This window comes from Fistularia commersonii, chromosome 11 (assembly GCF_037954325.1).
Source record: "Fistularia commersonii isolate RoL2024-O1a breed Wild chromosome 11, RoL_Fcom_v1.0, whole genome shotgun sequence".
NCBI lineage: Eukaryota > Metazoa > Chordata > Actinopteri > Syngnathiformes > Fistulariidae > Fistularia > Fistularia commersonii.
The window spans coordinates 20,235,644-20,307,732 of record NC_141294.1 but is presented as its reverse complement, the minus strand read 5'-3'; positions in this window follow the sequence as shown (position 1 = coordinate 20,307,732).

Sequence of the window (72,089 nt, the reverse complement as noted above, 5' to 3'; positions counted from 1 at the left end):
TTCTGCAACATGTTCGAAATATATAGCCATACGGTCAAAAGGTGCTTATCTCACTCAGTGAAGCGTTTTTGATTCAGAGTGAAAGCAACTTAAGATCCTTTACTAGCAGCTTGCTGGTGCGGGAATATGTTGTAAAGGACATGATTCTGCACCATATATGTCAATATCATTGTGATCCTGCAACATATTCAAAAGATATAGCCATACGGTCAAAAAGTGTTTATCACACTGAGTTGAAGCTTTTTTGAATTTGAGTGCAAATAACTAAAGATTCCTTTCTAGCAGCTTGCAGGTGCTGAAATATGTTGTAAAGGACATGATTCTGCACCATATATGTCAAAATCATTGAAATCCGGAAACTTATTGATTAGATATAGCCATATGGTCAAAAAAGTCTTATCTCAATGAGTTGAAGCGTTTTTGAATTAGAGTGCAAATAACTAGAGATTCCTTTCTAGCAGCTTGCTGGTGCTGAAATATGTTGTAAAGGACAAGATTCTGCACCATAAATGTCAAAATCATTGAAATCCGGAAACTTATTGATTAGATATAGTCATATGGTCAAAACAGTCTTATCTCACTGAGTTGAAGCGTTTTTGATTTAGAGTGAAAGTAACTTAAACTTCTTTACTAGCAGCTTGCTGGTGCTGAAATATGTTTCTAAAGGCCATGATTCTGCACCATATATGTCAATATCATTTTGATCCTGCAACATATTCAAAAGATATAGCCATACGATCAAAAAGTTTTTATCTCAATGAGTTGAAGCTTTTTTAAATTAGAGTGCAAATAACTAAAGATTCCTTTCTAGCAGCTTGCTGGTGCTGAAATATGTTGTAAAGGACATGATTCTGCACCATATATGTCAATATCATTTTGATCCTGCAACATATTCAAAAGATATAGCCATACGATCAAAAAGTTTTTATCTCAATGAGTTGAAGCTTTTTTAAATTAGAGTGCAAATAACTAAAGATTCCTTTCTAGCAGCTTGCTGGTGGTAAAATATGTTGTAAAGGACATGATTCTGCACCATATATGTCAATATCATTGTGATCCTGCAACATATTCAAAAGATAAAGCCATACGGTCAAAAAGTGTTTATCTCACTGAGTTGAAGCGTTTTTGATTTAGAGTGAAAGCAACTTAAGATTCTTTACTAGCAGCTTGCTGGTGCTGAAATATGTTGTAAAGGACATGATTCTGCACCATATAGGTCAATATCATTGTGATCCTGCAACATATTCAAAAGATAGAGCCATACGGTCAAAAAGTGTTTATCTCACTGAGTTGAAGCTTTTTTAAATTAGAGTGCAAATAACTAAAGATTCCTTTCTAGCAGCTTGCTGGTGCTGAAATATGTTGTAAAGGACATGATTCTGCACCATATATGTCAATATCATTGTGATCCTGCAACATATTCAAAAGATAAAGCCATATGGTCAAAAAGTGTTTATCTCACTGAGTTGAAGCGTATTTGATTTAGAGTGAAAGCAACTTAAGATTCTTTACTAGCAGGTTGCTGATGCTGAAATATGTTGTAAAGGACATGATTCTGCACCATATATGTCAATATCATTGTGATCCTGCAACATATTCAAAATATATAGCCATACGGTCAAAAAGTGCTTATCTCACTGAGTTGAAGCTTTTTTGAATTAGAGTGCAATTAACTAAAGATTCCTTTCTAGCAGCTTGCTGGTGCTGAAATATGTTGTCAAGGACATGATTCTGCACCATATATGTCAATATCATTGTAATCCGGCAACTTATTGATTACATATAGCCATATTGTCAAAACAGTCTTATCTCACTGAGTTGAAGCTTTTCTGATTTAGAGTGTAAGTTACTTAAGATTCCTTACTAGCAGCTTGCTGGTGCTGAAATATGTTGTAAGGGACATGATTCTGCACAATATATGTCAATATCATTGTGGTCCTGCAACATATTCAAAAGGTGTAGCCATACGGTCAAAAAGTGCTTATCTCACTGAGTGAAGCGTTTTTGATTTAGAGTGAAAAAACTTAAGATCCTTTACTAACAGCTTGCTGGTGCGGTATTATATTGTAAAGGACATGATTCTGCACCATATATGTCAATATCATTGTGATCCTGCAACATATTCAAAAGATATAGCCATACGGTCAAAAAGTGTTTATCTCACTGAGTTGAAGCTTTTTAGAATTAGACTGCAAATAACTAAAGATTCCTTTCTAGCAGCTTGCTGGTGCTGAAATATGTTGTAAAGGACATGATTCTGCACCATATATGGCAAAATCATTGAAATCCGGAAACTTATTTATTAGATATACCCATATGGTCAAAAAAGTCTTATCTTACTGAGTTGAAGCGTTTTTAAATTAGAGTGCAAATAACTAAAGATTCCTTTCTAGCAGCTTGCTGGTGCTGAAATATGTTGTAAAGGACATGATTCTGCACCATATATGTCAATATCATTGTGATCCTGCAACATATTCAAAAGATATAGTCATACGGTCAAAAAGTGTTTATCTCACTGAGTTGAAGCTTTTTTGAATTTGAGTGCAAATGACTAAAGATTCCTTTCTAGCAGCTTGCTGGTGGTGAAATATGTTGTAAAGGACATGATTCTGCACCATATATGTCAAAATCATTGTGATCCTGCAACATATTCAAAAGATATAGCCATACGGTCAAAAAGTGTTTATCTCAATGAGTTGAAGCTTTTTTGAATTTGAGTGCAAACAACTAAGTTTCCTTTCTAGCAGCTTTTGGTGGTGAAATATGTTGTAAAGGACATGATTCTGCACAATATATGTCAATATCATTGTGGTTTTGCAACATGTTCAAAAGATATAGCCATACGGTCAAAAGGTGCTTATCTCACTGAGTGAAAAGTTTTTGATTCAGAGTGAAAGCAACTTAAGATCCTTTACTAGCAGCTTGCTGGTGCGGAAATATATTGTAAAGGACATGATTCTGCACGATATATGTCAATATCATTGTGATCCTGTAACATATTCAAAAGATATAGCCATACGGTCAAAAAGTGTTTATCTCATTGAGTTGAAGCTTTTTTGAATTAGAGTGCATATAACTAAAGATTCCTTTCTAGCAGCTTGCTGGTGCTGAAATATGTTGTAAAGGACATGATTCTGCACCATATATGTCAAAATCATTGAAATCCGGAAACTTATTGATTAGATATAGCCATACGGTCAAAAAAGTCTTATCTCACTGAGTTGAAGCGTTTTTGAATTAGAGTGCAAATAACTACAGATTCCTTTCTAGCAGCTTGCTGGTGCTGAAATATGTTGTAAAGGACATGATTCTGCACCATATATGTCAATATCATTGTGATCCAGCAACATATTCAAAAGATATAGCCATACGGTCAAAAAGTGTTTATCTCACTGAATTGAAGCGTTTTTGATTTAGAGTGTAAATAACTTAAGATTCCTTTCTAGCAGCTTGCTGGTGCTGAAATATGTTGTAAAGGACATGATTCTGCACCATATATGTCAATATCTTTATGATCCTGCAACATATTCAAAAGATATAGCCATACGATCAAAAAGTGTTTCTCTCAATGAGTTGAAGCTTTTTTGAATTTGAGTGCAAACAACTAAAGATTCCTTTCTAGCAGCTTGCTGGTGCTGAAATATGTTGTAAAGGACATGATTCTGCACAATATATGTCAATATCATTGTGGTCCTGCAACATATTCAAAAGATATAGCCATACGGTCAAAAAGTGCTTATCTCACTGAGTGAAGCGTTTTTGATTTAGAGTGAAAGCAACTTAAGATCCTTTACTAGCAGCTTGCTGGTGCGGTAATATGTTGTAAAGGACATGATTCTGCACCATATATGTAAATATCATTGTGATCTTGCAACATATTCACAGGATATAGCCATACGGTCAAAAAGTGTTTATCTCACTGAGTTGAAGCTTTTTAGAATTAGAGTGCAAATAACTAAATATTCCTTTCTAGCAGCTTGCTGGTGCTGAAATATGTTGTAAAGGACATGATTCTGCACCATATATGTCAATATCATTGTGATCCTGCAACCTTTTCAAAAGATATAGCAATACAGTCAAAAAGTGTTTATCTCAATGAGTTGAAGCTTTTTTGAATTTGAGTGCAAACAACTAAAGATTCCTTTCTAGCAGCTTGCTGGTGGTATAATATGTTGTAAAGGACATGATTCTGCACAATATATGTCAATATCATTGTGGTTTTGCAACATGTTCAAAAGATATAGCCATACGGTCAAAAGGTGCTTATCTCACTGAGTGAAAAGTTTTTGATTCAGAGTGAAAGCAACTTAAGATCCTTTACTAGCAGCTTGCTGGTGCGGAAATATATTGTAAAGGACATGATTCTGCACCATATATGTCAATATCATTGTGATCCTGTAACATATTCAAAAGATTTAGCCATACGGTCAAAAAGTGTTTATCTCATTGAGTTGAAGCTTTTTTGAATTAGAGTGCATATAACTAAAGATTCCTTTCTAGCAGCTTGCTGGTGCTGAAATATGTTGTAAAGGACATGATTCTGCACCATATATGTCAAAATCATTGAAATCCGGAAACTTATTGATTAGATATAGCCATACGGTCAAAAAAGTCTCATCTCACTGAGTTGAAGCGTTTTTGAATTAGAGTGCAAATAACTACAGATTCCTTTCTAGCAGCTTGCTGGTGCTGAAATATGTTGTAAAGGACATGATTCTGCACCATATATGTCAATATCATTGTGATCCAGCAACATATTCAAAAGATATAGCCATACGGTCAAAAAGTGTTTATCTCACTGAGTTGAAGCGTTTTTGATTTAGAGTGTAAATAACTTAAGATTCCTTTCTAGCAGCTTGCTGGTGCTGAAATATGTTGTAAAGGACATGATTCTGCACCATATATGTCAATATCTTTATGATCCTGCAACATATTCAAAAGATATAGCCATACGATCAAAAAGTGTTTATCTCAATGAGTTGAAGCTTTTTTGAATTTGAGTGCAAACAACTAAAGATTCATTTCTAGCAGCTTGCTGGTGCTGAAATATGTTGTAAAGGACATCATTCTGCACAATATATGTCAATATCATTGTGGTCCTGCAACATATTCAAAAGATATAGCCATACGGTCAAAAAGTGCTTATCTCACTGAGTGAAGCGTTTTTGATTTAGAGTGAAAGCAACTTAAGATCCTTTACTAGCAGCTTGCTGGTGCGGTAATATGTTGTAAAGGACATGATTCTGCACCATATATGTAAATATCATTGTGATCTTGCAACATATTCACAGGATATAGCCATACGGTCAAAAAGTGTTTATCTCACTGAGTTGAAGCTTTTTAGAATTAGAGTGCAAATAACTAAAGATTCCTTTCTAGCAGCTTGCTGGTGCTGAAATATGTTGTAAAGGACATGATTCTGCACCATATATGTCAATATCATTGTGATCCTGCAACCTTTTCAAAAGATATAGCAATACAGTCAAAAAGTGTTTATCTCAATGAGTTGAAGCTTTTTTGAATTTGAGCGCAAACAACTAAAGATTCCTTTCTAGCAGCTTGCTGGTGGTAAAATATGTTGTAAAGGACATGATTCTGCACAATATATGTCAATATCATTGTGGTTCTGTAACATGTTCGAAATATATAGCCATACGGTCAAAAGGTGCTTATCTCACTTAGTGAAGCGTTTTTGATTCAGAGTGAAAGCAACTTAAGATCCTTTACTAGCAGCTTGCTGGTGCGGAAATATGTTGTAAAGGACATGATTCTGCACCATATATGTCAATATCATTGTGATCCTGCAACATATTCAAAAGATATAGCCATACGGTCAAAAAGTGTTTATCACACTGAGATGAAGCTTTTTTGAATTTGAGTGCAAATAACTAAAGATTCCTTTCTAGCAGCTTGCAGGTGCTGAAATATGTTGTAAAGGACATGATTCTGCACCATATATGTCAAAATCATTGAAATCCGGAAACTTATTGATTAGATATAGCCATATGGTCAAAAAAGTCTTATCTCAATGAGTTGAAGCGTTTTTGAATTAGAGTGCAAATAACTAAAGATTCCTTTCTAGCAGCTTGCTGGTGCTGAAATATGTTGAAAAGGACATGATTTTGCACCATATATGTCAATATCATTGTGATCCTGCAACATATTCAAAAGATATAGCCATACGGTCAAAAAGTGCTTATCTCACTGAGTTGAAGCGTTTTTGATTTAGAGTTAAAGTAACTAAAGATTCCTTTCTAGCAGCTAGCTGGTGCTCAAATATTTTGTAAAGGACATGATTCTGCACCATATATATCAAAATCATTGAAATCCGGAACCTTATTGATTAGATATAGCCAAATGGTCAAAAAAGTCTTATCTCACTGAGTTGAAGCGTTTTTGAATTAGAGTGCAAATAACTAAAGATTCCTTTCTAGCAGCTTGCTGGTGTTGAAATATGTTGAAAAGGACATGATTCTGCACCATATATGTCAATATCATTTTGATCCTGCAACATATTCAAAAGATATAGCCATACGATCAAAACGTTTTTATGTCAATGAGTTGAAGCTTTTTTGAATTTGAGTGCAAACAACTAAAGATTCCTTTCTAGCAGCTTGCTGGTGCTGAAATATGTTGTAAAGGACATGATTCTGCACAATATATGTCAATATCATTGTGGTCCTGCAACATATTCAAAAGACATAGCCATACGGTCAAAAAGTGTTTATCTCACTGAGTGAAGCGTTTTTGATTTAGAGTGAAAGCAACTTAAGATCCTTTACGAGCAGCTTGCTGGTGCGGTATTATGTTGTAAAGGACATGATTCTGCACCATATATGTCAATATCATTGTGATCCTGCAACATATTCAAAAGATATAGCCATACGGTCAAAAAGTGTTTATCTCACTGAGTTGAAGCTTTTTTGAATTAGAGTGCAAATAACTAAAGATTCCTTTCTAGCAGCTTGCTGGTGCTGAAATATGTTGTAAAGGACAAGATTCTGCACCATATATGTCAAAATCATTGAAATCCGGAAACTTATTGATTAGATATAGTCATATGGTCAAAACAGTCTTATCTCACTGAGTTGAAGCGTTTTTGATTTAGAGTGAAAGTAACTTAAACTTCTTTACTAGCAGCTTGCTGGTGCTGAAATATGTTTCTAAAGGCCATGATTCTGCACCATATATGTCAATATCATTGTGATCCTGCAACATATTCAAAAGATATAGCCATACGGTCAAAAAGTGTTTATCTCACTGAGTTGAAGCGTTTTTGAATTAGAGTGCAAATAACTAAAGATTCCTTTCTAGCAGCTTTCTGGTGCTGAAATATGTTGTAAAGGACATGATTCTGCACCATATATGTCAATATCATTTTGATCCTGCAACATATTCAAAAGATATAGCCATACGGTCAAAAAGTGCTTATCTCACTGAGTTGAAGCGTTTTTGATTTAGAGTTAAAGTAACAGAAGATTCCTTTCTAGCAGCTAGCTGGTGCTCAAATATGTTGTAAAGGACATGATTCTGCACCATATATGTCAATATCATTGTGATCCTGCAACATATTCAAAAGATAAAGCCATACGGTCAAAAAGTGTTTTTCTCACTGAGTTGAAGCGTTTTTGATTTAGAGTGAAAGCAACTTAAGATTCTTTACTAGCAGCTTGCTGGTGCTGAAATATGTTGTAAAGGACATGATTCTGCACCATATATGTCAATATCATTGTGATCCTGCAACATATTCAAAAGATAGAGCCATACGGTCAAAAAGTGTTTATCTCACTGAGTTGAAGCTTTTTTGAATTAGAGTGCAAATAACTAAAGATTCCTTTCTAGCAGCTTGCTGGTGCTGAAATATGTTGTAAAGGACATGATTCTGCATAATATATGTCAAAATCATTGTAATCCGGCAACTTATTGATTAGATATAGCCATATGGTCAAAACAGTCTTATCTCACTGAGTTGAAGATTTTTTGAATTAGAGTGCAAATAACTAAAGATTCCTTTATAGCAGCTTGCTGGTGCTGAAATATGTTGTAAAGGACATGATTCTGCACCATATATGTCAATATCATTGTGATCCTGCAACATATTCAAAAGATAGAGCCATACGGTCAAAAAGTGTTTATCTCACTGAGTTGAAGCTTTTTTGAATTAGAGTGCAAATAACTAAAGATTCCTTTCTAGCAGCTTGCTGGTGCTGAAATATGTTGTAAAGGACATGATTCTGCACCATATATGTCAAAATCATTGAAATCCGGAAACTTATTGATTAGATATAGCCATATGGTCAAAAACGTCTTATCTCACTGACTTGAAGCATTTTTGAATTAGAGTGCAAATAACTAAAGATTCCTTTCTAGCAGCTTGCTGGTGCTCAAATATGTTGTAAAGGACATGATTCTGCACCATATATGTCAATATCATTGTGATCCTGCAACATATTCAAAAGATATAGTCATACGGTCAAAAAGTGTTTATCTCACTGAGTTGAAGCTTTTTTGAATTTGAGTGCAAATGACTAAAGATTCCTTTCTAGCAGCTTGCTGGTGCTGAAATATGTTGTAAAGGACATGATTCTGCATAATATATGTCAAAATCATTGTAATCCGGCAACTTATTGATTAGATATAGCCATATGGTCAAAACAGTCTTATCTCACTGAGTTGAAGATTTTTTGAATTAGAGTGCAAATAACTAAAGATTCCTTTATAGCAGCTTGCTGGTGCTGAAATATGTTGTAAAGGACATGATTCTGCACCATATATGTCAATATCATTGTGATCCTGCAACATATTCAAAAGATAAAGCCATACGGTCAAAAAGTGTTTATCTCACTGAGTTGAAGCGTTTTTGATTTAGAGTGAAAGCAACTTAAGATTCTTTACTAGCAGCTTGCTGGTGCTGAAATATGTTGTAAAGGACATGATTCTGCACCATATATGTCAATATAATTGTGATCCTGCAACATATTCAAAAGATAGAGCCATACGGTCAAAAAGTGTTTATCTCACTGAGTTGAAGCTTTTTATAATTAGAGTGCAAATAACTAAAGATTCCTTTCTAGCGGCTTGCTGGTGCTGAAATATGTGGTAAAGGACATGATTCTGCACCATATATGTCAAAATCATTGAAATCCGGAAACTTATTGATTAGATATAGCCATATGGTCAAAAACGTCTTATCTCACTGACTTGAAGCATTTTTGAATTAGAGTGCAAATAACTAAAGATTCCTTTCTAGCAGCTTGCTGGTGCTCAAATATGTTGTAAAGGACATGATTCTGCACCATATATGTCAATATCATTGTGATCCTGCAACATATTCAAAAGATATAGTCATACGGTCAAAAAGTGTTTATCTCACTGAGTTGAAGCTTTTTTGAATTTGAGTGCAAATGACTAAAGATTCCTTTCTAGCAGCTTGCTGGTGCTGAAATATGTTGTAAAGGACATGATTCTGCACCATATATGTCAAAATCATTGTGATCCTGCAACATATTCAAAAGATATAGCCATACGGTCAAAAAGTGTTTATCTCAATGAGTTGAAGCTTATTTGAATTTGAGTGCAAACAACTAAAGATTCCTTTCTAGCAGCTTACTGGTGGTGAAATATGTTGTAAAGGACATGATTCTGCACAATATATGTCAATATCATTGTGGTTCTGCAACATGTTCAAAAGATATAGCCATACAGTCAAAAGGTGCTTATCTCACTGAGTGAAGCGTTTTTGATTCAGAGTGAAAGCAACTTAAGATCCTTTACTAGCAGCTTGCTGGTGCGGAAATATATTGTAAAGGACATGATTCTGCACCATATATGTCAATATCATTGTGATCCTGCAACATATTCAAAAGATATAGCCATACGGTCAAAAAGTGCTTTTCTCACTGAGTGAAGCGTTTTTGATTTAGAGTGAAAACAACTTAAGATCCTTTACTAGCAGCTTGCTGGTGCGGTAATATGTTATAAAGGACATGATTCTGCACCATATATGTAAATATCATTGTGATCTTGTGACATATTCACAAGATATAGCCATATGGTCAAAAAGTGTTTATCTCACTGAGTTGAAGCTTTTTAGAATTAGAGTGCAAATAACTAAAGATTCCTTTCTAGCAGCTTGCTGATGCTGAAATATGTTGTAAAGGACAGGATTCTGCACCATATATGTCAATATCATTGTGATCCTGCAACATATTCAAAAGATATAGCCATACGGTCAAAAAGTGTTTATCTCACTGAGTTGAAGCTTTTTTGAATTTGAGTGCAAACAACTAAAAATTCCTTTCTAGCAGCTTGCTTGTGGTAAAATATGTTGTAAAGGACATGATTCTGCACAATATATGTCAATATCATTGTGGTTCTGCAACATGTTCAAAAGATATAGCCATACGGTCAAAAAGTGCTTATCTCACTGAGTGAAGCGTTTTTGATTCAGAGTGAAAGCAACTTAAGATCCTTTACTAGCAGCTTGCTGGTGCGGAATTATGTTGTAAAGGACATGATTGTGCACCATATATGTCAATATCATTGTGATCCTGCAACATATTCAAAAGATATAGCCATACGGTCAAAAAGTGTTTATCTCACTGAGTTGAAGCTTTTTTGAATTAGAGTGCAAATATATAAACGTTCCTTTCTAGCAGCTTGCTGGTGCTGAAATATGTTGTAAAGGACATGATTCTGCACCATATATGTCAAAATCATTGAAATCCGGAAACTTATTGATTAGATATAGCCATATGGTCAAAAAAGTCTTATCTCACTGAGTTGAAGCGTTTTTGAATTAGAGTGCAAATAACTAAAGATTCCTTTCTAGCAGCTTGCTGGTGCTGAAATATGTTGTAAAGGACATGATTCTGCACCATATATGTCAATATCATTGTGATCCTGCAACATATTCAAAAGATATAGCCATACGGTCAAAAAGTGCTTATCTCACTGAGTTGAAGCGTTTTTGATTTAGAATTAAAGTAACTAAAGATTCCTTTCTAGCAGTTAGCTGATGCTGAAATATGTTGTAAAGGACATGATTCTGCACCATATATGTCAAAATCATTGAAATCCGGAACCTTATTGATTAGACATAGCCAAATGGTCAAAAAAAACTTATCTCACTGAGTTGAAGCTTTTTTGAATTTGAGTGCAAATAACTAAAGATTCCTTTCTAGCAGCTTGCTGGTGCTGAAATATGTTGTAAAGGACATGATTCTGCACCATATATGTCAATATCATTTTGATCCTGCAACATATTCAAAAGATATAGCCATACGATCATAAAGTTTTTATCTCAATGAGTTGAAGCTTTTTTGAATTTGAGTGAAACAACTAAAGATTCCTTTCTAGCAGCTTGCTGGTGCTGAGATATGTTGTAAAGGACATGATTCTGCACCATATATGTCAATATCATTGTGATCCTGCAACTTTTTCAAAAGATATAGCAATACAGTCAAAAAGTGTTTATCTCAATGAGTTGAAGCTTTTTTGAATTTGAGTGCAAACAACTAAAGATTCCTTTCTAGCAGCTTGCTGGTGGTAAAATATGTTGTAAAGGACATGATTCTGCACAATATATGTCAATATCATTGTGGTTCTGAAACATGTTCAAAAGATATAGCCTTACGGTCAAAAGGTGCTTATCTCACTGAGTGAAGCGTTTTTGATTCAGAGTGAAAGCAACTTAAGATCCTTTACTAGCAGCTTGCTGGTGCGGAAATATGTTGTAAAGTACATGATTCTGCACCATATATGTCAATATCATTGTGATCCTGCAACATACTCAAAAGATATAGCCATACGGTCAAAAAGTGTTTATCTCACTGAGTTGAAGCTTTTTTGAATTTGAGTGCAAATAACTAAAGATTCCTTTTTAGCAGCTTGCTGGTGCTGAAATATGTTGTAAAGGACATGATTCTGCACCATATATGTCAAAATCATTGAAATCCGGAAACTTATTGATTAGATATAGCCATATGGTCAAAAAAGTCTTATCTTACTGAGTTGAAGCATTTTTGAATTAGAGTGCAAATAACTAAAGATTCCTTTCTAGCAGCTTGCTGGTGCTGAAATATGTTGTAAAGGACATGATTTTGCACCATATATGTCAATATCATTGTGATCCTGCAACATATTCAAAAGATATAGCCATACGGTCAAAAAGTGCTTATCTCACTGAGTTGAAGCGTTTTTGATTTAGAGTTAAAGTAACAGAAGATTCCTTTCTAGCAGCTAGCTGGTGCTCAAATATGTTGTAAAGGACATGATTCTGCACCATATATGTCAAAATCATTGAAATCCGGAACCTTATTGATTACATATAGCCAAATGGTCGAAAAAGTCTTTTCTCACTGAGTTGAAGCTTTTTTGAATTTGAGTGCAAATAACTAAAGATTCCTTTCTAGCAGCTTGCTGGTGCTGAAATATGTTGTAAAGGACATGATTCTGCACCATATATGTCAATATCATTTTGATCCTGCAACATATTCAAAAGATATAGCCGTACGATCAAAAAGTTTTTATCTCAATGAGTTGAAGCTTTTTTAAATTAGAGTGCAAATAACTAAAGATTCCTTTCTAGCAGCTTGCTGGTGCTGACATATGTTGTAAAGGACATGATTCTGCACCATATATGTCAATATCATTGTGATCCTGCAACATATTCAAAAGATAAAGCCATACGGTCAAAAAGTGTTTATCTCACTGAGTTGAAGCGTTTTTGATTTAGAGTGAAAGCAACTTAAGATTCTTTACTAGCAGCTTGCTGGTGCTGAAATATGTTGTAAAGGACATGATTCTGCACCATATATGTCAATATCATTGTGATCCTGCAACATATTCAAAAGATAGAGCCATACGGTCAAAAAGTGTTTATCTCACTGAGTTGAAGCTTTTTTGAATTAGAGTGCAAATAACTAAAGATTCCTTTCTAGCAGCATCCTGGTGCTGAAATATGTTGTAAAGGACATGATTCTGCACCATATAGGTCAATATCATTTTGATCCTGCAACATATTCAAAACATATAGCCATACGGTCAAAAAGTGTTTATCTCACTGAGTTGAAGCTTTTTTAAATTAGAGTGCAAATAACTAAAGATTCCTTTCTAGTGGCTTGCTTGTGCTGAAATATGTTGTAAAGGACAAGATTCTGCACCATATATGTCAATATCATTGTGATCCTGCAACATATTCAAAAGATAAAGCCATATGGTCAAAAAGTGTTTATCTCACTGAGTTGAAGCGTTTTTGATTTAGAGTGAAAGCAACTTAAGATTCTTTACTAGCAGGTTGCTGATGCTGAAATATGTTGTAAAGGACATGATTCTGCACCATATATGTCAATATCATTGTGATCCTGCAACATATTCAAAATATATAGCCATACGGTCAAAAAGTGCTAATCTCACTGAATTGAAGCTTTTTTGAATTAGAGTGCAATTAACTAAAGATTCCTTTCTAGCAGCTTGCTGGTGCTGAAATATGTTGTAAAGGACATGGTTCTGCACCATATATGTCAATATCATTGTAATCCGGCAACTTATTGATTACATATAGCCATATTGTCAAAACAGTCTTATCTCACTGAGTTGAAGCTTTTCTGATTTAGAGTGTAAGTTACTTAAGATTCCTTACTAGCAGCTTGCTGTTGCTGAAATATGTTGTAAAGGACATGATTCTGCACCATATATGTCAATATCATTGTGATCCTGCAACATATTCATAAGATATAGCCATACAGTCAAAAAGTGCTTATCTCACTGAGTTGAAGCGTTTTTGATTTAGAGTTAAAGTAACTAAAGATAACTTTCTAGCAGCTTGCTGGTGCTGAAATATGTTGTAAAGGACATGATTCTGCACCATATATGTCAAAATCATTGAAATCCGGAACCTTATTGATTAGATATAGCCAAATGGTCAAAAAAGTCTTATCTCACTGAGTTGAAGATTTTTTGAATTAGAGTGCAAATAACTAAAGATTCCTTTCTAGCAGCTTGCTGGTGCTGAAATATGTTGTAAAGGACATGATTTTGCACCATATATGTCAATATCATTGTGATCCTGCAACATATTCAAAAGATATAGCCATACGGTCAAAAAGTGCTTATCTCACTGAGTTGAAGCGTTTTTGATTTAGAGTTAAAGTAACAGAATATTCCTTTGTAGCAGCTAGCTGGTGCTCAAATATGTTGTAAAGGACATGATTCTGCACCATATATGTCAAAATCATTGAAATCCGGAACCTTATTGATTACATATAGCCAAATGGTCAAAAAAGTCTTTTCTCACTGAGTTGAAGCTTTTTTGAATATGAGTGCAAATAACTAAAGATTCCTTTCTAGCAGCTTGCTGGTGCTGAAATATGTTGTAAAGGACATGATTCTGCACCATATATGTCAATATCATTTTGATCCTGCAACATATTCAAAAGATATAGCCATACGATCAAAAAGTTTTTATCTCAATGAGTTGAAGCTTTTTTAAATTAGAGTGCAAATAACTAAAGATTCCTTTCTAGCAGCTTGCTGGTGCTGACATATGTTGTAAAGGACATGATTCTGCACCATATATGTCAATATCATTGTGATCCTGCAACATATTCAAAAGATAAAGCCATATGGTCAAAAAGTGTTTATCTCACTGAGTTGAAGCGTTTTTGATTTAGAGTGAAAGCAACTTAAGATTCTTTACTAGCAGCTTGCTGGTGCTGAAATATGTTGTAAAGGACATGATTCTGCACCATATATGTCAATATCATTGTGATCCTGCAACCTTTTCAAAAGATATAGCAATACAGTCAAAAAGTGTTTATCTCAATGAGTTGAAGCTTTTTTGAATTTGAGTAAAAACAACTAAAGATTCCTTTCTAGCAGCTTGCTGGTGGTAAAATATGTTGTAAAGGACATGATTCTGCACAATATATGTCAATATCATTGTGGTTCTGAAACATGTTCAAAAGATATAGCCTTACGGTCAAAAGGTGCTTATCTCACTGAGTGAAGCGTTTTTGATTCAGAGTGAAAGCAACTTAAGATCCTTTACTAGCAGCTTGCTGGTGCGGAAATATGTTGTAAAGTACATGATTCTGCACCATATATGTCAATATCATTGTGATCCTGCAACATACTCAAAAGATATAGCCATACGGTCAAAAAGTGTTTATCTCACTGAGTTGAAGCTTTTTTGAATTTGAGTGCAAATAACTAAAGATTCCTTTTTAGCAGCTTGCTGGTGCTGAAATATGTTGTAAAGGACATGATTCTGCACCATATATGTCAAAATCATTGAAATCCGGAAACTTATTGATTAGATATAGCCATATGGTCAAAAAAGTCTTATCTTACTGAGTTGAAGCATTTTTGAATTAGAGTGCAAATAACTAAAGATTCCTTTCTAGCAGCTTGCTGGTGCTGAAATATGTTGTAAAGGACATGATTTTGCACCATATATGTCAATATCATTGTGATCCTGCAACATATTCAAAAGATATAGCCATACGGTCAAAAAGTGCTTATCTCACTGAGTTGAAGCGTTTTTGATTTAGAGTTAAAGTAACAGAAGATTCCTTTCTAGCAGCTAGCTGGTGCTCAAATATGTTGTAAAGGACATGATTCTGCACCATATATGTCAAAATCATTGAAATCCGGAACCTTATTGATTACATATAGCCAAATGGTCGAAAAAGTCTTTTCTCACTGAGTTGAAGCTTTTTTGAATTTGAGTGCAAATAACTAAAGATTCCTTTCTAGCAGCTTGCTGGTGCTGAAATATGTTGTAAAGGACATGATTCTGCACCATATATGTCAATATCATTTTGATCCTGCAACATATTCAAAAGATATAGCCATACGATCAAAAAGTTTTTATCTCAATGAGTTGAAGCTTTTTTAAATTAGAGTGCAAATAACTAAAGATTCCTTTCTAGCAGCTTGCTGGTGCTGACATATGTTGTAAAGGACATGATTCTGCACCATATATGTCAATATCATTGTGATCCTGCAACATATTCAAAAGATAAAGCCATACGGTCAAAAAGTGTTTATCTCACTGAGTTGAAGCGTTTTTGATTTAGAGTGAAAGCAACTTAAGATTCTTTACTAGCAGCTTGCTGGTGCTGAAATATGTTGTAAAGGACATGATTCTGCACCATATATGTCAATATCATTGTGATCCTGCAACATATTCAAAAGATAGAGCCATACGGTCAAAAAGTGTTTATCTCACTGAGTTGAAGCTTTTTTGAATTAGAGTGCAAATAACTAAAGATTCCTTTCTAGCAGCATCCTGGTGCTGAAATATGTTGTAAAGGACATGATTCTGCACCATATAGGTCAATATCATTTTGATCCTGCAACATATTCAAAACATATAGCCATACGGTCAAAAAGTGTTTATCTCACTGAGTTGAAGCTTTTTTGAATTAGAGTGCAAATAACTAAAGATTCCTTTCTAGCAGCTTGCTGGTGCTGAAATATGTTGTAAAGGACATGATTCTGCACCATATATGTCAATATCATTGTGATCCTGCAACATATTCAAAAGATAAAGCCATATGGTCAAAAAGTGTTTATCTCACTGAGTTGAAGCGTTTTTGATTTAGAGTGAAAGCAACTTAAGATTCTTTACTAGCAGGTTGCTGATGCTGAAATATGTTGTAAAGGACATGATTCTGCACCATATATTTCAATATCATTGTGATCCTGCAACATATTCAAAATATATAGCCATACGGTCAAAAAGTGCTAATCTCACTGAATTGAAGCTTTTTTGAATTAGAGTGCAATTAACTAAAGATTCCTTTCTAGCAGCTTGCTGGTGCTGAAATATGTTGTCAAGGACATGATTCTGCACCATATATGTCAATATCATTGTAATCCGGCAACTTATTGATTACATATAGCCATATTGTCAAAACAGTCTTATCTCACTGAGTTGAAGCTTTTCTGATTTAGAGTGTAAGTTACTTAAGATTCCTTACTAGCAGCTTGCTGGTGCTGAAATATGTTGTAAAGGACATGATTCTGCACCATATATGTCAATATCATTGTGATCCTGCAACATATTCATAAGATATAGCCATACGGTCAAAAAGTGCTTATCTCACTGAGTTGAAGCGTTTTTGATTTAGAGTTAAAGTAACTAAAGATAACTTTCTAGCAGCTTGCTGGTGCTGAAATATGTTTTAAAGGACATGATTCTGCACCATATATGTCAATATCATTGTGATCCTGCAACATACTCAAAAGATATAGCCATACGGTCAAAAAGTGTTTATCTCACTGAGTTGAAGCTTTTTTGAATTTGAGTGCAAATAACTAAAGATTCCTTTTTAGCAGCTTGCTGGTGCTGAAATATGTTGTAAAGGACATGATTCTGCACCATATATGTCAAAATCATTGAAATCCGGAAACTTATTGATTAGATATAGCCATATGGTCAAAAAAGTCTTATCTTACTGAGTTGAAGCATTTTTGAATTAGAGTGCAAATAACTAAAGATTCCTTTCTAGCAGCTTGCTGGTGCTGAAATATGTTGTAAAGGACATGATTTTGCACCATATATGTCAATATCATTGTGATCCTGCAACATATTCAAAAGATATAGCCATACGGTCAAAAAGTGCTTATCTCACTGAGTTGAAGCGTTTTTGATTTAGAGTTAAAGTAACAGAAGATTCCTTTCTAGCAGCTAGCTGGTGCTCAAATATGTTGTAAAGGACATGATTCTGCACCATATATGTCAAAATCATTGAAATCCGGAACCTTATTGATTACATATAGCCAAATGGTCGAAAAAGTCTTTTCTCACTGAGTTGAAGCTTTTTTGAATTTGAGTGCAAATAACTAAAGATTCCTTTCTAGCAGCTTGCTGGTGCTGAAATATGTTGTAAAGGACATGATTCTGCACCATATATGTCAATATCATTTTGATCCTGCAACATATTCAAAAGATATAGCCATACGATCAAAAAGTTTTTATCTCAATGAGTTGAAGCTTTTTTAAATTAGAGTGCAAATAACTAAAGATTCCTTTCTAGCAGCTTGCTGGTGCTGACATATGTTGTAAAGGACATGATTCTGCACCATATATGTCAATATCATTGTGATCCTGCAACATATTCAAAAGATAAAGCCATACGGTCAAAAAGTGTTTATCTCACTGAGTTGAAGCGTTTTTGATTTAGAGTGAAAGCAACTTAAGATTCTTTACTAGCAGCTTGCTGGTGCTGAAATATGTTGTAAAGGACATGATTCTGCACCATATATGTCAATATCATTGTGATCCTGCAACATATTCAAAAGATAGAGCCATACGGTCAAAAAGTGTTTATCTCACTGAGTTGAAGCTTTTTTGAATTAGAGTGCAAATAACTAAAGATTCCTTTCTAGCAGCATCCTGGTGCTGAAATATGTTGTAAAGGACATGATTCTGCACCATATAGGTCAATATCATTTTGATCCTGCAACATATTCAAAACATATAGCCATACGGTCAAAAAGTGTTTATCTCACTGAGTTGAAGCTTTTTTAAATTAGAGTGCAAATAACTAAAGATTCCTTTCTAGTGGCTTGCTTGTGCTGAAATATGTTGTAAAGGACATGATTCTGCACCATATATGTCAATATCATTGTGATCCTGCAACATATTCAAAAGATAAAGCCATATGGTCAAAAAGTGTTTATCTCACTGAGTTGAAGCGTTTTTGATTTAGAGTGAAAGCAACTTAAGATTCTTTACTAGCAGGTTGCTGATGCTGAAATATGTTGTAAAGGACATGATTCTGCACCATATATGTCAATATCATTGTGATCCTGCAACATATTCAAAATATATAGCCATACGGTCAAAAAGTGCTAATCTCACTGAATTGAAGCTTTTTTGAATTAGAGTGCAATTAACTAAAGATTCCTTTCTAGCAGCTTGCTGGTGCTGAAATATGTTGTCAAGGACATGATTCTGCACCATATATGTCAATATCATTGTAATCCGGCAACTTATTGATTACATATAGCCATATTGTCAAAACAGTCTTATCTCACTGAGTTGAAGCTTTTCTGATTTAGAGTGTAAGTTACTTAAGATTCCTTACTAGCAGCTTGCTGGTGCTGAAATATGTTGTAAAGGACATGATTCTGCACCATATATGTCAATATCATTGTGATCCTGCAACATATTCATAAGATATAGCCATACGGTCAAAAAGTGCTTATCTCACTGAGTTGAAGCGTTTTTGATTTAGAGTTAAAGTAACTAAAGATAACTTTCTAGCAGCTTGCTGGTGCTGAAATATGTTTTAAAGGACATGATTCTGCACCATATATGTCAAAATCATTGAAATCCGGAACCTTATTGATTAGATATAGCCAAATGGTCAAAAAAGTCTTATCTCACTGAGTTGAAGATTTTTTGAATTAGAGTGCAAATAACTAAAGATTCCTTTCTAGAAGCTTACTGGTGATCAAATATGTTGTAAAGGACATGATTCTGCACCATATATGTCAAAATCATTGAAATCCGGAACCTTATTGATTACATATAGCCAAATGGTCAAAAAAGTCTTTTCTCACTGAGTTGAAGCTTTTTTGAATTTGAGTGCAAATAACTAAAGATTCCTTTCTAGCAGCTTGCTGGTGCTGAAATATGTTGTAAAGGACATGATTCTGCACCATATATGTCAAAATCATTGAAATCCGGAACCTTATTGATTAGATATAGCCAAATGGTCAAAAAAGTCTTATCTCAATGATTTGAAGCATTTTTGAATTTGAGTGCAAATAACTAAAGATTCCTTTCTAGCAGCTTGCTGGTGCTGAAATATGTTGTAAAGGACATGATTCTGCACCATATATGTCAATATCATTATGATCCTGCAACATATTCAAAAGATATAGCCATACGGTCAAAAAGTGTTTATCTCAAGGATTTGAAGCTTTTTTGAATTTGAGTGCAAACTACTAAAGATTCCTTTCTAGCAGCTTGCTGGTGCTGAAATATGTTCTAAAGGACATGATTCTGCACCATATATGTCAATATCATATTGGTCCTGCAACATATTCAAAAGATATAGCCATTCGGTCAAAAAGTGCTTATCTCACTGAGTGAAGCGTTTTTGATTTAGAGTGAAAGCAACTTAAGATCCTTTACTAGCAGCTTGCTTGTGTGGAAATATGTTGTAAAGGACATGATTGTGCACCATATATGTCAATATCATTGTGATCCTGCAACATATTAAAAGATATAGCCATACGGTCAAAAAGTGTTTATCTCACTGAGTTGAAGCTTTTTTGAAATAGAGTGCAAATAACTAAAGATTCCTTTCTAGCAGCTTGCTGGTGCTGAAATATGTTGTAAAGGACATGATTCTGCACCATATATGTCAAAATCATTGAAATCCGGAAACTTATTGATTAGATATAGCCATATGGTCAAAAAAGTCTTATCTCACTGACTTGAAGCGTTTTTGAATTAGAGTGCAAATAACTAAAGATTCCTTTTTAGCAGCTTGCTGGTGCTGAAATATATTGTAAAGGACATGATTCTGCACCATATATGTCAATATCATTTTGATCCTGCAACATATTCAAAAGATATAGCCATAGGGTCAAAAAGTGTTTATCTCAATGAGTTGAAGCTTTTTTGAATTTGAGTGCAAACAACTAAAGATTCCTTTGTAGCAGCTTACTGGTGCTGAAATATGTTGTAAAGGACATGATTCTGCACAATATATGTCAATATCATTGTGGTCCTAAAACATATTCAAAGGATATAGCCATACGGTAAAAAAGTGCTTATCTCACCGAGTTGAAGCGTTTTTAATAAAGATTGTAAGTAACTTTAGATTCCTTTCTAGAGGCTTGCTGGTGCTGAACTATGTTGTAAAGGACATGATTCTGCACCATATATGTCAAAATCATTGTGTTCCTGCAACATATTCAAAAGATATAGCCATACCTTCAAATAGTGCTTATCTCACTGAGTTGAAGCGTTTTAGATTTAGAGTGTAAGTAACTTAAGATTCCTTACTAGAGGCTTGCTGGTGCTGAAATATGTTTTAAAGGACAGGACTCTGCACCATATATGTGAATGTCATTGTGATCCTGCAAGATATTCAAAAGATATAGCCATACGGTCAAATAGTGCTTATCTCACTGAGTTGAAGGTTTTTTGATTTAGAGTGTAAATAACTAAAGATTCCTTTCTAGCAGCTCGCTGCTACTGAAATATGTTGTAAAGGACATGATTCTGCACCATATAAGTCAATATCATTGTGATCCTGCAACATATTCAAAAGATATAGCCATACGGTCAACAAGTGCTTATCTCACTGAGTTGAAGGTTTTTTGATTTAGAGTGTAAATAACTAAAGATTCCTTTCTAGCAGCTCGCTGCTGCTGAAATATGTTGTAAAGGACATGATTCTGCACCATATAAGTCAATATCATTGTGATCCTGCAACATATTCAAAAGATATAGCCATACGGTCAAAAAGTGCTTATCTCACTGAGTTGAAGCGTTTTTGATTTAGAGTGTAAATAACTAAAGATTCCTTTTTAGCAGCTTGCTGTTGCTGAAATATGTTGAAAATGATATGATTCTGCATAATATATGTCTAAATCATTGTAATCAGGCAACTTATTGATTAGATATACCCATATGGTCTAAAAAGTCTTGTCTCACTGAGTTGAAGCTTTTTTGAAGTAGAGTGCAAATAACTTAAGATTCCTTTCTAGAGGCTTGCTGGTGCTGAACTATGTTGTAAAGGACATGATTCTGCACCATATATGTCAAAATCATTGTGTTCCTGCAACATATTCAAAAGATATAGCCATACGGTCAAATAGTGCTTATCTCACTAAGTTGAAGCGTTTTAGATTTAGAGTGTAAGTAACTTAAGATTCCTTACTAGAGGCTTGCTGGTGCTGAAATATGTTGTAAAGGACAGGACTCTGCACCATATATGTCAATATCATTGTGATCCTGCAACATATTCAAAAGATATAGCCATACGGTCAACAAGTGCTTATCTCACTGAGTTGAAGGTTTTTTGATTTAGAGTGTAAATAACTAAAGATTCCTTTCTAGCAGCTCGCTGCTGCTGAAATATGTTGTAAAGGACATGATTCTGCACCATATAAGTCAATATCATTGTGATCCTGCAACATATTCAAAAGATATAGCCATACGGTCAAAAAGTGGTTATCTCACTGAGTTGAAGCGTTTTTGATTTAGAGTGTAAATAACTAAAGATTCCTTTCTAGCAGCTTGCTGTTGCTGAAATATGTTGAAAAGGATATGATTCTGCATAATATATGTCTAAATCATTGTAATCAGGCAACTTATGGATTAGATATACCCATATGGTCTAAAAAGTCTTGTCTCACTGAGTTGAAGCTTTTTTGAAGTAGAGTGCAAATAACTTAAGATTCCTTACTAGCAGCTTGCTGGTGCTGAAATATGTTGTAAAGGACAGGATTCTGCACCATATAGGTCAATATCACTGTGATCTTGCAACATATTCAAAAGATATAGCCATACGGTCAAAAAGTGCTTATCTCACTGAGTTGAAGCGTTTTTGATTTAGAGTGTAAATAACTAAAGATTCCTTTCTAGCAGCTTGCTGTTGCTGAAATATGTTGAAAAGGATATGATTCTGCATAATATATGTCTAAATCATTGTAATCAGGCAACTTATGGATTAGATATACCCATATGGTCTAAAAAGTCTTGTCTCACTGAGTTGAAGCTTTTTTGAAGTAGAGTGCAAATAACTTCAGATTCCTTACTAGCAACTTGCTGGTGCTGAAATATGTTGTAAAGGACAGGATTCTGCACCATATAGGTCAATATCATTGTTATCTTGCAACATATTCAAAAGATATAGCCATACGGTCAAAAAGTGCTTATCTCACTGAGTTGAAGCGTTTTTGATTTAGAGTGTAAATAACTAAAGATTCCTTTCTAGCAGCTTGCTGTTGCTGATATATGTTGAAAAGGACATGACTCTGCATAATATATTTCAATATCATTGTAATCAGGCAACTTATTGATTAGATATAGCCATATGGTCAAAAAAGTCTTGTCTCACTGAGTTGAAGCTTTTTTGATTTAGAGTGTAAGTAACTTAAGATTTCTTACTAGAGACTTGCTGGTGCTGAAATATGTTGAAAAGGACATGACTCTGCATAATATATGTCAATATCATTGTAATCAGGCAACTTATTGATTTGATATAGCCATAAGGTTAAAAAAGTCTTGTCTCACTGACTTGAAGCTTTTTTGAATTAGAGTGCAAATAACTTAAGATTCCTTACTAGAAGCTTACTGGTGCTGAAATATGTTGAAAAGGACATGATTCTGCAGAATATATGTCAAAATCATTTCAATCCGGCAATTTATTGAAAAGATATAGCCATATTGTCAAAAAAGTCTTATCTCACTTAGTTGAAGCTTTTTTTATTTAGAGTGTACATAACTAAAGATTCCTTTCTAGCAGCTTGCTGGTGCTGAAATATGTTGAGGAGGACATAATTCTACACCATATATGTCAATATCATTGTGTTCCTGCAACATATTCAAAAGATATAGCCATACGGTCAAATAGTGCTTATCTCAGTGAGTTGAAGCGTTTTAGATTTAGAGTGTAAGTAACTTAAGATTCCTTACTAGAGGCTTGCTGGTGCTGAAATATGTTTTAAAGGACAGGACTCTGCACCATATATGTCAATATCATTGTGATCCTGCAACATATTCAAAAGATATAGCCATACGGTCAACAAGTGCTTATCTCACTGAGTTGAAGGTTTTTTGATTTAGAGTGTAAATAACTAAAGATTCCTTTCTAGCAGCTCGCTGCTGCTGAAATATGTTGTAAAGGACATGATTCTGCACCATATAAGTCAATATCATTGTGATCCTGCAACATATTCAAAAGATATAGCCATACGGTCAAAAAGTGCTTATCTCACTGAGTTGAAGTGTTTTTGATTTAGAGTGTAAATAACTAAAGATTCCTTTCTAGCAGCTTGCTGTTGCTGAAATATGTTGAAAATGATATGATTCTGCATAATATATGTCTAAATCATTGTAATCAGGCAACTTATTGATTAGATATACCCATATGGTCTAAAAAGTCTTGTCTCACTGAGTTGAAGCTTTTTTGAAGTAGAGTGCAAATAACTTAAGATTCCTTACTAGCAGCTTGCTGGTGCTGAAATATGTTGTAAAGGACAGGATTCTGCACCATATAGGTCAATATCATTGTGATCTTGCAACATATTCAAAAGATATAGCCATACGGTCAAAAAGTGCTTATCTCACTGAGTTGAAGCGTTTTTGATTTAGAGTGTAAATAACTAAAGATTCCTTTCTAGCAGCTTGCTGTTGCTGATATATGTTAAAAAGGACATGACTCTGCTTAATATATGTCAATATCATTGTAATCAGGCAACTTATTGATTAGATATAGCCATATGGTCAAAAAAGTCTTGTCTCACTGAGTTGAAGCTTTTTTGATTTAGAGTGTAAGTAACTTAAGATTTCTTACTAGAGGCTTGCTGGTGCTGAAATATGTTGAAAAGGACATGACTCTGCATAATATATGTCAATATCATTGTAATCAGGCAACTTATTGATTTGATATAGCCATAAGGTTAAAAAAGTCTTGTCTCACTGACTTGAAGCTTTTTTGAATTAGAGTGCAAATAACTTAAGATTCCTTACTAGAAGCTTACTGGTGCTGAAATATGTTGAAAAGGACTTGATTCTGCATAATATATGTCAAAATCATTTTAATCCGGCAATTTATTGAAAAGATATAGCCATATTGTCAAAAAAGTCCTATCTCACTTAGTTGAAGCTTTTTTTATTTAGAGTGTACATAACTAAAGATTCCTTTCTAGCAGCTTGCTGGTGCTGAAATATGTTGAGGAGGACATAATTCTACACCATATATGTCAATATCATTGTGATCCTGCAACATATTCAAAGGATATAGCCATACGGTAAGAAAGTGCTTATCTCAATGAGTTGAAGGTTTTTAATAAAGATTGTAAGTAACTTTAGATTCCTTTCTAGAGGCTTGCTGGTGCTGAACTATGTTGTAAAGGACATGATTCTGCACCATATAAGTCAATATCATTGTGATCCTGCAACATATTCAAAAGATATAGCCATACGGTCAAAAAGTGCTTATCTCACTGAGTTGAAGCGTTTTTGATTTAGAGTGTAAATAACTAAAGATTCCTTTCTAGCAGCTTGCTGTTGCTGAAATATGTTGAAAAGGATATGATTCTGCATAATATATGTCTAAATCATTGTAATCAGGCAACTTATGGATTAGATATACCCATATGGTCTAAAAAGTCTTGTCTCACTGAGTTGAAGCTTTTTTGAAGTAGAGTGCAAATAACTTAAGATTCCTTACTAGCAGCTTGCTGGTGCTGAAATATGTTGTAAAGGACAGGATTCTGCACCATATAGGTCAATATCATTGTGATCTTGCAACATATTCAAAAGATATAGCCATACGGTCAAAAAGTGCTTATCTCACTGAGTTGAAGCGTTTTTGATTTAGAGTGTAAATAACTAAAGATTCCTTTCTAGCAGCTTGCTGTTGCTGAAATATGTTGAAAAGGATATGATTCTGCATAATATATGTCTAAATCATTGTAATCAGGCAACTTATGGATTAGATATACCCATATGGTCTAAAAAGTCTTGTCTCACTGAGTTGAAGCTTTTTTGAAGTAGAGTGCAAATAACTTCAGATTCCTTACTAGCAACTTGCTGGTGCTGAAATATGTTGTAAAGGACAGGATTCTGCACCATATAGGTCAATATCATTGTGATCTTGCAACATATTCAAAAGATATAGCCATACGGTCAAAAAGTGCTTATCTCACTGAGTTGAAGCGTTTTTGATTTAGAGTGTAAATAACTAAAGATTCCTTTCTAGCAGCTTGCTGTTGCTGATATATGTTGAAAAGGACATGACTCTGCATAATATATTTCAATATCATTGTAATCAGGCAACTTATTGATTAGATATAGCCATATGGTCAAAAAAGTCTTGTCTCACTGAGTTGAAGCTTTTTTGATTTAGAGTGTAAGTAACTTAAGATTTCTTACTAGAGACTTGCTGGTGCTGAAATATGTTGAAAAGGACATGACTCTGCATAATATATGTCAATATCATTGTAATCAGGCAACTTATTGATTTGATATAGCCATAAGGTTAAAAAAGTCTTGTCTCACTGACTTGAAGCTTTTTTGAATTAGAGTGCAAATAACTTAAGATTCCTTACTAGAAGCTTACTGGTGCTGAAATATGTTGAAAAGGACATGATTCTGCAGAATATATGTCAAAATCATTTCAATCCGGCAATTTATTGAAAAGATATAGCCATATTGTCAAAAAAGTCTTATCTCACTTAGTTGAAGCTTTTTTTATTTAGAGTGTACATAACTAAAGATTCCTTTCTAGCAGCTTGCTGGTGCTGAAATATGTTGAGGAGGACATAATTCTACACCATATATGTCAATATCATTGTGTTCCTGCAACATATTCAAAAGATATAGCCATACGGTCAAATAGTGCTTATCTCAGTGAGTTGAAGCGTTTTAGATTTAGAGTGTAAGTAACTTAAGATTCCTTACTAGAGGCTTGCTGGTGCTGAAATATGTTTTAAAGGACAGGACTCTGCACCATATATGTCAATATCATTGTGATCCTGCAACATATTCAAAAGATATAGCCATACGGTCAACAAGTGCTTATCTCACTGAGTTGAAGGTTTTTTGATTTAGAGTGTAAATAACTAAAGATTCCTTTCTAGCAGCTCGCTGCTGCTGAAATATGTTGTAAAGGACATGATTCTGCACCATATAAGTCAATATCATTGTGATCCTGCAACATATTCAAAAGATATAGCCATACGGTCAAAAAGTGCTTATCTCACTGAGTTGAAGTGTTTTTGATTTAGAGTGTAAATAACTAAAGATTCCTTTCTAGCAGCTTGCTGTTGCTGAAATATGTTGAAAATGATATGATTCTGCATAATATATGTCTAAATCATTGTAATCAGGCAACTTATTGATTAGATATACCCATATGGTCTAAAAAGTCTTGTCTCACTGAGTTGAAGCTTTTTTGAAGTAGAGTGCAAATAACTTAAGATTCCTTACTAGCAGCTTGCTGGTGCTGAAATATGTTGTAAAGGACAGGATTCTGCACCATATAGGTCAATATCATTGTGATCTTGCAACATATTCAAAAGATATAGCCATACGGTCAAAAAGTGCTTATCTCACTGAGTTGAAGCGTTTTTGATTTAGAGTGTAAATAACTAAAGATTCCTTTCTAGCAGCTTGCTGTTGCTGATATATGTTAAAAAGGACATGACTCTGCTTAATATATGTCAATATCATTGTAATCAGGCAACTTATTGATTAGATATAGCCATATGGTCAAAAAAGTCTTGTCTCACTGAGTTGAAGCTTTTTTGATTTAGAGTGTAAGTAACTTAAGATTTCTTACTAGAGGCTTGCTGGTGCTGAAATATGTTGAAAAGGACATGACTCTGCATAATATATGTCAATATCATTGTAATCAGGCAACTTATTGATTTGATATAGCCATAAGGTTAAAAAAGTCTTGTCTCACTGACTTGAAGCTTTTTTGAATTAGAGTGCAAATAACTTAAGATTCCTTACTAGAAGCTTACTGGTGCTGAAATATGTTGAAAAGGACTTGATTCTGCATAATATATGTCAAAATCATTTTAATCCGGCAATTTATTGAAAAGATATAGCCATATTGTCAAAAAAGTCCTATCTCACTTAGTTGAAGCTTTTTTTATTTAGAGTGTACATAACTAAAGATTCCTTTCTAGCAGCTTGCTGGTGCTGAAATATGTTGAGGAGGACATAATTCTACACCATATATGTCAATATCATTGTGATCCTGCAACATATTCAAAGGATATAGCCATACGGTAAGAAAGTGCTTATCTCAATGAGTTGAAGGTTTTTAATAAAGATTGTAAGTAACTTTAGATTCCTTTCTAGAGGCTTGCTGGTGCTGAACTATGTTGTAAAGGACAGGATTCTGCACCATATAGGTCAATATCATTGTGATCTTGCAACATATTCAAAAGATATAGCCATACGGTCAAAAAGTGCTTATCTCACTGAGTTGAAGCGTTTTTGATTTAGAGTGTAAATAACTAAAGATTCCTTTCTAGCAGCTTGCTGTTGCTGAAATATGTTGAAAAGGATATGATTCTGCATAATATATGTCTAAATCATTGTAATCAGGCAACTTATGGATTAGATATACCCATATGGTCTAAAAAGTCTTGTCTCACTGAGTTGAAGCTTTTTTGAAGTAGAGTGCAAATAACTTCAGATTCCTTACTAGCAACTTGCTGGTGCTGAAATATGTTGTAAAGGACAGGATTCTGCACCATATAGGTCAATATCATTGTGATCTTGCAACATATTCAAAAGATATAGCCATACGGTCAAAAAGTGCTTATCTCACTGAGTTGAAGCGTTTTTGATTTAGAGTGTAAATAACTAGAGATTCCTTTCTAGCAGCTTGCTGTTGCTGATATATGTTGAAAAGGACATGACTCTGCATAATATATTTCAATATCATTGTAATCAGGCAACTTATTGATTAGATATAGCCATATGGTCAAAAAAGTCTTGTCTCACTGAGTTGAAGCTTTTTTGATTTAGAGTGTAAGTAACTTAAGATTTCTTACTAGAGGCTTGCTGGTGCTGAAATATGTTGAAAAGGACATGACTCTGCATAATATATGTCAATATCATTGTAATCAGGCAACTTATTGATTTGATATAGCCATAAGGTTAAAAAAGTCTTGTCTCACTGACTTGAAGCTTTTTTGAATTAGAGTGCAAATAACTTAAGATTCCTTACTAGAAGCTTACTGGTGCTGAAATATGTTGAAAAGGACATGATTCTGCAGAATATATGTCAAAATCATTTCAATCCGGCAATTTATTGAAAAGATATAGCCATATTGTCAAAAAAGTCTTATCTCACTTAGTTGAAGCTTTTTTTATTTAGAGTGTAAATAACTATAGATTCCTTTCTAGCAGCTTGCTGGTGCTGAAATATGTTGAGGAGGACATAATTCTACACCATATATGTCAATATCATTGTGTTCCTGCAACATATTCAAAAGATATAGCCATACGGTCAAATAGTGCTTATCTCAGTGAGTTGAAGCGTTTTAGATTTAGAGTGTAAGTAACTTAAGATTCCTTACTAGAGGCTTGCTGGTGCTGAAATATGTTTTAAAGGACAGGACTCTGCACCATATATGTGAATGTCATTGTGATCCTGCAACATATTCAAAAGATATAGCCATACGGTCAAATAGTGCTTATCTCACTGAGTTGAAGCGTTTTAGATTTAGAGTGTAAGTAACTTAAGATTCCTTACTAGAGGCTTGCTGGTGCTGAAATATGTTGTAAAGGACATGACTCTGCACCATATATGTCAATATCATTGTGATCCTGCAACATATTCAAAAGATATAGCCATACGGTCAAAAAGTGCTTATCTCACTGAGTTGAAGTGTTTTTGATTTAGAGTTTAAATAACTAAAGATTCCTTTCTAGCAGCTTGCTGTTGCTGAAATATGTTGACAATGATATGATTCTGCATAATATATGTCTAAATCATTGTAATCAGGCAACTTATTGATTAGATATACCCATATGGTCTAAAAAGTCTTGTCTCACTGAGTTGAAGCTTTTTTGAAGTAGAGTGCAAATAACTTAAGATTCCTTACTAGCAGCTTGCTGGTGCTGAAATATGTTGTAAAGGACAGGATTCTGCACCATATAGGTCAATATCATTGTGATCTTGCAACATATTCAAAAGATATAGCCATACGGTCAAAAAGTGCTTATCTCACTGAGTTGAAGCGTTTTTGATTTAGAGTGTAAATAACTAAAGATTCCTTTCTAGCAGCTTACTGTTGCTGATATATGTTGAAAAGGACATGACTCTGCTTAATATATGTCAATATCATTGTAATCAGGCAACTTATTGATTAGATATAGCCATATGGTCAAAAAAGTCTTGTCTCACTGAGTTGAAGCTTTTTTGATTTAGAGTGTAAGTAACTTAAGATTTCTTACTAGAGGCTTGCTGGTGCTGAAATATGTTGAAAAGGACATGACTCTGCATAATATATGTCAATATCATTGTAATCAGGCAACTTATTGATTTGATATAGCCATAAGGTTAAAAAAGTCTTGTCTCACTGACTTGAAGCTTTTTTGAATTAGAGTGCAAATAACTTAAGATTCCTTACTAGAAGCTTACTGGTGCTGAAATATGTTGAAAAGGACATGATTCTGCATAATATATGTCAAAATCATTTTAATCCGGCAATTTATTGAAAAGATATAGCCATATTGTCAAAAAAGTCCTATCTCACTTAGTTGAAGCTTTTTTATTTAGAGTGTACATAACTAAAGATTCCTTTCTAGCAGCTTGCTGGTGCTGAAATATGTTGAGGAGGACATAATTCTACACCATATATGTCAATATCATTGTGATCCTGCAACATATTCAAAGGATATAGCCATACGGTAAGAAAGTGCTTATCTCAATGAGTTGAAGCGTTTTTAATAAAGATTGTAAGTAACTTTAGATTCCTTTCTAGAGGCTTGCTGGTGCTGAACTATGTTGTAAAGGACATGATTCTGCACCATATATGTCAAAATCATTGTGTTCCTGCAACATATTCAAAAGATATAGCCATACGGTCAAATAGTGCTTATCTCAGTGAGTTGAAGCGTTTTAGATTTAGAGTGTAAGTAACTTAAGATTCCTTACTAGAGGCTTGCTGGTGCTGAAATATGTTGTAAAGGACAGGACTCTGCACCATATATGTCAATATCATTGTGATCCTGCAACATATTCAAAAGATATAGCCATACGGTCAACAAGTGCTTATCTCACTGAGTTGAAGGTTTTTTGATTTAGAGTGTAAATAACTAAAGATTCCTTTCTAGCAGCTCGCTGCTGCTGAAATATGTTGTAAAGGACATGATTCTGCACCATATAAGTCAATATCATTGTGATCCTGCAACATATTCAAAAGATATAGCCATACGGTCAAAAAGTGCTTATCTCACTGAGTTGAAGCGTTTTTGATTTAGAGTGTAAATAACTAAAGATTCCTTTCTAGCAGCTTGCTGTTGCTGAAATATGTTGAAAAGGATATGATTCTGCATAATATATGTCTAAATCATTGTAATCAGGCAACTTATGGATGAGATATACCCATATGGTCTAAAAAGTCTTGTCTCACTGAGTTGAAGCTTTTTTGAAGTAGAGTGCAAATAACTTAAGATTCGTTACTAGCAGCTTGCTGGTGCTGAAATATGTTGTAAAGGACAGGATTCTGCACCATATAGGTCAATATCATTGTGATCTTGCAACATATTCAAAAGATATAGCCATACGGTCAAAAAGTGCTTATCTCACTGAGTTGAAGCGTTTTTGATTTAGAGTGTAAATAACTAAAGATTCCTTTCTAGCAGCTTGCTGTTGCTGATATATGTTGAAAAGGACATGACTCTGCATAATATATGTCAATATCATTGTAATCAGGCAACTTATTGATTAGATATAGCCATATGGTCAAAAAAGTCTTGTCTCACTGAGTTGAAGCTTTTTTGATTTAGAGTGTAAGTAACTTAAGATTTCTTACTAGAGGCTTGCTGGTGCTGAAATATGTTGAAAAGGACATGACTCTGCATAATATATGTCAATATCATTGTAATCAGGCAACTTATTGATTATATATAGCCATAAGGTTAAAAAAGTCTTGTCTCACTGACTTGAAGCTTTTTTGAATTAGAGTGCAAATAACTTAAGATTCCTTACTAGAAGCTTACTGGTGCTGAAATATCTTGAAAAGGACATGATTCTGCAGAATATATGTCAAAATCATTTCAATCCGGCAATTTATTGAAAAGATATAGCCATATTGTCAAAAAAGTCTTATCTCACTTAGTTGAAGCTTTTTTTATTTAGAGTGTACATTACTAAAGATTCCTTTCTAGCAGCTTGCTGGTGCTGAAATATGTTGAGGAGGACATAATTCTACACCATATATGTCAATATCATTGTGATCCTGCAACATATTCAAAGGATATAGCCATACGGTAAGAAAGTGCTTATCTCAGTGAGTTGAAGCGTTTTTAATAAAGATTGTAAGTAACTTTAGATTCCTTTCTAGAGGCTTGCTGGTGCTGAACTATGTTGTAAAGGACATGATTCTGCACCATATATGTCAAAATCATTGTGTTCCTGCAACATATTCAAAAGATATAGCCATACGGTCAAATAGTGCTTATCTCAGTGAGTTGAAGCGTTTTAGATTTAGAGTGTAAGTAACTTAAGATTCCTTACTAGAGGCTTGCTGGTGCTGAAATATGTTTTAAAGGACAGGACTCTGCACCATATATGTGAATGTCATTGTGATCCTGCAACATATTCAAAAGATATAGCCATACGGTCAAATAGTGCTTATCTCACTGAGTTGAAGCGTTTTAGATTTAGAGTGTAAGTAACTTAAGATTCCTTACTAGAGGCTTGCTGGTGCTGAAATATGTTGTAAAGGACATGACTCTGCACCATATATGTCAATATCATTGTGATCCTGCAACATATTCAAAAGATATAGCCATACGGTCAACAAGTGCTTATCTCACTGAGTTGAAGGTTTTTCGATTTAGAGTGTAAATAACTAAAGATTCCTCTCTAGCAGCTCGCTGCTGCTGAAATATGTTGTAAAGGACATGATTCTGCACCATATAAGTCAATATCATTGTGATCCTGCAACATATTCAAAAGATATAGCCATACGGTCAAAAAGTGCTTATCTCACTGAGTTGAAGCGTTTTTGATTTAGAGTGTAAATAACTAAAGATTCCTTTCTAGCAGCTTGCTGTTGCTGATATATGTTGAAAAGGACATGACTCTGCTTAATATATGTCAATATCATTGTAATCAGGCAACTTATTGATTAGATATAGCCATATGGTCAAAAAAGTCTTGTCTCACTGAGTTGAAGCTTTTTTGATTTAGAGTGTAAGTAACTTAAGATTTCTTACTAGAGGCTTGCTGGTGCTGAAATATGTTGAAAAGGACATGACTCTGCATAATATATGTCAATATCATTGTAATCAGGCAACTTATTGATTTGATATAGCCATAAGGTTAAAAAAGTCTTGTCTCACTGACTTGAAGCTTTTTTGAATTAGAGTGCAAATAACTTAAGATTCCTTACTAGAAGCTTACTGGTGCTGAAATATGTTGAAAAGGACATGATTCTGCATAATATATGTCAAAATCATTTTAATCCGGCAATTTATTGAAAAGATATAGCTATATTGTCAAAAAAGTCTTATCTAACTTAGTTGAAGCTTTTTTTATTTAGAGTGTACATAACTAAAGATTCCTTTCTAGCAGCTTGCTGGTGCTGAAATATGTTGAGGAGGACATAATTCTACACCATATATTTCAATATCATTGTGATCCTGCAACATATTCAAAGGATATAGCCATACGGTAAGAAAGTGCTTCTCTCAATGAGTTGAAGCGTTTTTAATAAAGATTGTAAGTAACTTTAGATTCCTTTCTAGAGGCTTGCTGGTGCTGAACTATGTTGTAAAGGACATGATTCTGAACCATATATGTCAAAATCATTGTGTTCCTGCAACATATTCAAAAGATATAGCCATACGGTCAAATAGTGCTTATCTCACTGAGTTGAAGCGTTTTAGATTTAGAGTGTAAGTAACTTAAGATTCCTTACTAGAGGCTTGCTGGTGCTGAAATATGTTGTAAAAGACAGGACTCTGCACCATATATGTCAATATCATTGTGATCCTGCAACATATTCAAAAGATATAGCCATACGGTCAACAAGTGCTTATCTCACTGAGTTGAAGGTTTTTTGATTTAGAGTGTAAATAACTAAAGATTCCTTTCTAGCAGCTCGCTGCTGCTGAAATATGTTGTAAAGGACATGATTCTGCACCATATAAGTCAATATCATTGTGATCCTGCAACATATTCAAAAGATATAGCCATACGGTCAAAAAGTGCTTATCTCACTGAGTTGAAGCGTTTTTGATTTAGAGTGTAAATAACTATAGATTCCTTTCTAGCAGCTTGCTGTTGCTGAAATATGTTGAAAAGGATATGATTCTGCATAATATATGTCTAAATCATTGTAATCAGGATACTTATTGATTAGATGTACCCATATGGTCTAAAAAGTCTTGTCTCACTGAGTTGAAGCTTTTTTGAAGTAGAGTGCAAATAACTTAAGATTCCTTACTAGCAGCTTGCTGGTGCTGAAATATGTTGTAAAGGACAGGATTCCGCACCATATAGGTCAATATCATTGTGATCTTGCAACATATTCAAAAGATATAGCCATACGGTAAAAAAGTGCATATCTCACCGAGTTGAGGCCTTTTTTAGAAAGAGTGTAAGTAACTTTAGCTTTGTTACTAGCAGCTTTCTGGTGCTGAAATATGTTGTAAAGGACATGATTCTGCACCATATAAGTCAATATCATTGTGATCCTGCAACATATTCAAAAGATATAGCCATACGGTCAAAAAGTGCTTATCTCACTGAGTTGAAGCGTTTTTGATTTAGAGTGTAAATAACTAAAGATTCCTTTCTAGCAGCTTGCTGTTGCTGATATATGTTGAAAAGGACATGACTCTGCTTAATATATGTCAATATCATTGTAATCAGGCAACTTATTGATTAGATATAGCCATATGGTCAAAAAAGTCTTGTCTCACTGAGTTGAAGCTTTTTTGATTTAGAGTGTAAGTAACTTAAGATTTCTTACTAGAGGCTTGCTGGTGCTGAAATATGTTGAAAAGGACATGACTCTGCATAATATATGTCAATATCATTGTAATCAGGCAACTTATTGATTTGATATAGCCATAAGGTTAAAAAAGTCTTGTCTCACTGACTTGAAGCTTTTTTGAATTAGAGTGCAAATAACTTAAGATTCCTTACTAGAAGCTTACTGGTGCTGAAATATGTTGAAAAGGACATGATTCTGCATAATATATGTCAAAATCATTTCAATCCGGCAATTTATTGAAAAGATATAGCCATATTGTCAAAAAAGTCTTATCTCACTTAGTTGAAGCTTTTTTTATTTAGAGTGTACATAACTAAAGATTCCTTTCTAGCAGCTTGCTGGTGCTGAAATATGTTGAGGAGGACATAATTCTACACCATATATGTCAATATCATTGTGATCCTGCAACATATTCAAAGGATATAGCCATACGGTAAGAAAGTGCTTCTCTCAATGAGTTGAAGCGTTTTTAATAAAGATTGTAAGTAACTTTAGATTCCTTTCTAGAGGCTTGCTGGTGCTGAACTATGTTGTAAAGGACATGATTCTGAACCATATATGTCAAAATCATTGTAATCAGGCAACTTATTGATTAGATGTACCCATATGGTCTAAAAAGTCTTGTCTCACTGAGTTGAAGCTTTTTTGAAGTAGAGTGCAAATAACTTAAGATTCCTTACTAGCAGCTTGCTGGTGCTGAAATATGTTGTAAAGGACAGGATTCCGCACCATATAGGTCAATATCATTGTGATCTTGCAACATATTCAAAAGATATAGCCATACGGTAAAAAAGTGCATATCTCACCGAGTTGAGGCCTTTTTTAGAAAGAGTGTAAGTAACTTTAGCTTTGTTACTAGCAGCTTTCTGGTGGTGAAATATGTTGTAAAGGACATGATTCTGCACCATATATGTCAATATCATTGTGATCCTGCAAAATTTTCAAACTATATTGCCATATGGTCAAAAAGTGCTTATCTCACTGAGTTGAAGCGTTTTTGATTTAGAGTGTAAATAACTTAAGATTCCTTTCTAACAGCTTGCTGGTGCTGAAATATGTTGAAAAGGATATGATTCTGCATAATATATGTCAAAATCATTTTAATCCGGCAACTTATTGAAAAGATATAGCCATATGGTCAAATCAGTCTTATCTCACTGAGTTGAAATTTTTTTTTGATTTAGAGTGTAAATAAATAAAGATTCCTTTCTAGCAGCTTGCTGGTGCTTAAATATGTAGAAAAGGACATGATTCTGCACCATATAAGTCAATATCATTGTGATCATGCAACATATTCAAAAGATATAGCCATATGGTCAAATCAGTCTTATCTCACTGAATTGAAGATTTTTTTGATTTGGAGTGTAAATAAAACAAAGATTCCTTTCTAGCAGCTTGCTGGTGCTGAAATATGTTGTAAAGGACATGATTTTGCACCATATATGTCAAAATCATTTTTATCCGGCAATTTATTGAAAAGATATAGCCATATGGTAAAAAAAGTCTTATCTCACCGGGTTTAAGCGTTTCTGATTTAGAGTGTAAGTAACTCAAGATTCCTAACTAGCAGCTTGCTGGTGCTGAAATATGTTATAAAGGACATGATTCTGCACCATATATGTCAATATCATTGTGATCCAGCATGATATTCATTAGATATAGCCATACAGTCAAAAATGCTTATCTCACTGAGTTGAAGCTTTTTTGATTTAGAGTGTAAATAACTAAAGATTCCTTTCTAGCACCTTGCTGGTGCTGAAATATGTTGAAAAGGACATGATTCTGCAAGATATGTGTCAAAATCATTATAATCCGGCAACTTATTGAAAACATATAGCCATGTGGTCAAAACAGTCTTATCTCACTGAGTTGAAGCTTTTTTGAATTAGAGTGCAAATAACTAAAGATTCCTTTCTAGCAGTTTGCTTGTGCTGAAATATGTTGTAAAGGACATGATTCTGCACCATATATGTCAATATCATTGTGATCATGCAACAAATTCAAAAGATATAGACATACGGTAAAAAAGTGCTTAACTCACTGAGTTGAAGTGTTTTTGATTTAGGGTGTAAGTAACTTAAGATTATTTACTAGCAGCTTGCTGGTGCTGAAATATGTTGTAAAGGAAATGATTTTGCACCAAATATGTCAATGTCATTGTGATCCTGCAACATATCTAAAAGATAAAGCCATTCGGACAAAAAGTGCTTATCTCACTGAGTTGAAGCGTTTTTGATATAGAGTGTAAATAAATAAAGATTCCCTTCTAGCTGCTTGCTGGTGGTGAAAAATGTTTCAAAGGACATGATTCTGCATTATATATGTCAAAATCATTTTAATCCGGCAACTTATTGAAAAGATATAGCCATATGGTTAAAACAGTCTTATCTCGCTGAGTTTAAGCTTTTTTTGATTTAGAGTTTAAATAACTAAAGATTCCCGATCTAGCAGCTTGGTGATGCTAAAATATGTTGAAAAGGACATGATTCTGCATAATATATGTCAAAATCATTTTAATCCGTCAATCTATTGAAGCAATTCGGTAAAAAGAGTGCTTATCTCCCTTAGTTGAAGCGTTTTTGATTTAGAGTGTAAGTAACTTAAGATTACTTTCTAGCAGCTTGCTGGTGCTGAAATATGTTGTAAAGGACATGATTCTGCATAATATATGTCAATATCATTGTGATCCTGTCACATATTCAAAAGATATAGCCATACGGTCAAAAAGTGCTTATCTCACTGAGTTGTACTGTTTTTTATTTAGAGTGTAAGTAACTTAAGATCCCTTACTACAGGCTTGCTGGTGCTGAAATATGTTGTAATGGACAGGATTCTGCACCATATATGTCAATATGATTGTGAACCCGGCAACACATTCAAAAGATATAGCCAGACGGTCAAAAAGTGCTTATCTCACAGAGTTGAAGTGTTTTTGATTTAGAGTGTAAGGAACTTAAGATTCTTTACTAGCAGCTTGCTGGTGCTGAAATATATTGTAAAGGACATGATTTTGCACCATATATGTCAATATCATTGTGATCTTGCAACATATTTAAAAGATAAAGCCATACGGTCAAATAGTGCTTATCTCACTGAATTGAAGCGTTTTTAATATAGAGTGTAAATAAATAAAGATTCCTTCTAGCAGCTTGCTGGTGCTGAAATATGTTTAAAAGGACATGATTCTGCACCATATATTCAAAATCATTTTAATCCGGCAACTTATTGAAAACATATAGCAATATGGTCAAAACAGTCTTATCTCTCTGAGTTGAAGCTTTTTTGATTTAGAGTGTAAATAACTAAAAATTCGTTTCTAACAACTTGCTGGTGCTGAAATATGTTGTAAAAGACATGATTCTGCACAATATATGTCAAAATCATTAAAATCCGGAAACTTATTGATTAGATATAGCCATACGGTCAAAAATGTCTTATCTCTCTGAGTTGAAGCTTTTTTGATTTAGAGTGTAAATAACTAAAAAATCGTTTCTAACAACTTGCTGGTGCTGAAATATGTTGTAAAAGACATGATTCTGCACCATATATGTCAATATCATTGTTATCCTCTCACATATTCAGAAGATATAGCCATACGGTCATAAAGTACTTATCTCACTGAGTTGAAGTGTTTTTGATTTAGAGTGTAAGTAACTTCAGATTCTTTACTAGCAGCTTGGTGATGCTAAAATATGTTGAAAAGGATATGATTCTGCATATTATATGTCAATATCATTGTGATCATGACATATATTCAAAAGATATAGCCATAAGGTCAAAAAAGTCTTACCTCACTAAGTTGAAGATTTTTTTGATTTGGAGTGTAAATAACTAAAAATTCCATTCTAGCAGCTTGCTTGTGCTGAAATATGTTATAAAGGACATGATTCTGCACCATATATGTCAATATCATTGTGATCCTGCAACAAATTCAAAAGATATAGCCATACGGTCAAAAAGTGCTTATCTCACTGATTTGATGCGTTTTTGATATAGAGTGTAAATAACTAAAGATTCCTTTCTAGCAGCTTGCTGGTGATGAATATGTTGAAAAGGAATTGATTCTGCATAATATATGTAGAAAATCATTGTAATCCAGCAACTTAATGAAAAGATATAGCCATATGGTCAAAAAAGTCTTATCTCACTGAGTTGAAGCTTTTTTGATTTAGAGTTTAAATAACTAAAGATTCCTTTCCAGCAGCTTGCTGGTACTGAAATATGTTGTAAAGGACATGATTTTGCACCATATATGTCATTATCATTGTGATCCTGCAACATATTCAAAAGATATAGTCATACGGTCAAAAAGTGCTTATATCACTGAGTTGAAGAGTCTTTCATTTAGAGTACAAGTAACTTAAGATTCTTTACTAGCAGCTTGCTGGTGCTGAAATATGTTATAAAGGACATGATTCTGCACCATATATGTCAATATCATTGTGATCCTGTCACATATTCAAAAGATATAGCCATACGGTCAAAAAGTGCTTATCTCACTGAGTTGAAGTGTTTTTTATTTAGAGTGTAAGTAACTTTAGATTCCTTACTAGAGGCTTGCTGGTGCTTAAATATGTTGTAATGGACAGGATTCTGCACCATATATGTCAATATGATTGTGATCCTGCAACACATTCAAAAGATATAGCCTGACGGTCAAAAACTGCTTATCTCACAGAGTTGAAGTGTTTTTGATTTAGAGTGTAAGGAACTTAAGATTCTTTACTAGCAGCTTGCTTGTGCTGAAATATGTTGTAAAGGACGTGATTTTGCACCATATATGTCAATATCATTGTGATCTTGCAACATATTTAAAAGATATAGCCATACGGTCAAAAAGTGCTTATCTCACTGATTTGATGCGTTTTTGATATAGAGTGTAAATAACTAAAGATTCCTTTCTAGCAGATTGCTGGTGCTGAAATATGTTGAAAAGGACATGATTCTGCATAATATATGTCAAAATCATTGTGATCCTGCAACATTTTGAAAAGACATAGCCATATGTTAAAAAAGTGTTTATCTCACTGAGTTGAAGCTTTTTTGCAACAGAGTGTAAATAACTAAAGATTCCTTTCTAGCAGCTTGCTGGTACTGAAATATGTTGTAAAGGACATGATTCTGCACCATATATGTCATTATCATTGTGATCCTGCAACATATTCAAAAGATATAGTCATACGGTCAAAAATTGCTTATATCACTGAGTTGAAGAGTCTTTCATTTAGAGTGTAAGTAACTTAAGATTCTTTACTAGCAGCTTGCTGGTGCTGAAATATGTTGTAAAAGACATGATTCTGCATAATATATGTCAATATCATTGTGATCCTGTAACATATTCAAAAGATATAGCCATACGGTCAAAAAGTGCTTATCTCACTGAGTTGAAGTGTTTTTTATTTAGAGTGTAAGTAACTTAAGATTCCTTACTAGAGGCTTGCTGGTGCTGAAATATGTTGTAATGGACAGGATTCTGCACCATATATGTCAATATGATTGTGATCCTGCAACAAATTCAAAAGATATAGCTAGACGGTCAAAAAGTGCTTATCTCACAGAGTTAAAGTGTTTTTGATTTAGAGTGTGAGGAACTTAAGATTCTTTACTAGCAGCTTACTGGTGCTGAAATATGTTGTAAAGGACATGATTTTGCACCATATATGTCAATATTATTGTGATCTTGCAACATATTTAAAAGATAAAGCCATACGGTCAAAAAGTGCTTATCACACTGAATTGACGCGTTTTTGATATAGAGTGTAAATAACTAAAGATTCCTTTCTAACAGCTTGCTTGTGCTGACATATGTTGTAAAGGACATGATTCTGCACCATATATGTCAATATCATTGTGATCCTGCAACATTTTCAAAAGATATAGCCATATGGTCAACAAGTGCTTATCTCACTGAGTTGAAGCGTTTTTGATTTAGAGTGTAAATAACTAAACATTCCTTACTAGCAACTTGCTGGTGGTGAAATATGTTGTAAAGGACATGATTCTGCACCATATATGTCAATATCATTGTGATCCTGCAACATTTTCAAAAGATATAGCCATATGGTCAACAAGTGCTTATCTCACTGAGTTGAAGCGTTTTTGATTTAGAGTGTAAATAACTAAACATTCCTTACTAGCAACTTGCTGGTGGTGAAATATGTTGTAAAGGACATGATTCTGCACCATATATGTCAATATCATTGTGATCCTGCAAAATTTTCAAACTATATTGCCATATGGTCAAAAAGTGCTTATCTCACTGAGTTGAAGCGTTTTTAATAAAGAGTGTAAATAACTAAAGATTCCTTTCTAGCAGCTTGCTGGTGCTGAAATATGTTGAAAAGGACATGATTATGCACCATACATGTCAAAATCATTTTAATCCCGCAACTTATTGAAAAGATATAGCCACATGGTCAAAACAGTCTTATCTCTCTGAGTTGAAGCTTTTTTGATTTAGAGTGTAAATAACTAAAGATTCATTTCTAGGAGGTTGCTGGTGCTGAAATATGTTGTAGAGGACATGATTTTGCACCATATATGTCAATATCATTGTGATCTTGCAACATATTTAAAAGATAAAGCCATACGGTCAAAAAGTGCTTATCTCTCTGAGTTGAAGCGTTTTTGATTTAGAGTGTAAGTAACTGAAGATTCCTTTCTAGCAGCTGACTGGTGCTGAAATATGTTTAAAATGACATTATTTTGTACCATATTTGTCAATATCATTGTGATCCTGCAACATATTCAAAAAATATAGCCATACGGTCAGAAAGTGTTTATCTCACTTGGTTGAAGCTTTTTTGATTTAGAGTGTAAATAAATAAAGATTCCTTTCTAGCAGCTTGCTGGTGCTGAAATATGTTGTAAAGGACATGATTCTGCACCACATATGTCAATATCATTGTGATCCTGCAACAAATTCAAAAGATATAGCCATACGGTCAAAAAGTGCTTATCTCACTGATTTGATGCGTTTTTGATATAGAGTATAAATAACTAAAGATTCCTTTCTAGCAGCTTGCTGGTGATGAAATATGTTGAAAATGAATTGATTCTGCATAATATATGTCAAAATCATTGTAATCCGGCAACTTAATGAAAAGATATAGCCATATGGTCAAAAAAGTCTTATCTCACTGAGTTGAAGCTTTTTTGATTTAGAGTTTAAATAACTAAAGATTCCTTTCTAGCAGCTTGCTGGTACTGAAATATGTTGTAAAGGACATGATTCTGCACCATATATGTCAATATCATAGTGATCTTGCAACATATTTAAAAGATAAAGCCATACGGTCAAAAAGTGCTTATCTCACTGAGTTGAAGCGTTTTTGATATAGAGTGTAAATAAATAAAGATTCCTTTCTAACAGCTTGCTGGTGCTGAAATATGTTGAAAAGGACATGATTCTGCATAATATATGTCAAAATCATTTTAATCCGGCAACTTAATGAAAAGATATAGCAATTTGGTCAAAACAGTCTTATCTCTCTGAGTTGAAGCTTTTTTGATTTAGAGTGTAAATAACTAAAAATTCGTTTCTAACAACTTGCTGGTGCTGAAATATGTTGTAAAAGACATGATTCTGCACCATATATGTCAATATCATTGTGATCCTGCAACATATTCAAAAGATATAGCCATACGGTCAAAAAGTACTTCTCTCACTGAGTTGAAGCTTTTTTTGATTTAGAGTGTAAATAACTATAAATTCCTTTCTAGCAGCTTGCTGGTGCTTAAATATGTTGTAAAGGACATGATTCTGCACCATATATGTCAATATCATTGTTATCCTCTCACATATTCAGAAGATATAGCCATACGGTCATAAAGTGCTTATCTCACTGAGTTGAAGTGTTTTTGATTTAGAGTGTAAGTAACTTAAGATTCTTTACTAGCAGCTTCCTGGTGCTGAAATATGTTGTAAAGGACATGATTCTGCACCATATATGTCAATATCATTGTGATACTGCACCATATTCAAAAGATATAGCCATACGGTCAAATAGTGCTTATCTCACTGAGTTGAAGCGTTTTTGATATAGAGTGTAAATAAATAAAGATTCCTTTCTAGCAGCTTGCTGGTGCTGAAATATGTTGTAAAGGACATGATTCTGCACCATATATGTCAATATCATTGTGATCCTCTCACAAACTCAAAAGATATAGCCATACGGTCATAAAGTGCTTATCTCACTGAGTTGAAGTGTTTTTGATTTAGAGTGTAAGTAACTTAAGATTCTTTACTAGCAGCTTGGTGATGCTAAAATATGTTGAAAAGGATATGATTCTGCATATTATATGTCAATATCATTGTGATCATGCAACATATTCAAAAGATATAGCCATATGGTCAAATCAGTCTTATCTCACTAAGTTGAAGATTTTTTTGATTTGGAGTGTAAATAACTAAAAATTCCTTTTTAGCAGCTTGCTGGTGCTGAAATATGTTGTAAAGAACATGATTCTGCACCATGTATGTCAATATCATTGTGATCCTGCAACAAATTAAAAAGATATAGCCATACGGTCAAAAAGTGCTTATCTCACTGAGTTGATGCGTTTCTGATTTAGAGTGTAAGTAACTCAAGATTCCTTACTAGCGGCTTGCTGGTGCTGAAATATGTTGTAAAGGACATGATTCTGCACCATATATGTCAATATCATTGTGATCCAGCAACATTTTCATTAGATATAGCCATACAGTCAAAAATTGCTTATCTCACTTAATTGAAGCTTTTTTGATTCAGAGTGTAAATAACTAAAGATTCCTTTCTAGCAGCTTGCTGGTGCTGAAATATGTTTAAAAGGACATGATTTTAAATAATATATGTCAAAATCATTTTAATCCGGCATCTTATTGAAAAGATATAGCCATATGGTCAAAAAAGTCATATCTCACTGAGTTGAAGCTTTTTTTGATTTAGAGTGCAAATATCTAAAGATTCCTTTCTAGCAGCTTGTTGGTGCTGACATATGTTGTAAAGGACAAAGGTCTGCACCATATATGTCAATATTATTATGATCATAAAACATATTCAAGAGATATAGCCATTGGGTCAAAAAGTGCTTATCTCACTGAGTTGAAGCGTGTTTGATTTAAGGTGTAAATAACTAAACATTCCTTACTAGCCACTTGCTGGTGGTGAAATATGTTGTAAAGGACATGATTCTACACCATATATGTCAATATCATTGTGATCCTGCAAAATTTTCAAAATATATAGCCATATGGTCAAAAAGTGCTTATCTCACTGAGTTGAAGCGTTTTTAATAAAGAGTGCAAATAACTAAAGATTCCTTTCTAGCAGCTTGCTGGTGCTGAAATATGTTGAAAAGGACATGATTTTGCACCATATATGTCAAAATCATTTTAATCCCGCAACTTATTGAAAAGATATAGCCATATGGTCAAAACAGTCTTATCTCTCTGAGTTGAATCTTTTTTAATTTAGAGTGTAAATAACTAAAGATTCCTTTTTAGCAGGTTGCTGGTGCTGAAATATGTTGAAAAGGACATGATTCTGCATTATATATGTCAATATCATTGTGATCCATCAACATATTCATTAGATATTGCCATATAGTAAAAAGTGGTTATCTCACTGAGTTGAAGCTTTTTAGATTTAGAGTGTAAATTACTAAAGATTCCTTTCTAGCAGCTTGCTGGTGCTGAAATATTTTGAAAATGACATGATTCTGCATAATATATGTCAAAATCATTGTAATCCAAAACGTATTGATTAGATATAGCCATATGGTCAAAAAAGTCTTTTCTCAGTGAGTTGAAGCTTTTTTGATTTAGAGTGCAAATAACTAAAGATTCCTTTCTAGCAGCTTGCTGGTGCTGACATATGTTGTAAAGAACATAATTCTGAACCATATATGTCAATATTATTGTGATCATAAAACATTTTCAAAAGATATAGCCATATGGTCAAAAAGTGCTTATCTTACTGAGTTGAAGCGTTTTTGATTTATAGTGGAAGTAACTTTAGATTCCTTACTAGCAGCTTGCTGGTGGTGAAATATCTTGTAAAGGACATGATTCTGCACCATATATGTCAATATCATTGTGATCCTGCAAAATGTTCATAATATATAGCCATATGGTCAAAAAGTGCTTATCTCACTGAGTTGAAGCATTTTTAATAAAGAGTGTAAATAACTAAAGATTCCTTTCTAGCAGGTTGCTGGTGCTGAAATATGTTGAAAAGGACATGACTCTGCATTATATATGTCAGAATCTTTTTAATCCGGCAATTTATTGAAAAGATGTAGCCATATGCTCAAAAAAGTCTTTTCGCACTGAGTTGAAGATTTTTCTATTTCAAGTATAAATAACTAAAGATTCCTTACTGGCAGCTTGCTGATGCTGAAATATGTTGAAAAGGACAGGATTCTGCACCATATATGTCAATATCATTGTGATCCTGCAACATTTTCAAAAGATATAGCCATATGGTCAAAAAGTGCTTATCTCACTGAGTTGATGCATTTTTAATAAAGAGTGTAAATAACTAAAGATTCCTTTCTAGCAGCTTGCTGGTGCTGAAATATGTTGAAAAGGACATGATTATGCACCATACATGTCAATATCATTTTAATCCCGCAACTTATTGAAAAGATATAGCCATATGGTCAAAACAGTCTTATCTCTCTGAGTTGAAGCTTTTTTGATTTAGAGTGTAAATAACTAAAGATTCATTTCTAGGAGGTTGCTGGTGCTGAAATATGTTGTAAAGGACATGATTTTGCACCATATATGTCAATATCATTGTGATCTTGCAACATATTTAAAAGATATAGCCATACGGTCAAAAAGTGCTTATCTCACTGAGTTGAAGCGTTTTTGATTTAGAGTGTGAGTAACTGAAGATTCCTTTCTAGCAGCTGACTGGTGCTGAAATATGTTTAAAATGACATTATTCTGTACCATATTTGTCAATATCATTGTGATCCTGCAACATATTCAAAAAATATAGCTTTACGGTCAAAAAGTGTTTATCTCACTGGGTTGAAGCTTTTTTGATTTAGAGTGTAAATAACTAAAGATTCCTTTCTATCAGCTTGCTTGTGCTGAAATATTTTGAAAACGACATGATTCTGCATAATATATGACAATATCATTGTCATCTCGCAAAATTTTCAAAAGATATATCCATATGGTCAAAAAGTGCTTATCTCACTGAGTTGAAGCGTCTTTAATAAAGAGTATAAATAACTAAAGATTCCTTTCTAGCAGCTTGCTGGTGATGAAATTTGTTGAAAAGGACATGAATCTGCATTGTATATGTCAAAATCATTTTAATCCGGCAACTTATTGAAAAGATATAGCCATACAGTCAAAAGTGCTTATCTCACTGAGTTGAAGCTTTTTTGATTTAGAGTGTAATTTACTAAAGATTCCTTTCTAGCAGCTTGCTGGTGATGAAATATGTTGAAAAGGACATGAATCTGCATTGTATATGTCAAAATCATTTTAATCCGGCAACTTATTGAAAAGATATAGCCATATGGTCAAAACAGTCTTAACTTACTGAGTTGAAGCTTTTTTGATTTAGAGTGTAAAAAACTGAAGATTCCTTTCTAGCAGCTTGCTGGTGCTGAAATATGTTGTAAAGGACATGATTCTGCACCATATATGTCAATATCATTATGATCCAGCAACATTTTCATTAGATATAGGCATCCAGTCAAAAAGTGCTTATCTCACTGAATTGAAGCTTTTTTTATTTGGATTGTAAATAACTAAAGATTCATTTCTAGCAGCTTGCTGGTGCTGATATATGTTGAAAAGGACATGGTTTTGCATAATATATGTCAAAATCATTTTCATTCGGCAACTTATTGAAAAGATATAGCCATATGGTCAAAAAAGTCATATCTCACTGAGCTGAAGCTGTTTTGATTTAGAGTGAAAATAACTAAAGTTTCCTTTCTAGCAGCTTGCTGGTGCTGACATATGTTGTAAAGAACATAATTCTGAACCATATATGTCAATATTATTGTGATCATAAAACATTTTCAAAAGATATGGCCATATGGTCAAAGAGTGCTTATCTTACTGAGTTGAAGCGTTTTTGATTTATAGTGGAAGTAACTTTAGATTCCTTACTAGCAGCTTGCTGGTGGTGAAATATCTTGTAAAGGACATGATTCTGCACCATATATGTCAATATCATTGTGATCCTGCAAAATTTTCATAATATATAGCCATATGGTCAGAAAGTGCTTATCTCACTGAGTTGAAGCATTTTTAATAAAGAGTGTAAATAACTAAAGATTCCTTTCTAGCAGGTTGCTGGTGCTGAAATATGTTGAAAAGGACATGATTCTGCATTATATATGTCAGAATCTTTTTAATCCGGCAATTTATTGAAAAGATATAGCCATATGCTCAAAAAAGTCTTAACTCACTGAGTTGAAGCTTTTTTTATTTAGAGTGTAAATAACTGAAGATTCCTTTCTAGCAGCTTGCTGGTGGTGAAATATGTTGTAAAGGACATGATTCTGCACCATATATGTCAATATCATTGTGATCCTGCAACATTTTCAAAAGATATAGCCATATAGTCAAAAAGTGCTTCTCTCACTGAGTTGAAGTGTTTTTAATAAAGAATGAAAATAACTAAAGATTCAATTCTAGCAGCTTGCTGGTGCTGAAATATGTTGTAAAGGACATGATTCTGCACCATATATGTCAATATCATTGTGATCCTGCAACGTATTCAAAAGATATAGCCATACGGTCAAAAAGTGCTTTTCTCATTGAGTTGAAGCTTTTTTGATGTAGAGTGTAAGAAACTTAAGATTCCTTACTAGCAGCTTGCTGGTGCTGAAATATGTTGAAAAGGACATGATTCTGCATAATATATGTCAAAATCTTTTTAATCCAGCAATTTATTGAAAAGACTTAGCCATATGATCAAAAAAGTTCTTATCTCAATGGGTTGAAGCTTTTTTGATTTAGAGTGTAAATAAGTAAAGATTCCTTTCTAGCAGCTTGCTGGTGCTGAAATATGTTGTAAAGGACATGATTCTGCATAATACATGTCAAAATCATTTTAATCCCGCAAATTGTTGAAAAGATATAGAAATATGGTCAAAAAAGTCTTATCTCACTGTGTTGAATCTTTTTTGATTTAGACTGTAAATAACTAAAGATTCCTTTCTAGCAGCTTGTTGGTGCTTAAATATGTTGAAAAGGACATGATTCTGCATAATATATGTCAAAATCATTTTAATCATGCAACTTATTGAAAAGATATAGCCATATGGTCAAAACACTCTTATCTCACTGAGTCGAAGCTGTTTTCATTTAGAGTGTAAATAAATAAAGATTCCTTTCTAGCAGCTTGCTGGTGCTGAAATATATTGCAAAGGACATGATTCTGCACCATATATCTCAATATCATTGTGATCCAGCCACATATTCATTAGATATAGCCATACAGTCAAAAAGTTCTTATCTCACTGAGTTGAAGCTTTTTTGATTGAGAGTGTATATAACTAAATATTCCTTTCTAGCAGCTTGTTGGTGCTGAAATATGTTGAAAAGGACTAGATTCTGCATGATATATGTCAAAATCATTTTAATCCGGCAACTTATTTAAAAGATATAGCCATATGGTCAAAACAGTCTTATCTCACTAAGTTGAACCTTTATTGATTTAGAGTGTAAATAACTAAAGATTCCTTTCTAGCAGCTCTCTGGTGCTGAAATATGTTGCAAAGGAAATAATTCTGCACCATATATGTCAATATCATTGTGATCCTGCAACATATTCAAAAGATATAACCATATGGTCAAAAAGTGCTGATCTCACTCAGTTGAAGCTGTTTTGATTTTGAGTGGAAGTAACTTAAGATTCCTTTCTAGCAGCTTGCTGGTGCTGAAATATGTTGTCAAGGACATGATTCTGCACCATACATGTCAATATCATTGTGATCCAGCAAAATATTCATTAGATATAGCCATACAGTCAAAAAGTGCTTATCTCACTGAGGTGAAGTTTTTTTGATTTAGAGTGTAAATAACTAAACATTCCTTTCTAGCAGCTTGCTGGTGCTGATATATGTTGAACAGGACAAGATTCTGCAAAATATATGTCAAAATCATTTTAATCCGGCAACTTATTGGAAAGATATAGCCATATGGTCAAAAAAGTCTTATCTAACTGAGTTGAGGCTGTTTTGATTTTGAGTGTAAATGACTAAAGATTCCTTTCTAGCAGCTTGCTGGTGCTGAAATATGTTGTAAAGGACATGATTCTGCACCATATATGTCAATATCATTGTGATCCAGCAACATATTCATTAGATATAGCCATAGAGTCAAAAATTGCTTAACTCAATAAGTTGAAGCTTTTTTAATTTAGAGTGTAAATAACTTAAGATTCATTACTAGCAGCTTGCTGGTGCTGAAATATGTTGTAAAGGACATGATTCTGCACCATATATGTCAATATCATTGTGATCCAGCAACAAATTCATTAGATATAGCCATACAATCAAAAAGTGCTTATCTCACTGAGTTGAAGCTTTTTTGATTTACAGTGTAAATAACTAAATATTCCTCTCTAGCAGCTTGCTGGTACTGAAATATGTTGAAAAGGACGTGATTCTGCATAATACATGTCAAAATCATTTTAATCAGGCAACTTATTGGAAAGATATAGCCATATGGTCAATAAAGTCTTATCTAACTGAGTTGAAGCTGATTTGATTTTGAGTGTAAATAACTAAAGATTCCTTTGCAGCAGCTTGTGGTGCTGAAATATGTTGTAAAGGACATGATTCTGCACAATATATGTCAATATCATTGTGATCCTGCAACATATGCAAAAGATATAGACATACGGTCAAAAAGTGCTTATCTCACTGAGTTGAAGCGTTTTTTATTTAGAGTGTAAGTAACTTAAGATTCCTTTCCAGCGGCTTGCTGGTACTGAAATATGTTGTAAAGGACATGATTCTGCACCATATATGTCAATATCATTTTGATCCAGCAAAATATTCATTAGACATAGCCATAGAGTCAAAAAGTGCTTAACTAAATGAATTGAAGCTTTTTTAATTTAGAGTGTAAATAACTTTAGATTCATTACTAGCAGCTTGCTGGTGCTGAAATATGTTGTAAAGGACATGATTCTGCACCATATATGTCAATATCATTGTGATCAAGCAACATATTCAATAGATATAGCCATAAAATCAAAAAGTGCTTATCTCACTGAGTTGAAGCTTTTCTGATTTTCAGTGTAAATAACTAAAGATTCCTTTCTAGCAGCTTGCTGGTGCTGGAATATGTTGTAAAGGACATAATTCTGCACCATATATGTCAATATTATTGTGATCTTGCAAAATATTCAAAATATATAGCCATATGGTCAAAAAGTACTTATCTCACTGAGTTGAAGCGTTTTTTATTTAGACTGTAAATAAATAAAGATTCCTTTCTAGCAGCTTGCTGGTGCTGGTATATGTTGAAAAGGACATGATTCTGCATAATATATTTCAAAATCATTTGAATCCGGCAACTTATTGAAAAGATATAGCCATATGGTCAAAACAGTCTTATCTCACTGAGTTGAAGCGTTTTTGATTTAGAGTGTAAATAACTAAAGATTCCTTTCTAGCAGCTTGCTGGCCCTGAAATATGTTGAAAAGGACATGATTCTGCACCATATATGTCAATATCATTGTGATCCAGCACCATATGCATTAGATATAGCCATACAGTCAAAAAGTGCTTATCTCACTGTGTTGAAGCTTTTTCTATTTAGAGTGTAAATATCTAAAGATTCCTTTCCAGCAGCTTGCTGGTGCTGAAATATGTTGAAAAGGACATGATTCTGCATAATATATGTCAAAATCATTGTAATTCAGCAACTTATTGATTAGATATAGCGATATGGTCAAAACAGTCTTATCTCACAGAGTTGAAGCTTTTTTTGATTCAGACTGTAAATAACTAAAGATTCCTTACTAGCAGCTTGCTGGTGCTGAAATATGTTGAAAAGGACATGATTCTGCATAATATATGTCAAAATCATTTTGATCTGCCAAATTATTGAAAAGATATAGCCATATGGTCAAAACAGTCTTACCTCAACGAGTTGAAGCTTTTTTAATTCAGAGTGTAAATAACTAAAGATTCCTTCCTAGCAGCTTGCTGGTGCTGAAATATGTTGTAAAGGACATAATTCTGCACCATATATGTCAATATCATTGTGATCCTGCAGCATATTCAAATGGTATAGCCTCACGGTCAAAAAGTGCTTATCTCACTGAGTTGAAGCGTTTTTGATTTAGAGTTTAAGTAACTTAAGATTCCTTACTAGCAGCTTGCTGGTGCTGAAATATGTTGTAAAGGACATGATTCTGCACCATATATGTCAATATAATTGTGATTCAGCAACATATTCATTAGATATAGCCATACAGTCAAAAAGTGCTTATCTCACTGAGTTGAAGCGTTTTGATTTAAAATGTGTAAATAACTAAAGATTTCTTACTAGCAGCTTGCTGGTTCTGAAATATGTTGAAAAGGACATGATTCTGCATAATACATGTCAATATCATGGTAATCCGGCAACTTATTGAAAAGATATAGCCATATGGTCAAAAAAGTCTTATCTCACTGAGTTGAAGCTTTTTTGATTTCGAGTGTAAATAACTAAAGATTCCTTTCTAGCAGGTTGCTAGGCTGAAATATGTTGAAAAGGACATGATTCTGCACCATATATGTCAATATCATTGTGATCCTGCAACATTTTCAAAAGATATAGCCATATGGTCAAAAAGTACTTATCTCACTGAGTTGAAGCATTTTTGATTTAGAGTGTAAGTAACTTAAGATTCCTTTCTAGCAGCTTGCTGGTGTTGAAATATGTTGAAAAGGACACGATTCTGCATAATATATGCGATATCATTGTGATCCTACAACACATTCAAAAGATAAAGCCATACGGTCAAAAAGTGCTTATATCAATGAGTTGAAGCGTTTTTGATTAAAAGTGTAAATAACTAAAGATTCCTTTCTACCAGCTTGCTGGGGCTGAAATATGTTGAAAAGGACATGGTTCTGCACCATATATATCAAAATCATTTGAATCCGGCAACTTATTGAAAAGATATAGCCATATGGTCAAAACAGTCTTATCTCAACGAGTTGAAGCTTTTTTAATTTAGAGTGTAAATAACTAAAGGTTCCTTTCTAGCAGCTTGCTGGTGCTGAAATATGTTGTAAAGGGCATGATTCTGCACCATATATGTAGATATAATTGTGATTCAGCAACATATTCATTAGATATAGCCATACAGTCAAAAAGTGCTTATCTCACTGAGTTGAAGCGTTTTGATTTAAAATGTGTAAATAACTAAAGATTCCTTACTAGCAGCTTGCTGGTGCTGAAATATGTTGAAAAGGACATGATTCTGCATAATACATGTCAAAATCATGTTACTCCGGCAACTTATTGAAAAGATATAGCCATATGGTCAAAAAAGGGTTATCTCACTGAGTTGAAGCTTTTTTGATTTCGAGTGTAAATAACTAAAGATTCCTTTCTAGCAGGTTGCTAGGCTGAAATATGTTGAAAAGGAAATGATTCTGCATAATAAATGTCAAAATCATTTAAATCCGGCAACTGATTGAAAAGATATAGCCATATGGTCAAAAAAGTCTTATCTCACTGAGTTGAAGCTGTTTTGATTTAGAGTGTAAATAACTAAAGATTCCTTTCTAGCAGCTTGCTGGTGCTGAAATATGTTGTAAAGGACATAATTCTGCACCATATATGTCAATATTATTGTGATCCTGCAATATATTCAAAAGATATAGCCTTATGGTCAAAAAGTGCTTATCTCACTGAGTTGAAGCGTTTTTGATTTAGAGTGTAAGTAACTTAAGATTCATTACTAGCAGCTTGCTGGTGCGGAAATATGTTGTAAAGGACATGATTCTGCACCATATATGTCAATATCATTGTGATCCAGCAACATATTCATTAGATATAGCCATAGAGTCAAAAAGTGCTTAACTCAATGAGTTGAAGCTTTTTTAATTTAGAGTGTAAATAACTAAAGATTCCTTTTTAGCAGCTTGCTGGTACTGAAATATGTTGAAAAGGGCGTGATTCTGCATAATACATGTCAAAATCATTTTAATCCGGCAACTTGTTGGAAAGATATAGCCATACGGTCAAAAAGTGCTTATCTCACTGAGTTGAAGCTGTTTTGATTTTGAGTGTAAGTAACTTAAGATTCCTTTCTAGCAGCTTGCTGGTGCTGAAATATGTTGTAAAGGACATGATTCTGCACCATATATGTCAATATCATTGTGATCCAGCAACATATTCATTAGATATAGCCATACAATCAAAAAGTGCTTATCTCATTGAGTTGAAACTTTTTTGATTTAGAGTGTAAATAACTAAAGATTCCTTTCTAGCAGCTTGGTGGTGCTGAAATATGTTGAAAAGGACATGATTCTGCATTATATATGTCAAAATCATTTTTATCCGGCAACTTATTGAAAAGATATAGCCATATGGTCAAAACAGTCTTATCTCACGGAGTTGAAGCTTTTTTTGAATTAGAGTGTAAATAAATAACGATTCCTTTGTAGCAGCTTGCTGGTGCTGAAATATGTTGTAAAGGACATGATTCTGCACCATACATGTCAAAATCACTGTAATCCAGCAAAAGGTTCAAAAGATAAAGTCATGTAGTCAAAAAGTGCTAATTTCACCGAGTTGAAGCGCTTTTTTGTACGGAGTAAAAGTAAGTAATGCATTTCATCAAGCTGTTGTCTGATGTTTAAATATGTTGAAGAGGACATTATTCTGCACAACACTTGGCAAAATCATTCATTTCCAGCAAAAGATTCAAAAGATTAAGCCATGTAGTCAAAAAGTGCTTATCTCGCCAAGTTGAAGCGTTTTTGGGACAGAGTAAAAATAAATAATTGTTGCACACGTGAATGATAATTATTCAGTGTGTAGGTTTTGTGGGTTTTATTGTCGGCTGTAACACAGACATTAGCAACATTACTGGCGTCCAACCTCTTTGCCGCTCACACAGCACTGAACTAATGCTGTGACCGCGTCTCGGCAAACTAAACACAGTTTCCCTTATTCACACAACCAGTATAGCAATTGCTCCCATTTCCCCTCTGTATACGTACATTTACACACATTCCAAACCGAAACTCGGCTCAAATACACAGTAGTCCCGCCACGCGGCTAAAGCTAGCTAGCGGCTAGCAATCGCACGCTAGTAGCACTACCCAAGCTACTGTCGACCTAAACCCTACAAGTTAAACGGCCATTCACTCACTTCACCGGGACTCTTTCGCTCGGTTCTACCTATTCACGTGTCGTTATAAATCTTTACCTGTAACACAGACATTAGCCACATTACTGGCTTCCAACCTCTTTTCCGCCAACACAGCACTGAACTAATGCTGTGACCGCGTCTCGGCAAAATAATCACAGTTGGTTTCATGCCATCCTGTGGTGGAACGTTGTACTATATACTTACAAACAGTGAGTGAGAGGAAAGGAGCAAGTTGCTAACACAGGAAATAAAATAAATGAAATATCAAAAAAAAAGGGAGGGGGATGACTGGTATTTGCCCTCTCACATTATGAATTTCATCAAGCTGGTGTCTGAAGTTGAAATATGTTGAGTAGGACATTATACTGCACAACATGTGGAAAAATCATTCATATCCAGCAACAGGTTCATAAGATATAGCCATGTAGTCAAAAAGTGCTTATCTCACCTCGTTGAGGCGTTTTTGGTGCACAGTGAAAATAACTAATGAATTTCATCAAGGTTTTGTAAGGTGTTGAAATATGTTGAACAGGACATGATTCTGCACAATATGTGTAAAGATTACTGTGATCCAGCAGCAGGTTCAAAAGATAAAGCCATGTCGTCAAAAAGTTCTTATCTAACCTAATGAAGCATTTTTGGTATAGAGTATTAATAAGTGCTTATATATGTGTCAAAAGCCATGGAGTCAAAAAGTGCTTATCTCACCCAGTTGAAGTGTTTTTTGTACGGAGTAAAAATAAGTAATGAATTTCATCAAGCTGGTTTTTGGTGTTGAAAGATGTTGAATAGGACATGATTCTGCACAAGATGAGTCAAAATCTTTCATTTCCAGCAAAAGGTTCAAAAGATATAGCCATGTAGTAAAAAAGTGCTTATCTCACCGCGTTGAGGCGTTTTTGGTACAGAGTCTAAATCACAAATGATATTCATCAAGCTGGTGTCAGCTGTTGAAAGATGTTGTACAGGACATGAATCTGCACAAGATGAGTCAAAATCATTCATTTCCAGCAAAAGGTTCCAAAGATACAGCCTTTTGGTTAAAAACCGCTCATCTGAGTTGAAACTTTTTTGATTTAGAGTGTAAATAACTAAAGATTCCTTTCTAGCAGCTTGGTGGTGCTGAAATATGTTGAAAAGGACATGATTCTGCATTATATATGTCAAAATCATTTTTATCCGGCAACTTATTGAAAAGATATAGCCATATGGTCAAAACAGTCTTATCTCACGGAGTTGAAGCTTTTTTTGAATTAGAGTGTAAATAAATAACGATTCCTTTGTAGCAGCTTGCTGGTGCTGAAATATGTTGTAAAGGACATGATTCTGCACCATACATGTCAAAATCACTGTAATCCAGCAAAAGGTTCAAAAGATAAAGTCATGTAGTCAAAAAGTGCTAATTTCACCGAGTTGAAGCGCTTTTTTGTACGGAGTAAAAGTAAGTAATGCATTTCATCAAGCTGTTGTCTGATGTTTAAATATGTTGAAGAGGACATTATTCTGCACAACACTTGGCAAAATCATTCATTTCCAGCAAAAGATTCAAAAGATTAAGCCATGTAGTCAAAAAGTGCTTATCTCGCCAAGTTGAAGCGTTTTTGGGACAGAGTAAAAATAAATAATTGTTGCACACGTGAATGATAATTATTCAGTGTGTAGGTTTTGTGGGTTTTATTGTCGGCTGTAACACAGACATTAGCAACATTACTGGCGTCCAACCTCTTTGCCGCTCACACAGCACTGAACTAATGCTGTGACCGCGTCTCGGCAAACTAAACACAGTTTCCCTTATTCACACAACCAGTATAGCAATTGCTCCCATTTCCCCTCTGTATACGTACATTTACACACATTCCAAACCGAAACTCGGCTCAAATACACAGTAGTCCCGCCACGCGGCTAAAGCTAGCTAGCGGCTAGCAATCGCACGCTAGTAGCACTACCCAAGCTACTGTCGACCTAAACCCTACAAGTTAAACGGCCATTCACTCACTTCACCGGGACTCTTTCGCTCGGTTCTACCTATTCACGTGTCGTTATAAATCTTTACCTGTAACACAGACATTAGCCACATTACTGGCTTCCAACCTCTTTTCCGCCAACACAGCACTGAACTAATGCTGTGACCGCGTCTCGGCAAAATAATCACAGTTGGTTTCATGCCATCCTGTGGTGGAACGTTGTACTATATACTTACAAACAGTGAGTGAGAGGAAAGGAGCAAGTTGCTAACACAGGAAATAAAATAAATGAAATATCAAAAAAAAAGGGAGGGGGATGACTGGTATTTGCCCTCTCACATTATGAATTTCATCAAGCTGGTGTCTGAAGTTGAAATATGTTGAGTAGGACATTATACTGCACAACATGTGGAAAAATCATTCATATCCAGCAACAGGTTCATAAGATATAGCCATGTAGTCAAAAAGTGCTTATCTCACCTCGTTGAGGCGTTTTTGGTGCACAGTGAAAATAACTAATGAATTTCATCAAGGTTTTGTAAGGTGTTGAAATATGTTGAACAGGACATGATTCTGCACAATATGTGTAAAGATTACTGTGATCCAGCAGCAGGTTCAAAAGATAAAGCCATGTCGTCAAAAAGTTCTTATCTAACCTAATGAAGCATTTTTGGTATAGAGTATTAATAAGTGCTTATATATGTGTCAAAAGCCATGGAGTCAAAAAGTGCTTATCTCACCCAGTTGAAGTGTTTTTTGTACGGAGTAAAAATAAGTAATGAATTTCATCAAGCTGGTTTTTGGTGTTGAAAGATGTTGAATAGGACATGATTCTGCACAAGATGAGTCAAAATCTTTCATTTCCAGCAAAAGGTTCAAAAGATATAGCCATGTAGTAAAAAAGTGCTTATCTCACCGCGTTGAGGCGTTTTTGGTACAGAGTCTAAATCACAAATGATATTCATCAAGCTGGTGTCAGCTGTTGAAAGATGTTGTACAGGACATGAATCTGCACAAGATGAGTCAAAATCATTCATTTCCAGCAAAAGGTTCCAAAGATACAGCCTTTTGGTTAAAAACCGCTCATCTGAGTTGAAGCGTTTTTGGTACAGAGTCTAAATAATATATGAATTCTTTCAAGCTGGTGTCCAGCACTGAAATATGTTGAATAGGACATGATTCTGCACATTACATGTCAAAATCACTCTAATCCAGCCACAAGTTCAAAAGACATAACCATGGAGTCAAAAAGTGCTTATCTCACCGAGTTGAAGTGTTTTTGTACAGAGTCTAAATAACAAATGGAATTCATCAAGCTGGTGTCTGCTGTTGAAATATGTTGAACATATGAACAGGACATATCAAAAAAAAAGGGAGGGGGATGTCTGGTATTTGCCCTCTCACATTATGAATTTCATCAAGCTGGTGTCTGAAGTTGAAATATGTTGAGTAGGACATTATACTGCACAACATGTGGAAAAATCATTCATATCCAGCAACAGGTTCATAAGATATAGCCATGCAGTCAAAAAGTGCTTATCTCACCGCGTTGAAGCGTTTTTGGTGCACAGTGAAAAAACTAATGAATTTCATCAAGCTGTTGTAAGGTGTTGAATATGTTGAACAGGACATGATTCTGCACAATATGTGTCAAAATTACTGTTATCCAGCAGCAGGTTCAAAAGATAAAGCCATGTAGTCAAAAAGGGCTTATCTAACCTAATGAAGCATTTTTTGTATAGAGTCTTAATAAGTGCTTATATATGTGTCAAAAGCCATGGAGTCAAAAAGTGCTTATCTCACCCAGTTGAAGTGTTTTTTGTACGGAGTAAAAATTAGTAATGAATTTCATCAAGCTGGTTTTTGGTGTTGAAAGATGTTGAATAGGACATGATTCTGCACGTTACATGTGTCAAAATCATTCATATCCAGCAAAAGGTTCAAAAGACATAGCTATGTATTCAAAAAGGGCTTATCTCACCTAGTTGAAGAGTTTTTGGTACAGAATCTAAATAACAAAAGAAATTCATCAAGCTGACGTCTGCTGTTGAAATATGTTGAACAGGACAAGATTCTGCACAACATCTGTCAAAATCATTCATTTCCAGTGAAATGGTTCAAAAGATATAGCTTTGTGGTCAAACAGTGCTTATCTCATTGAGTTGAAGTGTTTTTGTTATAGAGTGAATTCTTTCAAGCTGGTGTCTTGTACTGAAATATATTGAATAGGACATTATTTTGCACAATATGTTTCAAAAATGCTGTATTCCAGCCACAGGTTCATAAGATGTAGCCATGTAGTCATAAAGTGCTTATCTCACCGAGTTTTTGCGTTTTTGGTACAGAGGCTAAATAACAAATGATATTCATCAAGCTGGTGTCAGCTGTTGAAATATGTTTAACAGGACATGATTCTGCACAAGGTGCGTCAAAATCATTCATATCCAGAAAAAGGTTCCAAAGATACAGCCTTTTGGTCAAAAACCGCTCATCTGAGTTGAAGTGTTTTTGGTACAGAGTCTAAATAATATATGAATTCTTTCAAGCTGGTGTCTAGCACTGAAATTTGTTGAATATGACATGATTCTTCACATTACATTTCAATCACTGTAATCCAGCCACAAGTTCAAAAGACATAACCATGGAGTCAAAAAGTGCTTATCTCACCGAGTTGAAGTGTTTTTGTACAGAGTCTAAATAACAAATGGAATTCATCAAGTTGGTGTTTGGTACTGACATATGTTGAACAGGACATGATTTTGCACAAGATGAGTCAAAATCTTTCATTTCCAGCAAACGGTTCCAAAGATACAGCCTTTTGGTCAAAAAGTGTTTATCTCACCGAGTTGAAGCGTTTTTGGTACAGAGTCTAAATAACAAATGGAATTCATCAAGCTGGTGTCTGCTGTTGAAATATGTTGAACAGGACATGATTCTGCACAAGATGAGTCAAAATCACTGTATTCCAGCCACAGGTTCATAAGATATAGCCATGTAGTCAAAAAGTGCTTATCTCACCGAGTTTTGGCGTTTTCGGTACAGAGTCTAAATAACAAATGAAATTCATCAAGCTGATGTTTGTACTGAAAACTGTTGAACAGGACATGATTCTGCACCTTACACGTCCAATGACTGTAATCCAGCAAAAGGTTCAAAAGATAAAGCCATTTAGTCAAAAAGTGCTTATTTCACCGAGTTGAAGCGCTTTTGGTACGGAGAAAAAGTAAGTAATGCATTTCATCAAGCTGTTGTCTGATGTTTAAATATGTTGAAGAGGACATTATTCTGCACAACACTTGGCAAAATCATTCATTTCCAGCAAAAGATTCAAAAGATTAAGCCATGTAGTCAAAAAGTGCTTATCTCACCAAGTTGAAGCGTTTTTGGGACAGAGTAAAAATAAATAATTGTTGCACACGTGAATGATAATTATTCAGTGTGTAGGTTTTGTGGGTTTTATTGTCGGCTGTAACACAGACATTAGCAACATCACTGGCGTCCAACCTCTTTGCCGCTCACACAGCACTGAACTAATGCTGTGACCGCGTCTCGGCAAACTAAACACAGTTTCCCTTATTCACACAACCAGTATAGCAATTGCTCCCATTTCCCCTCTGTATACGTACATTTACACACATTCCAAACCGAAACTCGGCTCAAATACACAGTAGTCCCGCCACGGGGCTAAAGTTAGCTAGCGGCTCGCAATCGCACGCTAGTAGCACTACCCAAGCTACTGTCGACCTAAACCCTACAAGTTAAACGGCCATTCACTCACTTCACCGGGACTCTTTCGCTCGGTTCTACCTCTTCACGTGTCGTTATAAATCTTTACCAGTAACACAGACATTAGCCACATTACTGGCTTCCAACCTCTTTTCCGCCAACACAGCACTGAACTAATGCTGTGACCGCGTCTCGGCAAACTAAACACAGTTTCCCTTATTCACACAACCAGTATAGCAATTGCTCCCATTTCCCCTCTGTATACGTACATTTACACACATTCCAAACCGAAACTCGGCTCAAATACACAGTAGTCCCGCCACGGGGCTAAAGTTAGCTAGCGGCTCGCAATCGCACGCTAGTAGCACTACCCAAGCTACTGTCGACCTAAACCCTACAAGTTAAACGGCCATTCACTCACTTCACCGGGACTCTTTCGCTCGGTTCTACCTCTTCACGTGTCGTTATAAATCTTTACCAGTAACACAGACATTAGCCACATTACTGGCTTCCAACCTCTTTTCCGCCAACACAGCACTGAACTAATGCTGTGACCGCGTCTCGGCAAAATAATCACAGTTGGTTTCATGCCATCCTCTGGTGGAATGTGGTACTATATACTTACAAACAGTGAGTGAGAGGAAAGGAGCAAGTTGCTAACACAGGAAATAAAATAAATGAAATATCAAAAAAAAAGGGAGGGGGATGTCTGGTATTTGCCATCTCACATTATGAATTTCATCAAGCTGGTGTCTGAAGTTGAAATATGTTGAGTAGGACATTATACTGCACAACATGTGGAAAAATCCTTCATATCCAGCAACAGGTTCATGAGATATGGCCATGTAGTCAAAAAGTGCTTATCTCACCTCGTTGAGGCGTTTTTGGTGCACAGTGAAAATAACTAATGAATTTCATCAAGCTTTTGTAAGGTGTTGAAATATGTTGAACAGGACGTGATTCTGCACAATATGTGTAAAGATTACTGTGATCCAGCAGCAGGTTCAAAAGATAAAGCCATGTCGTCAAAAAGTTCTTATCTAACCTAAATGAAGCATTTTTGGTATAGAGTCTTAATAAGTGCTTATATATGTGTCAAAAGCCATGGAGTCAAAAAGTGCTTATCTCACCCAGTTGAAGTGTTTTTTGTACGGAGTAAAAATAAGTAATGAATTTCATCAAGCTGGTTTTTGGTGTTGAAAGATGTTGAATAGGACATGATTCTGCACAAGATGAGTCAAAATCACTGTATTCCAGCCACAGGTTCATAAGGTATAGCCGTGTAGTCAAAAAGTGCGTGTCTCACCGAATTTTGGCGTTTTTGGTACAGAGTCTAAATAACAAATGAAATTCATCAAGCTGATGTTTGTACTGAAAACTGTTGAACAGGACATGATTCTGCACCTTACATGTCAAAATCACTGTGATCAAGCAAAAGGTTCAAAAGATAAAGCCATTTAGTCAAAAAGTGCTTATTTCACCGAGTTGAAGCGCTTTTGGTACGGAGAAAAAGTAAGTAATGCATTTCATCAAGCTGTTGTCTGATGTTTAAATATGTTGAAGAGGACATTATTCTGCACAACACTTGGCAAAATCATTCATTTCCAGCAAAAGATTCAAAAGATTAAGCCATGTAGTCAAAAAGTGCTTATCTCACCAAGTTGAAGCGTTTTTGGGACAGAGTAAAAATAAATAATTGTTGCACACGTGAATGATAATTATTCAGTGTGTAGGTTTTGTGGGTTTTATTGTCGGCTGTAACACAGACATTAGCAACATCACTGGCGTCCAACCTCTTTGCCGCTCACACAGCACTGAACTAATGCTGTGACCGCGTCTCGGCAAACTAAACACAGTTTCCCTTATTCACACAACCAGTATAGCAATTGCTCCCATTTCCCCTCTGTATACGTACATTTACACACATTCCAAACCGAAACTCGGCTCAAATACACAGTAGTCCCGCCACGGGGCTAAAGTTAGCTAGCGGCTCGCAATCGCACGCTAGTAGCACTACCCAAGCTACTGTCGACCTAAACCCTACAAGTTAAACGGCCATTCACTCACTTCACCGGGACTCTTTCACTCGGTTCTACCTCTTCACGCGTCGTTATAAATCTTTACCAGTAACACAGACATTAGCCACATTACTGGCTTCCAACCTCTTTTCCGCCAACACAGCACTGAACTAATGCTGTGACCGCGTCTCGGCAAAATAATCACAGTTGGTTTCATGCCATCCTCTGGTGGAATGTGGTACTATATACTTACAAACAGTGAGTGAGAGGAAAGGAGCAAGTTGCTAACACAGGAAATAAAATAAATGAAATATCAAAAAAAAAGGGAGGGGGATGTCTGGTATTTGCCCTCTCACATAATGAATTTCATTAAGCTGGTGTCTGAAGTTGAAATATGTTGAACAGGACATGACTCTGCACAAGATGAGTCAAAATCTTTCATTTCCAGCAAAAGGTTCAAAAGATATAGCCATGTAGTAAAAAAGTGCTTATCTCACCGCGTTGAGGCGTTTTTGGTACAGAGTCTAAATCACAAATGAAATTCATCAAGCTGATGTTTGTACTGAAAACTGTTGAACAGGACATGATTCTGCACCTTACATGTCAAAATCACTGTGATCAAGCAAAAGGTTCAAAAGATAAAGCCATTTAGTCAAAAAGTGCTTATTTCACCGAGTTGAAGCGCTTTTGGTACGGAGAAAAAGTAAGTAATGCATTTCATCAAGCTGTTGTCTGATGTTTAAATATGTTGAAGAGGACATTATTCTGCACAACACTTGGCAAAATCATTCATTTCCAGCAAAAGATTCAAAAGATTAAGCCATGTAGTCAAAAAGTGCTTATCTCACCAAGTTGAAGCGTTTTTGGGACAGAGTAAAAATAAATAATTGTTGCACACGTGAATGATAATTATTATGTGTAGGTTTTGTGGGTTTTATTGTCGGCTGTAACACAGACATTAGCAACATCACTGGCGTCCAACCTCTTTGCCGCTCACACAGCACTGAACTAATGCTGTGACCGCGTCTCGGCAAACTAAACACAGTTTCCCTTATTCACACAACCAGTATAGCAATTGCTCCCATTTCCCCTCTGTATACGTACATTAACACACATTCCAAACCGAAACTCGGCTCAAATACACAGTAGTCCCGCCACGGGGCTAAAGTTAGCTAGCGGCTCGCAATCGCACGCTAGTAGCACTGCCCAAGCTACTGTCGACCTAAACCCTACAAGTTAAACGGCCATTCACTCACTTCACCGGGACTCTTTCGCTCGGTTCTACCTCTTCACGCGTCGTTATAAATCTTTACCTGTAACACAGACATTAGCCACATTACTGGCTTCCAACCTCTTTTCCGCCAACACAGCACTGAACTAATGCTGTGACCGCGTCTCTGCAAAATAATCACAGTTGGTTTCATGCCATCCTGTGGTGGAATGTGGTACTGTATACTTACAAACAGTGAGTGAGAGGAAAGGAGCAAGTTGTTAACGCAGGATATAAAATAAATGAAATATCAAAAAAAAAGGGAGGGGGATGTCTGGTATTTGCCCTCTCACATAATGAATTTCATTAAGCTGGTGTCTGAAGTTGAAATATGTTGAACAGGACATGACTCTGCACAAGATGAGTCAAAATCTTTCATTTCCAGCAAAAGGTTCAAAAGATATAGCCATGTAGTAAAAAAGTGCTTATCTCACCGCGTTGAGGCGTTTTTGGTACAGAGTCTAAATCACAAATGATATTCATCAAGCTGGTGTAAGCTGTTGAAATATGTTGTACAGGACATGAATCTGCACAAGATGAGTCAAAATCATTCATTTCCAGCAAAAGGTTCCAAAGATACAGCCTTTTGGTTAAAAACCGCTCATCTGAGTTGAAGCGTTTTTGGTACAGAGTCTAAATAATATATGAATTATTTCAAGCTGGTGTCCAGCACTGAAATATGTTGAATAGGACATGATTCTGCACATTACATGTCAAAATCACTTTAATCCAGCCACAAGTTCAAAAGACATAACCATGGAGTCAAAAAGTGCTTATCTCACCGAGTTGAAGTGTTTTTGTACAGAGTCTAAATAACAAATGGAATTCATCAACCTGGTGTCTGCTGTTGAAATATGTTGAACATATGAACAGGACATATCAAAAAAAAAGGGAGGGGGATGTCTGGTATTTGCCCTCTCACATTATGAATTTCATCAAGCTGGTGTCTGAAGTTGAAATATGTTGAGTAGGACATTATACTGCACAACATGTGGAAAAATCATTCATATCCAGCAACAGGTTCATAAGATATAGCCATGCAGTCAAAAAGTGCTTATCTCATCGCGTTGAAGCGTTTTTGGTGCACAGTGAAAAAACTAATGAATTTCATCAAGCTGTTGTATGGTGTTGAATATGTTGAACAGGACATGATTCTGCACAATATGTGTCAAAATTACTGTTATCCAGCAGCAGGTTCAAAAGATAAAGCCATGTAGTCAAAAAGGGCTTATCTAACCTAATGAAGCATTTTTTGTATAGAGTCTTAATAAGTGCTTATATATGTGTCAAAAGCCATGGAGTCAAAAAGTGCTTATCTCACCCAGTTGAAGTGTTTTTTGTACGGAGTAAAAATAAGTAATGAATTTCATCAAGCTGGTTTTTGGTGTTGAAAGATGTTGAATAGGACATGATTCTGCACGTTACATGTGTCAAAATCATTCATATCCAGCAAAAGGTTCAAAAGACATAGCTATGTATTCAAAAAGGGCTTATCTCACCTAGTTGAAGAGTTTTTGGTACAGAATCTAAATAACAAAAGAAATTCATCAAGCTGACGTCTGCTGTTGAAATATGTTGAACAGGACAAGATTCTGCACAACATCTGTCAAAATTAATTCATTTCCAGTGAAATGGTTCAAAAGATATAGCTTTGTGGTCAAACAGTGCTTATCTCATTGAGTTGAAGTGTTTTTGTTATAGAGTGAATTCTTTCAAGCTGGTGTCTTGTACTGAAATATATTGAATAGGACATTATTTTGCACAATATGTTTCAAAAATGCTGTATTCCAGCCACAGGTTCATAAGATGTAGCCATGTAGTCATAAAGTGCTTATCTCACCGAGTTTTTGCGTTTTTGGTACAGAGGCTAAATAACAAATGATATTCATCAAGCTGGTGTCAGCTGTTGAAATATGTTTAACAGGACATGATTCTGCACAAGGTGCGTCAAAATCATTCATATCCAGAAAAAGGTTCCAAAGATACAGCCTTTTGGTCAAAAACCGCTCATCTGAGTTGAAGTGTTTTTGGTACAGAGTCTAAATAATATATGAATTCTTTCAAGCTGGTGTCTAGCACTGAAATTTGTTGAATATGACATGATTCTTCACATTACATTTCAATCACTGTAATCCAGCCACAAGTTCAAAAGACATAACCATGGAGTCAAAAAGTGCTTATCTCACCGAGTTGAAGTGTTTTTGTACAGAGTCTAAATAACAAATGGAATTCATCAAGTTGGTGTTTGGTACTGACATATGTTGAACAGGACATGATTTTGCACAAGATGAGTCAAAATCTTTCATTTCCAGCAAACGGTTCCAAAGATACAGCCTTTTGGTCAAAAAGTGTTTATCTCACCGAGTTGAAGCGTTTTTGGTACAGAGTCTAAATAACAAATGGAATTCATCAAGCTGGTGTCTGCTGTTGAAATATGTTGAACAGGACATGATTCTGCACAAGATGAGTCAAAATCACTGTATTCCAGCCACAGGTTCATAAGATATAGCCATGTAGTCAAAAAGTGCTTATCTCACCGAGTTTTGGCGTTTTCGGTACAGAGTCTAAATAACAAATGAAATTCATCAAGCTGATGTTTGTACTGAAAACTGTTGAACAGGACATGATTCTGCACCTTACATGTCAAAATCACTGTGATCAAGCAAAAGGTTCAAAAGATAAAGCCATTTAGTCAAAAAGTGCTTATTTCACCGAGTTGAAGCGCTTTTGGTACGGAGTAAAAGTAAGTTATGCATTTCATCAAGCTGTTGTCTGATGTTTAAATATGTTGAAGGGGACATTATTCTGCACAACACTTGGCAAAATCATTCATTTCCAGCAAAAGATTCAAAAGATTAAGCCATGTAGTCAAAAATTGCTTATCTCACCAAGTTGAAGCGTTTTTGGGACAGAGTAAAAATAAATAATTGTTGCACACGTGAATGATAATTATTCAGTGTGTAGGTTTTGTGGGTTTTATTGTCGGCTGTAACACAGACATTAGCAACATCACTGGCGTCCAACCTCTTTGCCGCTCACACAGCACTGAACTAATGCTGTGACCGCGTCTCGGCAAACTAAACACAGTTTCCCTTATTCACACAACCAGTATAGCAATTGCTCCCATTTCCCCTCTGTATACGTACATTTACACACATTCCAAACCGAAACTCGGCTCAAATACACAGTAGTCCCGCCACGGGGCTAAAGTTAGCTAGCGGCTCGCAATCGCACGCTAGTAGCACTACCCAAGCTACTGTCGACCTAAACCCTACAAGTTAAACGGCCATTCACTCACTTCACCGGGACTCTTTCGCTCGGTTCTACCTCTTCACGTGTCGTTATAAATCTTTACCAGTAACACAGACATTAGCCACATTACTGGCTTCCAACCTCTTTTCCGCCAACACAGCACTGAACTAATGCTGTGACCGCGTCTCGGCAAAATAATCACAGTTGGTTTCATGCCATCCTCTGGTGGAATGTGGTACTATATACTTACAAACAGTGAGTGAGAGGAAAGGAGCAAGTTGCTAACACAGGAAATAAAATAAATGAAATATCAAAAAAAAAGGGAGGGGGATGTCTGGTATTTGCCATCTCACATTATGAATTTCATCAAGCTGGTGTCTGAAGTTGAAATATGTTGAGTAGGACATTATACTGCACAACATGTGGAAAAATCCTTCATATCCAGCAACAGGTTCATAAGATATGGCCATGTAGTCAAAAAGTGCTTATCTCACCTCGTTGAGGCGTTTTTGGTGCACAGTGAAAATAACTAATGAATTTCATCAAGCTTTTGTAAGGTGTTGAAATATGTTGAACAGGACATGATTCTGCACAATATGTGTAAAGATTACTGTGATCCAGCAGCAGGTTCAAAAGATAAAGCCATGTCGTCAAAAAGTTCTTATCTAACCTAAATGAAGCATTTTTGGTATAGAGTCTTAATAAGTGCTTATATATGTGTCAAAAGCCATGGAGTCAAAAAGTGCTTATCTCACCCAGTTGAAGTGTTTTTTGTACGGAGTAAAAATAAGTAATGAATTTCATCAAGCTGGTTTTTGGTGTTGAAAGATGTTGAATAGGACATGATTCTGCACAAGATGAGTCAAAATCACTGTATTCCAGCCACAGGTTCATAAGGTATAGCCGTGTAGTCAAAAAGTGCGTGTCTCACCGAATTTTGGCGTTTTTGGTACAGAGTCTAAATAACAAATGAAATTCATCAAGCTGATGTTTGTACTGAAAACTGTTGAACAGGACATGATTCTGCACCTTACATGTCAAAATCACTGTGATCAAGCAAAAGGTTCAAAAGATAAAGCCATTTAGTCAAAAAGTGCTTATTTCACCGAGTTGAAGCGCTTTTGGTACGGAGAAAAAGTAAGTAATGCATTTCATCAAGCTGTTGTCTGATGTTTAAATATGTTGAAGAGGACATTATTCTGCACAACACTTGGCAAAATCATTCATTTCCAGCAAAAGATTCAAAAGATTAAGCCATGTAGTCAAAAAGTGCTTATCTCACCAAGTTGAAGCGTTTTTGGGACAGAGTAAAAATAAATAATTGTTGCACACGTGAATGATAATTATTCAGTGTGTAGGTTTTGTGGGTTTTATTGTCGGCTGTAACACAGACATTAGCAACATCACTGGCGTCCAACCTCTTTGCCGCTCACACAGCACTGAACTAATGCTGTGACCGCGTCTCGGCAAACTAAACACAGTTTCCCTTATTCACACAACCAGTATAGCAATTGCTCCCATTTCCCCTCTGTATACGTACATTTACACACATTCCAAACCGAAACTCGGCTCAAATACACAGTAGTCCCGCCACGGGGCTAAAGTTAGCTAGCGGCTCGCAATCGCACGCTAGTAGAACTACCCAAGCTACTGTCGACCTAAACCCTACAAGTTAAACGGCCATTCACTCACTTCACCGGGACTCTTTCACTCGGTTCTACCTCTTCACGCGTCGTTATAAATCTTTACCAGTAACACAGACATTAGCCACATTACTGGCTTCCAACCTCTTTTCCGCCAACACAGCACTGAACTAATGCTGTGACCGCGTCTCGGCAAAATAATCACAGTTGGTTTCATGCCATCCTCTGGTGGAATGTGGTACTATATACTTACAAACAGTGAGTGAGAGGAAAGGAGCAAGTTGCTAACACAGGAAATAAAATAAATGAAATATCAAAAAAAAAGGGAGGGGGATGTCTGGTATTTGCCCTCTCACATAATGAATTTCATTAAGCTGGTGTCTGAAGTTGAAATATGTTGAACAGGACATGACTCTGCACAAGATGAGTCAAAATCTTTCATTTCCAGCAAAAGGTTCAAAAGATATAGCCATGTAGTAAAAAAGTGCTTATCTCACCGCGTTGAGGCGTTTTTGGTACAGAGTCTAAATCACAAATGAAATTCATCAAGCTGATGTTTGTACTGAAAACTGTTGAACAGGACATGATTCTGCACCTTACATGTCAAAATCACTGTGATCAAGCAAAAGGTTCAAAAGATAAAGCCATTTAGTCAAAAAGTGCTTATTTCACCGAGTTGAAGCGCTTTTGGTACGGAGAAAAAGTAAGTAATGCATTTCATCAAGCTGTTGTCTGATGTTTAAATATGTTGAAGAGGACATTATTCTGCACAACACTTGGCAAAATCATTCATTTCCAGCAAAAGATTCAAAAGATTAAGCCATGTAGTCAAAAAGTGCTTATCTCACCAAGTTGAAGCGTTTTTGGGACAGAGTAAAAATAAATAATTGTTGCACACGTGAATGATAATTATTCAGTGTGTAGGTTTTGTGGGTTTTATTGTCGGCTGTAACACAGACATTAGCAACATCACTGGCGTCCAACCTCTTTGCCGCTCACACAGCACTGAACTAATGCTGTGACCGCGTCTCGGCAAACTAAACACAGTTTCCCTTATTCACACAACCAGTATAGCAATTGCTCCCATTTCCCCTCTGTATACGTACATTTACACACATTCCAAACCGAAACTCGGCTCAAATACACAGTAGTCCCGCCACGGGGCTAAAGTTAGCTAGCGGCTCGCAATCGCACGCTAGTAGCACTGCCCAAGCTACTGTCGACCTAAACCCTACAAGTTAAACGGCCATTCACTCACTTCACCGGGACTCTTTCGCTCGGTTCTACCTCTTCACGCGTCGTTATAAATCTTTACCTGTAACACAGACATTAGCCACATTACTGGCTTCCAACCTCTTTTCCGCCAACACAGCACTGAACTAATGCTGTGACCGCGTCTCTGCAAAATAATCACAGTTGGTTTCATGCCATCCTGTGGTGGAATGTGGTACTGTATACTTACAAACAGTGAGTGAGAGGAAAGGAGCAAGTTGTTAACGCAGGATATAAAATAAATGAAATATCAAAAAAAAAGGGAGGGGGATGTCTGGTATTTGCCCTCTCACATAATGAATTTCATTAAGCTGGTGTCTGAAGTTGAAATATGTTGAACAGGACATGACTCTGCACAAGATGAGTCAAAATCTTTCATTTCCAGCAAAAGGTTCAAAAGATATAGCCATGTAGTAAAAAAGTGCTTATCTCACCGCGTTGAGGCGTTTTTGGTACAGAGTCTAAATCACAAATGATATTCATCAAGCTGGTGTAAGCTGTTGAAATATGTTGTACAGGACATGAATCTGCACAAGATGAGTCAAAATCATTCATTTCCAGCAAAAGGTTCCAAAGATACAGCCTTTTGGTTAAAAACCGCTCATCTGAGTTGAAGCGTTTTTGGTACAGAGTCTAAATAATATATGAATTCTTTCAAGCTGGTGTCCAGCACTGAAATATGTTGAATAGGACATGATTCTGCACATTACATGTCAAAATCACTTTAATCCAGCCACAAGTTCAAAAGACATAACCATGGAGTCAAAAAGTGCTTATCTCACCGAGTTGAAGTGTTTTTGTACAGAGTCTAAATAACAAATGGAATTCATCAAGCTGGTGTCTGCTGTTGAAATATGTTGAACATATGAACAGGACATATCAAAAAAAAAGGGAGGGGGATGTCTGGTATTTGCCCTCTCACATTATGAATTTCATCAAGCTGGTGTCTGAAGTTGAAATATGTTGAGTAGGACATTATACTGCACAACATGTGGAAAAATCATTCATATCCAGCAACAGGTTCATAAGATATAGCCATGCAGTCAAAAAGTGCTTATCTCATCGCGTTGAAGCGTTTTTGGTGCACAGTGAAAAAACTAATGAATTTCATCAAGCTGTTGTAAGGTGTTGAATATGTTGAACAGGACATGATTCTGCACAATATGTGTCAAAATTACTGTTATCCAGCAGCAGGTTCAAAAGATAAAGCCATGTAGTCAAAAAGGGCTTATCTAACCTAATGAAGCATTTTTTGTATAGAGTCTTAATAAGTGCTTATATATGTGTCAAAAGCCATGGAGTCAAAAAGTGCTTATCTCACCCAGTTGAAGTGTTTTTTGTACGGAGTAAAAATAAGTAATGAATTTCATCAAGCTGGTTTTTGGTGTTGAAAGATGTTGAATAGGACATGATTCTGCACGTTACATGTGTCAAAATCATTCATATCCAGCAAAAGGTTCAAAAGACATAGCTATGTATTCAAAAAGGGCTTATCTCACCTAGTTGAAGAGTTTTTGGTACAGAATCTAAATAACAAAAGAAATTCATCAAGCTGACGTCTGCTGTTGAAATATGTTGAACAGGACAAGATTCTGCACAACATCTGTCAAAATCATTCATTTCCAGTGAAATGGTTCAAAAGATATAGCTTTGTGGTCAAACAGTGCTTATCTCATTGAGTTGAAGTGTTTTTGTTATAGAGTGAATTCTTTCAAGCTGGTGTCTTGTACTGAAATATATTGAATAGGACATTATTTTGCACAATATGTTTCAAAAATGCTGTATTCCAGCCACAGGTTCATAAGATGTAGCCATGTAGTCATAAAGTGCTTATCTCACCGAGTTTTTGCGTTTTTGGTACAGAGGCTAAATAACAAATGATATTCATCAAACTGGTGTCAGCTGTTGAAATATGTTTAACAGGACATGATTCTGCACAAGGTGCGTCAAAATCATTCATATCCAGAAAAAGGTTCCAAAGATACAGCCTTTTGGTCAAAAACCGCTCATCTGAGTTGAAGTGTTTTTGGTACAGAGTCTAAATAATATATGAATTCTTTCAAGCTGGTGTCTAGCACTGAAATTTGTTGAATATGACATGATTCTTCACATTACATTTCAATCACTGTAATCCAGCCACAAGTTCAAAAGACATAACCATGGAGTCAAAAAGTGCTTATCTCACCGAGTTGAAGTGTTTTTGTACAGAGTCTAAATAACAAATGGAATTCATCAAGTTGGTGTTTGGTACTGACATATGTTGAACAGGACATGATTCTGCACAAGATGAGTCAAAATCTTTCATTTCCAGCAAACGGTTCCAAAGATACAGCCTTTTGGTCAAAAAGTGTTTATCTCACCGAGTTGAAGCGTTTTTGGTACAGAGTCTAAATAACAAATGGAATTCATCAAGCTGGTGTCTGCTGTTGAAATATGTTGAACAGGACATGATTCTGCACAAGATGAGTCAAAATCACTGTATTCCAGCCACAGGTTCATAAGATATAGCCATGTAGTCAAAAAGTGCTTATCTCACCGAGTTTTGGCGTTTTCGGTACAGAGTCTAAATAACAAATGAAATTCATCAAGCTGATGTTTGTACTGAAAACTGTTGAACAGGACATGATTCTGCACCTTACATGTC